This window comes from Silene latifolia, chromosome Y (genome assembly GCF_048544455.1).
Source record: "Silene latifolia isolate original U9 population chromosome Y, ASM4854445v1, whole genome shotgun sequence".
In the NCBI taxonomy this organism is placed as follows: Eukaryota; Viridiplantae; Streptophyta; class Magnoliopsida; order Caryophyllales; family Caryophyllaceae; genus Silene; species Silene latifolia.
The window spans coordinates 364,751,784-364,823,872 of record NC_133538.1 but is presented as its reverse complement, the minus strand read 5'-3'; positions in this window follow the sequence as shown (position 1 = coordinate 364,823,872).

Below are 72,089 nucleotides of genomic sequence, written 5' to 3'. Positions count from 1 at the left end.
TAGTTGTTTTTATTTTAGTCTTCTTCTTGGTTTAAGGAACATCTGTTCCTTAAACTGTTCTCATATTCTACTTGTAGTATCCTCTTATGCGCAGGTCACAGGGTGGTGAATTACTACCGTTAGATCCTGAGATCGAGAAGACTTTGCGTGAGTTGAGACGATCATCTAAAGTATTGCCGACAGAGGAAGACCTGAGTACTCTGTCCAGTTATTACGAGAACGAGTTATTTGAGGAGGATCCACCTTCATCTCCTATTTCTACTTCTTCAGCTGAGACCGTTACATCTCCAGATATGGCTGAAGAAGCAAGTATAGCCAGTCACTCTGAGCCAAAAGCTGAGAATCTCTATAAGGGATTTGCGTTGCCATCCGGGACGGATAGAAAATTCGAAGCGAAACCGTCCTACATTAACTTGGTTGAGAGAAACTAATTTGGGGGAGATGCGAATGAAGATACAGCTAAACATATGGAGATATTCATTGACTACTGTTGTTCCATACCCCCACCAGCAGGTGTGACCCAGGACCAGATAAAAAAGACGATGTTCATATTCTCGCTTCGTGATGCTGCTAGAGAGTGGTACCGAGACCTGGATCGAGTTGCTAATGGGATTACTGATTGGAATTCGCTGGCCCTAACATTTTATAAAAAAAACATTTCTCTGCATCGAAGACCAATGCGATTAGAGCTCAGATCCCAAGCTTTAGACAGGGTTCTGATGAGGATTTTCATGAGGCATGGGTCCGTTTCAAGAGACTGGTGCGATCTATTCCGCACCATGGGTTCGAGCAATGGTTCCTGTGTAATCAATTCTATAATGGGCTTTATGATGATCGAGAGGGCTATCTGGATCTTTGCTTTGCTAATGGCAGATTCCAGGAGAATAGTGGAGAGCCTAAGGGGTGGAAGATTATTGAAGATATGGCCACCTATAAAGCTGAGCATGGGAATTCTAGAGGGAATTAGAGAAGAGCAGCTGAATCTCCTACTACAGCTACAATAGCGGCCCTTACTGCGAGATCCGACAAGTTATATTTTGGGGGATCCCAAAAAGGTGGGATATATAAAGTTAATGCAGTTTCAGACGGTCCCTTTACATGTAAAATATGTGGAGGAGAGGGACATGTTTCGGAGTTCTGTACTAGTTCGAATGAAACATGTGCTGCCTTTCAACATTTTAGGCAGACTGGTGCTTATCCCGATCCCTCTAATGTCCACCCCAATTTGAGGTGGACTAACCAGAATGTTCTTAATTCAGGTCCACCACAGCAGCAACAGCAGCAAAACTATGTGCCCCCTCATAAGCAGCAACAACAGTATCAAAAGCCTCCCTATGTGCCTCAGCAGTAGCAATTTCAAAGTTATGATATTTTCGAATTAAAAAACATGGTTCAGAATTTGTCGGGTTTGTTGCAAAAGGAGTCTCTAGCTAGAGAGACTTCTACAAAAATGTTGGAGAGCCAAATTGCCCAATTGACAAGCAAAAGTGCAACTAGAGCTCCAGGGCAATTACCGTCGCAGCCGGACCAAAAATAGACTCTAAATGCGATGACTTTGAGGAGTAGGTCTACCCTTGATGGGCCCACTATGGTCGAAGATGTTACTGAAAAAGATGAGGTAGAACCGAGTAAGAAAAAGGCTGGAATGAACAGTAGCAAGAAAAAGACGATCAGCAGGTGCATCAGACGATCGACTGACACACCTGGTCGATCGACCGCATCTGGTGAACAGTGGCGAGTCTGTAATAAAACAGAAGCTTTGAGCAACAGTGCAGTTGGTCGATCGACTGACACACCTGGTCGATCGATTGAAGATACGTCTGATTGTGAACCTTTTCGTCCTCCAATGCCAGATAACTTGAGGGAATACTTATTTCGGGGTACGACGACTCCGAAATTATTAAGGCAAGATCCAAATGCTGATGGGTCAGTTCCGGTTCCAAAGTATGACCCTACAACGGTTAATGGTTCATTCCTGAGACGGTCTGAAGAAGGTTCGAGCTACAACAAGGACAATGTAGTGGATTTTCAGCCTAAGTCCACTGATGCCGGTATGAGAGACCTAGAGGAGAGGGCTAATTGCTTCTTACAGCCCCTTATCCACAGAGATTGGTGCCGACAAAGGAACAGGTATCGTTTAACAAGTTTGAAGATGTTATTCGTAGTTTAAATGTGCAAGTTTCTTTCCTAGAATTAGTTAATCAAGTGTCTGCCTATATGAAATTTATAAAGCAGCTGTTGTCTAAAAATAAGTCACTTGATACTGTGCATTCTATCGCACTAACTGAGGAGTCATCTTCCTATTTGACTCATACTGCACCTCATAAGCTAGAAGACCCAGGTAGTTTTTCGGTCCCATGTAATATTGGTACATTTTCTATTGAGAAGGCATTGTGTGACCTAGGGGCCAGTATTAGTGTTATTCCTTTGAGTCTTGCTAAGAAATTGAGATTGACTAGGTTTGCAATTATAAACATGACAGTGCAGATGGCTGATCGTTCTGCGGCCCGGCCTATAGGAGTCTTAGAGAACATACCTGTGCAAATAGGAAAGTTCTTTTTCCCAGTTGACTTTATTGTGCAAGATATACCCGAGGATGCTCACATTCTATAATTTTGGGTAGACCATTTCTGCACACCGCTGGTGCAGTTATAGGTGTTGGCTCAGGGACGTTGACCTTTAAGGTAGGAAAACAGTCAATTGTTTTTGCACAGACATATAAGAAGAAGGATGCTATGTACCCAGTAACTTGCAATGTAGTTAACTCTTATGTTGTGTTGTCTGATATGTCTGCCCCTATGCCTAATTCTGCTATAACACCTCCGCCCCAGATTGGGAGCAAATTGGAGGAAGATCCTTTACATTTTGATCATTGCGGGGAGTTGGGTTGGGGAATTTAGAGCCGTATGTTGCTCCAGTTGTGAGAGAGCCCATTGTGCAGATAGGCGGTCTAGGGTGTCTGAGCTATGCAACTGATGAGGAGCCTGATGAGGAGCCGGATGAGGAGCCAGTCAAAGTGACAGAGTCCGATTTGGATTTTGACGAGCCAGACGAGGTCAGTGATTGAGAAGATGTTAGAGATGTTGATCCATTGAGTTCTGTGGATATTGGAGTTGTTAGGAGTGCAGCCGAGAGGATGAGCACTGTAGAGTCTACTTCTTGTAGCCAGAAGCCGAGCAAGTGGGCCATTCTGTGGTCATTCTTGATCAACTATTAGTTGATCAAATCCTTTTAAAACAATTTATTTACTATTTTTTGTTAGACTATTTATTGTTTTGGTGTGCGCGAAACTTCACTTTATTTGGTTTGCATAGGATATAAAGACTATAGACTGTTATTTTTGGGGTTGCGCAATTTTGGAGCGCTTTATTATGTGCATGTTTGCAGGTATTTAGACCATATAAACTCAATTCATTGAGTTAATTCGAAGAAAAGAGGCAGAATCGTCAGGTATGCCAGTCGATCGACTGGACCCCCTGGTCGATCGACTGATGCGGAGGACTCCAGAGGCACTGTTCCCAGGTGCTCTGGTCGATCGACTGATACCTTTGGTCGATCGACCACCTACCGTGCTGATTCCCTTTTCTTCTATTCTTATTCTTTTGCACATATTTCTCGTTCCTTAGTTGTTTTCTCGGAATTATGCGCGGTACTTTTGTGTTTTCAGGTACCTTATGGTAGCACTGCTGGCTACTAAAACTTCCTAGCTCACGCTGGTTTGGAGAGGTTTCCTTTTGATGCGCTTAAAGTCTTGTGAGTTCCCTATGTCTCCTTCATGTCTTTTTAGTTAATATTATCGCAAATTACCATTTCCCTTGATTATTTTCTCATACGATTTCGCACAATGAGGGCATTGTGTGATTTTGTTTGGGGAAGGGTTTTGCGTTGCATTCATTCTGCTTTGCATTCACGTTTACATTTTTGTCTTGCATTGTTGTTTATTTTCCTCTTATATACAGAAAATCCAAAAAATTGAAAATTTTCAAAATTTCAAAAAAATTGCACGTTTATTTTAGCATGTAGGTCGAGTCGGAACGGTAGTAGTTCAATGATGACATTGCATTTTCATCTGTTTACGCCTAAGCCGTGCTCATTAACATGTTATTAGTAGAGTCTTATTGCATATCTACGAGTTTTCGTTAATTTATTCGCTGAATCTTGAGACTTGACTTAGATTTTGGGCAAACTACATTATATTCTGAGTTTTAGAGCCTTATAACTGGTGACATTCATGACCGGTTTATTTAGGAATGTGAGTAGTACTCCTTATGAGACATGTTATATCAATATGCATAAATATGAACTTAATCTGCTTAATACCTGTATGCATTCGGTTTGTGGTATGTTGACACATGTGGAAGAGGCCACCCCTTTATTCATTTTTCCCATAAGCCTCACACTGCCAGAAATAGCCTTTTTGTCCTATTAACTACATCCTATATTTAGCCTGCCCATGTCAAACTAGTAGTTTTAGTTTTTGGGATTGTTACTTGAGATGATATTGGAAAGATGAGAAAGGAGAAGTTGAAAGAAAGATGAGAAAAGAAAAAAAAAAAAAAGAGGAAGAGAAAAAAGAAAAAAGAAAAAATCACATGATTTAATCTTCATTAGTTGGTGATTTTATATTCCCATGTTGCGATTAATATCATTTGGGGAATTAAGTTTGTATGGAGAATGTGAGATTTGTTCTTACTATTAGCACCGCTTTATCGTTTAATCTTGAGCAAGAAGTTGGAATGATTTATTAATTTGGTTCCCTTAGTTACTAGCTTGGCTTATAACTCTGTTTTTAGCAAATTCGTCTTAGCCCCTTCTTACCCATAGCCTCACATATCCAAATTGTATCCTCGGCATGTGTCAATGGTCTTTAATGGTTGGAATGTATATGTACGGTTGTAGAGATTATTTTCATATTAGACTGCATGCATGTTTTTATAGGTCGTAGTTAGGTGAGAGTCTTTACAAAAATTACTTCTTTCTATCTTTACATATATTCACCTGTATTTATTGAGTGATTTGAGCGACCAGTGATAGTCCAATATGGTAAGTCTCTATAGTTTAAAGTTCAGCAATTTTTAACGACTACATAACTCGTTTGCATGATTCATATTACTAATTGATTGTTGATTTTTAGCATTAAACTGGTTTAGGCTTTGCAGTTTGCATTTAGCTCTGAGAATGAACGCGTTCCATTAGGTTTTAAGATCGAGTCTAGTTCTTGCTCGGGGACAAGCAAGGGTTTGGTTTGGGGAAGTTTGATGCGTGTCCTAAATATGATGTTTTACACCCTATTTTACACGCATTTCAGAGCTCAATTATGTAGTATATGCTACTATTTTCCCTATTTCCATCTACTTTCGTGTTTTTCGTGTAATATTGCAGAAATGGGAAGAATGCAGCGGAAAATGAGCTGAATCCGTCCCCGAGTACTAGGCATAGGATCTGACGTGAAGTAAAGACTCTGGAAGCGAACTTGGTGCGCGTATCGAGGCCTGAAAGACAAATTTACGAGGCTTTTGGAGCAAAGTACCTGTTAAAGCAGTCAATCGACTGATGCCCTTAGTCAATCGACCAGAGCACGATTCCTAAATCAAATCAGAAGCTACTGTACAGCGAAGCTTGGTCGATCGACTGGTCCTAGTTGTCGATCGACCATACAGCGACTCTGACCCAAATTAAAGACGAGAGTTAGAAGCCCAATTGTAATTAGGGTTTTAGGAATAAGAGTCACGCTATACTCATATATAACGTGAACCTATGTTTCAGATGGAGGATGGAATTTTTGGAGGATTCAATATCGAGTTTTTAGCATCAGATTTCATAGATTAGAATTTAGTTAATGAACATTCAATACAATTAGCTTTATTTTCGTCAATAAAGTTCGTGCTTTTGGATTCTTCTTCCTGCTTTTATTCGGTAATTCTGATTCCTTGATTTCAGTTTGCTTTTATTCATTCATAGATTAGGATTGCATAGAGTAGTTTCCCAAAGCCTTATTTCGTTTATGCATCTTATTTGCTTAGTTTATTTAATCATGCATCCAATTTCGTTAATTGTTAATTTCGTTGTTGTTATAAATTCTATCATGAGTAGCTAAACCCTTCGTGCTAAGATGTAGGGGACCTGTAATGTAGGCGGCGTAGATTTCGTAGACCAGATCCGGGTCTTGGTCGATCGACTGAGCCCGTTGGTCGATCGACCGCTTCACGTAAGATCAGCTCCGTTTTAATTGATTAATTTGTTTAATTCAATAAATCGAGTGCACGCGACTAGTTGAATACTTAGTAATTGACCGACCCATTATATCGAAAGATAGGGGAGGGAATTAGACTACCAATTGAAACAACTAAATTATACTGAGATCGAAAGATAGGTAAAATTTAGGATTTTAAGAATCACTTTTCAGGGCGAGAGTCAGTACTGGTGATACTTAGGGACCCATAGCTGGATCGAAAGATGCTACCTGTTAAGAATGGATTGAGAGGACTTCTTATTTTCCTGTTTTACGTGATTATTTCGGGCTTACCTAGGATACTGCCGTCGAAACTACAGTGAACCGACCATCTTAGCATCCTTTTAATATTTGATTTCATCTATTTTCTTTAACTGCTCATTTAATTGCTTTAGTTTTGTTTTGATTTTATTGCCTTTAGTTATAGAATCATTCAAATCAAACCCCCCCAAAACTGTTACTTTAGACTTAAATTAGACAGCTTTAAATTGCTTGCCTCCTTGTGGTTCGACCCTGACTGCCACCATCTATAGTAGTAGTTTGGATTATAAATTTTATTTTTGATACTAAACGACGGTATCATTTTTCATTTGTTTCATGACTATAACATGCTAAAACATGCATAACTTGGTCCAAACATGGGATAAATGAGCCAAAACCGGATTTTTGGTTGAGGCAGGGGCTGCTTATATAGCAACCAGGCTCGCGCTTAAAACCCCTCTCAGCCTAAATCCAAACGTGTTTGGTCTCTTCTTCCCCTTTCGTTTTCATTTCATATTTGTAATCGGTTTTTACCACTTCAAATATTTCAATCTCTTTTTTATAACAAACTTTTAACCATGAAACATTTTTCACCCTTGGTTCGTAATACCATGACGGTTTAATCCGTGTTTCGGTGATAATATTTGGTTAATTACATTTTAAAAGGTATTTTAAAGCCTTTTATTTCATTTCTTTACATTTTCAAAACAAATGTATTAGTCATAAATACAAAATCATCTTTGGTTCTACATACCATGTCGGATTTTAACCCGAGTACGATGTTAAATATTGACTAATTACAATCAAATGAACTTAAAACAATTAGTTCAGAATCATTTTCAAAACTATTTATGTTAAGCTTTCAAAACCGAACCCGACGTCGAATATTGTCAAAACAATGATGATTATTCAAATCTCGTTCTTCACATCAATACAAAAGCGGTCTAAAACGACCTTTCAAATCAAGATGGGTTCAAACACCCTCTTTTCAATACACTTTACGAACTTTTTCAATGGTTAGAAGACATCCTTCAATCGTCTATTGACCCGCGCCTAAACAGGCCATTCCTTTTTCCATTTTCAAACCAGGGCAGACCTGCTTGCATCGCCTGATGGCTCGCGCCTATATAGGCTGCCTGATGCAGGGTCTATTTCCTTCCAACATTTGTCTAGGGCGATCACGACTTCGGTTAACCCGAATACAGGACGGATCAGATGACAAATCTGTCCATTTCACACCATATTTGCAAAACGCGTTACTAAGACAAACAGATCACATTATGCAGCATAAACGTAACTCGGTAAATGGATGTTTAATTTCTATCTTGCATGCAAATCAACATTAAATCCAACCCGGCATCAAATACTTGATACTTGGATTAAACAACGACATAGAAAGCTCACATGTTAGGTTCAAACTCGTGGATGCGCATTCAGGTATTTACCCGTTTTATCAACTCTTGCATTTAACCAACCAAGATCGATCAGTGGAGGCCGCTACCGCGGGCGGGATTGGGTGTTTGATTAAAGGGCCTCGAAATACGTACCTTCACCTCTTACTGAGAAACTTTGGATAGTGGACGACCTTATCCAGGGCGTACGAGAGTCATTCTAGAGATATGATGCTAAGGAGGGACGATTCCTTATCTTTAGTACCTATGTCAAACACCGCTTTTTGCCTTGGTTGACCTAGGTATCAAGTGGATTCGAACGGGTTCCAAGCATCCCATAAATGCTTGGTGGCGACTCCGAACATTTCTTGCATCGTTTCGAGACCCTTGCCGAGACGAAACCGACCGATCTAAAATGATCCGGTCAAAAACATTTTTACGCCGCCGAGCGTGGCTTTCAAAAAGACTGCTGCCACCTCCCACAGATCGGCTGGGCGTCGCAGGTGGGCCATGTCCACGGATTGGCGACTCTGATGGGGAAAACTAGGACACTTGTGTCTTTGTGATCCGTAGGTGGTGAGACTCGAACGAGGTCTTGGTTGAAATGCATCAATTGATAAAACGGTCATAGTCGGGTTCCTTGTCCGGGCCCATAACCTAACCCTTTTTTACCAATTGGCTCGTCTCGTCGGCGTGAGTTTTCTTATCCCCGCATTTTGAATCCCGATTAAGTCAAGCATGCCATTGACATTACACTTTTCTGTTTCATCAAAGAGCTTTTATCACCTTCGAGCATGAGGCTAGGGCACCCTCCTTACACATTTTGTTTGGATTGGTATCCCTCTCGAAAATCGGGGTTTGATTGCTTGGTGTGTAACCCACGCTTTTAAGCCAAAACCCGTGTCAGCATTATGAATAATATAAGCCGACCGTTGCATTTCAAACCAACACGCCTTTCCAGGCCGTCGTACTGACGATTTTCAAACCCGGTTTTCTACAACCATTTCAAACAAGCCGTTCTAGGTCGTCGTAATGACGATTTTCAAACCCGGTTTTCTACAACCATTTCAAACACGCCTTTCTCGGCCGTCGTAATGATGATTTTCAAACCCGGTTTTCTACAACCGTTTCAAAGACGCCTTTCTAGGCCGTCGTAATGACGATTTTCAAACCCGGTTTTTTTTCAACCATTCAAAACACCTTTTTACGCCGTTATAATCGCCGCGTCAAGACACGGATTTTAACCCATCTCGCGCCGACAATGGCTCTTTCAAAACCCGAAAAAGGCACACACCCCTTTTATAAGACATTTTCAAATCCCGAGGACCATACACCGTCCCCGAGACCTTCTCAAACATTTCAAAACTCGATTTTCAAAACATACAATTTTGAATTTTAAAAACCGTCTTGGGAAACAGTACATTGTTTTCAAAGCCAACTCAAACTCAAACCGTCTTTTGAAAACAAACTTAACACAACTCTTCAACTGACCGACTTTTGGAGATCACTATTCTTCGGAAGCCGTCCATAAAGTGACAAACGAATCTTTTTAAAAATCTTTATTTTCGAAAATTTTCAGTGCACCATTCCAATTCCGCCTCGTATCTATCGTGTCAAAGAAAGCGTACTTATGGGTCTTTTCTTATGAGTTGTCTCACCACGAGACTCGTCAAACGGCGTCACGCCACTACGTTGGACGCGAGTCAAAGTTCGGTCAACACAGTCACATCATAAATCGAGTCAGCACCAAAGCACCACACACGGAATACCTCGTCTTGTTGCGTCTGATCTTTTGTTCCGTCCTTCGTGTTGTCTGCGTTTAGTCATTAAACCGTGTCGGATTGAGATGTAATGTGAGCCATTTTTCTGCCTTAGAGGCATGGCCTCGTCTTCAGCTTCGTCCAAGAACAACAATGACAATAGAGATATCACAACTGCTCAGCTAGCCAGCCTACTCACTGCTCTTATGGTCACCCTGGACCGTGTCTAGGCCCCTATCGACACCTTGGAAAACAAGGAAACCAGAGAACACAACACTCCACCTTTGACTAAAACTGAGAAAAGGCTCAAACTTTTGGAGGAACAACTCCTAGCCCGTGGTAACAACATCCACCTCGAAAACAATCGGAGATTCGAACCCGTTCGGGATCAACTACCCGACAACTTTACCTTGACTGATGTACCCAAATTCAAGGGAGTGGAGGACCCACTTAATCACATTCGGGCTTTCAAAGACTACATGGCCATAAAGGGGGTCAAACAAGAGCTCTTCACCCGAAACTTTCCATCATCCGTGGAACCGATCCCTCGCCAATGGTACTACTCCCTCGACCCGAAAAACCTTACTACTTGGGACGAAGTCGCTGTTGAATTTGCTAAACAGTATACCGACAATGTCGAAATCCGGGCTAACACCCGCACTCTTGAGGTCCTGACTCAGAATGATAAGGAAGGATTCACAGAATTCCTAACCCGTTGGAGGAAGGTAAGCACTCAATTGGTCAGTAAGCCGAATGAAGAAACTTTGGTAGAGAAATTTGTCAACAATCTCCGCCCGGTTTATGCCAACCTGCTGAGATACCAAAACATCAAAACATTCCAGGATCTACAAATCCTTGGGACCCGCATTGAAGACGACCTCCGCAAGAGTGTCCTAGCCAAAACCACCGGTAGAGGCTATTAGGGATCCACATCAACCGGATCTCGCCCCTATGGTTAACCAAACAAAATCGATGAGGTCAACCTCCTCGAACCAACCACGAAGAGAACCGAGCGCCCTCAAAGGGTATTCACAAACATGGGATCAACTTATGCAAGCGCCCTAAAAAGGCTTATGGACCAAGGGAAACTACAACCAATTGGACCCACTCCGGATTCATCTGAGACTAAGAAAACCCGTTTCTGGAATCCCAATTCCTATTTCCAATACCACTAAGGGAAAGGTCATAACACAGAAGCCTGCTTCAAGCTCAAACACATCATTCAAGACATGATCGAGAAAGGGGAATTACCGTTGCCTCCACCAAAAAAACCAAACAACAAGACAAACCCCTTGGGAATCCATGCTATCTCTGATAACGAGCCAACCTTGGATTGCTCGCACCTCATCTTCCCAATTGATGACGAGGTGAACGCCTTGGAGAAGGATGCCTCGAATGGGGTATCGTATTCAGCGCCGCAACCATGCTCGCCATGTTCCAACAAGTTGAGGAGGCTATAGCCAGTCTCTCAGAAAGGATTACTCGACTTGATGACGCTTACCACCGGTTTATTTTTAACCCACCAACAACAACACCGTGCCCGAGGGAGGGTCCTCCAAACACCCAAAAGTACCATCACCAGGAAGGATTGCTCCCGCGACCATTCTGGCATGCACCCCACCATAATCAACCCCATAAAAATTACCCTCACAAAAATTAACCCCCACAAAAACTTCCCTCACAATAACTACCCATCGAGGAATACCCCGCCAAGGCACCCTCGAGATCCCGAAATCAACGGTATCTGGAGATACGACGCGGAGGATGTCTATATGGTTCCGGGAAAGGGCAAACAACCAAAAGAGATCGGTCATCTTACACGGTCTGGGCGCCCCTACCTAAACCCGAGCAATTCAACAGTCATTCCAACAACCAATGACCAGGTTGTCCCAGATGTGGACACCCAACCCAAGGTTCCCGAAATCTCGATCCTCAAGAAACTGCAAAAAGCAAAGGCCTAGATTTGGATTTGGCAATTGATTACTACATCCTTTGAACATCGGCAAGATCTACTATAAGCCTTAGGAAAGTTGACAGGTCCCTCCACTTCCTCTCCTGAAAAGGTGGTGGCACACATGACAAGGGATGTCCCCGACCTGAACAACCCGGTCATCTTCTCTGATGAAGATATCCCTCCATTTGGAGCCAACCAAAGCATGGCCCTATACATCACCGTATAATGCCTCAAGAAGAATGTGCCTATGGTTCTAGTGGATGACGGATCCGCGGTTAATGTCAATCCCCTCAAGACGGCTCATAAACTGGGTATCAAAGAAACTGATTTGGTCCCAACTAACCAAGAAGTACGCGCCTATGACGACACTTGTCGTAAGGTTGCGGGGCTTATCACCTTGACCATTGCAACTGGACCCTTGGAAAGACAAACCAGTTTTCAGGTAGTCGACATTGACGCCTCCTTCAACATGCTCCTGGGACGCCCCTGGATTCACGCCATCAAGGCCGTTACCTCAACCCTTCACTAGAAGATCAGGATCCCTTTCAACGGGAAGACAATCACAATTCCCGCTTCCCCAATCAAGGCTATCATGAAAAAGGAAATAGCCTCCCAAGCCATTGAGGAGGACGACAGCGAAATGTGGGGTTTCCAAGCTGTGAACGCCCTAACCGATCAATCAGCACCTTTCGATTGTGACCCGTTCTCCAACTGCACAGTTAACCGCATTCTGATGCGCTACGGTTATTTTCTGAGTCTACCCTCAATCCGCTGAAGAGCACCTTACCTCCCTTAAAATAGGCTAAGGTCCCTAACATCCCCTTCGGGCTAGGCTATGATCCTACCAATGAAGACATCCAGGAGATGAACCTCCTAGTACGGAAGCGCAAGAAGCACGGAGTCACCCTCCGTCCCTATCATTTGAGTCTCAACGGATACTTCATCCTCGAGGGAGAATCTGAGCTCTACCACGGCTTTCCTGAGCCGATCTATGACTCCGTGGCCAATGTCAAGCACCCGGGGATAGAAGTCTTCCAAGAATGCTACTTCACTCTCGACAACACCAAAGATGTGTCGACCAAATCTGATTCGACCCCATGCCTTGAAGGACAAGCCGCCAGTCTCCTCTTCGGAGAGGATAACATCAAGCACCTAGGCTACGAGGACATCATCAACATTTCTCTAAAGAACAACCAGTTCAATCCCACCGCCTTAATCTCCGATACTGGCCCGGAGAGAGCTACACAAGACTGGAGGAAAACTGTCAAATGGACTGATCGCCAAGGCCGCATTCTCAAGATCAAAACTGGAGAAGGCCCTATGTTCAAAGAGGGAAGTGAATAAGAGTCTGAGTCAGAGTCAGAGTCTGTCTTAGCTCCTAGCACTCCTGATGTCCCAGTCGGAGTCCCCTTTCATTTGTTTTATCACAAACTTATAGCTACTTTAGAGGCTGAATCAACTAGGGTCATCCCCACTCCTGTGGAAGGTAGCAACCTAGAGCTTGTTTCAGGGGCCTCCTCCTCTGCTGTGTCACCTCTGACTGCCCATGAGATGTTAGTCCTGTCCGAGCTCTTCGCTCAAGTCGACTTAATGAATGCTAAGTTTGCTTATGACTCGTCTCAATTTAACTACAATGCGATTCGGAACGAATATAAGGAATTTGACTTGAGTAACTACCCACCTCACCCTACCAAAGAACTTGACAAACGAGAAACTAGGACCCCCATCATTTATGAAACCGAGCCTATTAATGTAGGAACCGACAATGAGGTCCTCATAGTCGAGGTGTTTGATGTTGTCCTCTTCAAAGAGAAGTCTCACGGCTTGCCCATCCAGACAAGGGGTTGATTTAGATTTGGTTGACGCAGCTTTGATGTTGTCGGGGATGAAGTAGCAGTCTTGAAAGACCTCTACGCCCGGGTGTTTGACCTTTTCTACGGGGTCGTAGATTGGCTCAAGAAATCCATTGTAAAGCTCGGACTCTCCCTCGGGGACGAAGTAGCCATTGAGAGTCAAGTGATAGGTGCGGAGTATGACCCCGTGCTTTTTGCGTTTCCTTACCAGGAGTCCTATTTCCTGGAGGTCTTCGTCGGTCGGCTCATAGCCTATCCCGAAGGGGATGCTGGGGACCTTGACCTATTTCATGGGAGGTAAGTTTCTCTTTAGCGGGTTGAGAGGCACGCCCGAGAAATAACCCTGGCGCATCAAGATGCGGTTGACTATGAGGTTCGAGAATGGGTCACAATGAAAGGGCATTGATTCATAGGTTAGGGCATTCACAGCTTGGAATTCCCACATTTAATTGTCGTCCTCCTCAATGACTTGAGAGGCTATTACCTTTTTCACGATAGCCTTGATCAGGGATGTAGGAATTGTGATTGTTTTTCCGTTGAAAGGGACCCTGATTTTCTGATGAAGGGTTAAAGTGACGGCCTTGGCCGCATGAATCAAGGGGCGTCCCAGAAGCATGTTGAAAGAGGCGTCGATATCGACCACCTGAAAACTGGCTTGTCTTTCTATGGGTCATGTTGCAACGGTCAAGGTGATGAGCCATGCGACCTTATGACGAGTGTCGTCATAGGCGCGTACTCCTTCGTTAGTTGGGACCAAGTCAGCTTCCTTGATACCCAGTTTGTGAGCCGTCTTGAGGGGAATGACGTTGACCACAGACCCGTCATCTACTAGGACCATAGGCACGTTCTTCTTCAGGCACTGCACAGTGATGTATAGGGTCAGGTTATGGTTGGCTCCGAACGGAGGGATATCTTCGTCGGAGAAGATGACCAAGTTCTTCAGGTCAGGGACATTCCTGTTCATGTGTGCTACCACTTCTCAGGAGAGGAGGTAGAGGGAACCGTCAGCTTTCCCAAGGCTTGCAGCAAAGCCTGCCAATGTTCGAAGGATGTGGCAATCAGTTGCCAAATGGAAATTTCGGCCTTGGCCTTTTGCAGTTGTTTAAGGATTGAGTTCTCGGAAACCCTGGGTTGAACGTCCACATTCGGGACAATTTAGTCATTTGTTGTTGGAATAGCTGTTGAATTGCTCAGATTCTAGTAGGGGCGTCCTGACCAGGTAAGGTGACCAATCACTTTTGCCCATTTGCCTTTTCCCGAAACAATGTAGACATCCTCTATGTCGTCTCTCCATATACCATTGTTTTCAGTATCGCGAGGGTACCTTGGAGGGGTATTCCTCGGCGGATAGTTTTTGTAGGGAAAGTTATTGTGGGGGTAGTTTTTGTGGGGTTGATTATTGTGGGGTGCATGCCAAAATGGTTGCGAGAGCAATCCTTTCTGGAACTGGGAGTTTTGGGCGTTTGTAGGACTCTCCCTTGGGCGTGGTGTTGGTGTTGGCGGGTTGAATACCGGCCGGTAGTAGGCATCCTCAAATCGGGCGATCCTTTCTAAGAGACTGGCTATGGCTTCTTCAACCTACTGGAACATGGTGAGCATGGTTGCGGCGCTGAATACGAACATCCCGTTCGGGATGTCCTTTTCCAAAGCGTTCACCTCATCCTCAATAGGCAGGATGAGGTGTGAACAATCTAGGGGGTTCTCGTCATCGGAGATGGCATGGATTCCCAAGGGGTTGTTTTGTTATTTTTTTTTTTTGCGGAGGTAAGGGTAATTCCCCTTTCTCAATCATATCTTGAATGGCGTGCTTCAGCTTGAAGCAAGCTTCCGTGTCATGACCTTTGTCATGGTGCTATTGGCAGTAGGCTGACAGGGCAGTCGTATACTTATCAAAAATAACTAACTAAACTAACTATATAGCTAGGGAAGTCGGGTCGATCTCCACAGGGAGGCAAGAAATCTGTAAAAGGTCCATCTATTCGGTCACAATATGGGGGCTTGCAAATTTGATTTTCTAAACTAAAAAGGCTTCAGGGAAAGAGAAATAAATAAGAGCAGTAAAAGGGCAGAAAGCAAGAATAAGAATATCAATAAAGAGAGAACATGTCGGGATTTCGGTTCACTACGGTAGCCTAATGACTCAACTGTAAATAGTCTAGATAACTCATTGTGAGATGGATGTTGAAAGGTCTTTCCGGTCCACTTTCTATCCTAGATTTCCACTAACTTAACTTCCGTCCTCGTCAGGGTAGTCTACTTTTCATAGCAGGTCTATTTAGTCCAATCTTCCGATCCGGGATTAAATTTAACCAGATTAAAAGGTAACTTAGAAGCGTGCACTCATCTAACCTATTCGCTACATCGTCACAATTCTGCCATAGATCCCCTAGTCCCACCATGAATTAAATTAGCTACTCATACTATCAATATTGTCCAGATTAATAATAATGAATAAACTAATAACAAACATATTGAAATTGTAATAAAATTACATAAAAGAGATTAGGGCAGAAATTAAGAGAATTTAGTAAGAGAATTAATGCAAACAAATGAAAGATTAAGATTAAGGGAGAGTAAGAGATTATAATAGAGAGAATTCCGGCGTAAAGAACATAAGATCCAAGCAAAATAACCCGAAAGTAAAAGTTACAGTGAAAAAGTTTAGGGAAAAGAGAAAGAAGCGTTTTAGAGTGTTAAGCAGTGAAAGATAGATAAGAATATCCAAATGACCTAATTAACTCACGCTTAAATAGAAAATAACTAATTCCATAAACTAAAATAAGTAACACGGACTAATTAAGGCCCGTGAAACCCTAATCCACTCGATCGAGGACTTCAGCCAACAACCCACTCGATCGAGCATAAATATCACTCGATCGAGTAACCTAGAATTCCAACATTTCGATCGAGCACAGTAGATTACTTGATCGACCTCCTTAGCTTGTGAAACCACTCGATCGACTAAGAAAAGTCTTCGATCGAGTGTTCTTCCTCTAAAACAGCTTCGAACTCGTTGCCGACTGCTTCGTAGACCATTCATTCACGCATCCCAATGCAGTATCTCGCTCTGAACATCCCGTCTCCTCAAAATGTATGCAAAACAGGACGAAAATGGTACGATTCTACTACTTTCACGTTCGTTCCTGCAAAATAGACAAGATGAACCAAAGTAGCCATTTCGGGGCATGATGCAATATAAACAGTACAAAAGTACATGGAAATACGTGCAAAAATAGGCTAAAAAGACTTATACAAAATGCACGTATCAAATCTCCCCAAACCGAACCTTTACTCGTCCTCGAGTAAACTAAATGCAAACTAATGGAACGGAAATGATAACTCAGAGCTAGCTATAACTTGTCTACTTAAACCAATTTAATGCAACAAAAACCAACGGTTACAGCTATAACAGTCAATACGCAAACGAGTTATGAGTTGTTCAGAAATAAAGCCGACCTATCGACCTTGCAAGACCAACTAAATCGGACTCTCAAGTGGTCACTCTTCTCTCATGAAGCAAAGGGTGAATTATATGTAAAATAGAGAAAGAGAAAAAGCCACTCACCTAAACTGTGACCTACATAGCATGCATGCAACAAAAATGAAAGACGATTCGAGCACTAATGCCCACATTCCAACCAACAATGTCCGTCACAGCTGAGGGCTTACAAATAGTATAGAAATAGTGAGGTTCAGGTGAGAAAAGGCAAAACAATTTATGGAAATGTGGAGGTAAAAAAGCCAACTAGTTCCTAAACAGGACCATATAAGACCGTCCGAATCTCAACTGACTAAGAAATAAACACAAGTTCCCTTCATTTGGCACGAAACTCACCATCCAAATACACTATCTTCTCAAAAATGTAAAATAAAACGGAGGAGTGAGACCGTCACAAGATAGAAATGACACATACGGTCTCAAAAATTTCAACCAGCTCCAGATTTTTCAAATTTGTCTCTCTGGTTTCTTCTTGTGAACGTGAACTTCATGTTTTTTCCATCATTTTTTTTCTTTTCGTTTTTTCTATTCACGTTTTTTCTTTTCAATTTCTCTTTTTTTTCAATTCCTTTTTTTTTTTTTTTTTTTTTAATCATACTCCTTTCCTTCATCCTCTACCAACTCCAATAATATACACACAGGCCAAACTTGCAGACGGAAAAACATACCACAAAAGACATACTAAACTAGCTTGACTAGGCAGGCTCAGTTTTGGACGTAGCTAATGGGTTAAAAAGGCTAAATTTGGCTTAAGTGGAGCTAAATGGGTGAAAAATATAAGAAAAGGGAAATTTACAAGCACCTCCCTGCATGTGACACCGACCACAAACCCGAATGCATGCATTTGACATGAAATCGAATGTCATAAAAGTGCAAAAATGATGAACATGCTATGTAAGGAGTACTACTCTCAATTCCTATATAAACCGGTCATGAATATCACCAGTTATAAGGCTCTAAAACTCAGAAATTGTAAAGTAGGTTGCCAATTTATCAGGTCAAGTCTAAACAGTCAGCTATATTTGAACAAAAAAGTCGTAGATTATGCGTAAGACTCAGCTAATAACCGTCAATGAAAGTGCAAGGCTCAAGTAAAATGACAAGTTAAAGTGCAATATCATCACGGAAATCAACCGTTCCGACTCAACCTATATGCAAAAATAAACGTGAATATTTAATTAATTTTTGAAATTTTCTAATTTTTTTGGATTTTATGATTTTATCAAACAAATGAAACAAATGCAAGCTGAAAAATTGAAACGTAAATGCAAAACAAATGCAAATGCAGACTCAAAGGATGCATTACCCTCCCCAAACCAAAACGGACAACGCCCTCGTTGTCCTCCAGCATACACCAGTAGATATATACAGGGGAACGGGAATATACAACCAATAAATGAATGAAAACAATAAAATGAAAAGGAGACAAAAGAGAATAAAAGAGCGAGAATATACATACAAAACTCGAACTTCCCCAAACCAGCCTGAAAACTGGGGAAGTGAGTAGACCAGTAGCTACTCGTCAGCCTCCTCTATCACGTCCTCCACCATCACAGTGTAGTCCGGGTCTGCCTTCTGCTCTCTCCTCCTCCTCTGCTCCTCCTAAACTCTCGCTGCGGCCGTCACTGGGTCCTCGTCCTCCTCACTAGCAGACTCCGGGTGCCCCTCAGCTGGGTACTAGTATAAGGAAGGGTGTGGGCAACCCTCCGGGATCGGACGGTGTCGCCTCATATGATACTCGTACAGAGGGAACAGAGTGAGAGCTATGTCCCTTTCCACACGAGCCTGTCTCTCTACCATCTCAAGCAATAAACTGTCACGGCGTCCTTGGTCCATGACCGCAGACGCCTCAAAGGGTGGAGGACAAACAAAATTAGCCGGAAGAACCGGCTGTGCCTGGTTGGGCGCAGGAGTAGGAGTATGAGTAGCGATCGGGGTAGGAGTGGTCGTGGAAGTCTGGCCACCCGTAGGAGGTGTGGATCACTCTCCGGTCTCAAGTCGACGCGGCTTCCTAGAAGCGGGCAAGGTAGTAGGTGGTCGGAGCTGTAGGTGGTACATGGGTAACAGTGGTGGTAAAATGCCTCGTGCGATATTCGGCAAGGGGACGAGATGAGGAAGGGTGGTGCAAGGAAGGTCGATGGACAAGGAACCACTAATCTTGCAAGTCCGGTAGTCAGAAGTCAGCCAAGTCATGGACAACATAGATGCCCAGTCCAGGAACCTATATACCGGTATGTACGGTAAGTCACAAGGTAAAGCAGGGAGGAGAGAACGAGCAAGGTAGGTGGCTCTGCCACCATAGACAATGGTGCCCGTGGTCTTCTCCCCCAGAGACTGGAAGTACTGGGCGGTTAAGTAAGCAATGTTGAGGGCAAAGGGGCCCTCACTGTCGATGTTCAGGTAACCGCCCAAAATGGAAAGCTCGGTGTTAGTGATGTTGTTTGACTCCTTTCGGCCAAAAATAGTACTTCCCATCAGTCGTAGGAAGAAACGGGCAGGGGGAAGGTGGACCTGAGCGAGACGTCGCTCCTCGTAGGTAGTCTGTGCCAAAGTCCACCAAAGCTGACGGAGGACCTTCCTAGGAGCGGCAGTGGCGCCCCTAAAGGACAGGCCAAGTCGAGTACCAAACTCCTCCAAAGTCATAGAAAAATTCCGGTTGTACAACCGGAAAGACACAGAAGCACAAGTGTGGGCAGCGTCGTGTGCCCCGAAGGAGAAGGTAAAGGAGCTGAAAAACTCAAGGGTCAGCTCCCTGAAAGTGTAGGCACTCATGGTCACAAGTCCAGCCATCCCCGTACCCCTCAGAATCTCACACACCGGCTCGTAGATACCAAGCCTCTCAAGTGACGAACGACACAAAAAGCAAGTCGAGAGAAAGTCACAGTCTACTAAAGCATAAAATCTAGTGCGATGAATACCGTTAACAAAAATTACCTGGGGGTAGTCGGGGTGCGAATCGAGGAAGTCGTCCCCTCGGATGGTAACACGGCCAGCGGCAGGTGTAGCTCGTGCACGACCCCGACCTCTAGAACCTGAAGTAGAAGCCCGTCCTCCGACGGGACTAGGAACTAGAGCCGCCCGGTAATCAGCTGTAACTGCGGGTGACCACGCAGCAGGGGTGGCCACCGTACCTGAAGTACTGGTTGTAGCTGCAACAGAAGAAGAAGCAAAGACCGCCACAGAGGAAGAAGAGCTAGCAGCAGTGCTAGCGGCAGTGGCTATGACGGAGGCAGAGGCTCAAACAGAGCTAGCAGTAGCAAAAACGGTACCGACAGCAGTAACAAGGAACACAAGAGCTGCGGTACTAACGGAAGTGGAGACGGTGGTGACAGCAGGGACCACCGTCTCAGACAAGGACGGACTAACAGACGAACTGGAAGAAGGCATCGAGCTACTGTCCATCCTAATCAAGCAAGATAGGGGAAACGATAATTAATTGACAAGTAAACAGCTATAAATTTCCCCAAACAGTCGAAATTGTCGACTGAACAAGCCCTAATTCCCAATTTTGACCTCAAATTTTCGAATTAAACAGATAATCAGTGACGGGGTAAAGGGTAATCCGACATCAAATGAAGCATTTACAGTAGAATAATACCAATTTCAGTCGAAAATATCGACTGTCAAGAACCCTATTCAGAAATTTTCTCAAAAAATTCGAGACAAACATGTGAACAGCAGTGAGGTAAGGGCAATAATCATCAAGTGTAACAATGTAGACAAGAAATCGCAAAAACAGTCGAAAATTTCGACCAAATTCGTCTACCCGAAACCATAATTCCGAAATTACATCATAAAAGGCAAAATTAATGTAATTAAAATACAATGAAGTAAAGGAATTACTTACTTGATGAAAGAGACCCACAAATTAGCAATTAATCGACAGAAAACAAAGCAAATTGGGCGATTTTCGAGCAAAAACCGCTAACCTTAATTCCTCCATTTGACCGCAAAAACGAACGAAAATCAAAGGGGAAATATGGGGGAAATGTCGGATTAAAAGCAAGGAACAATTTGTAGGCGTTGGATTTAGTAATGGGCAAAGGATTATGGAGGATTTGGGGATTTTTAATCGCAAATAAGGGTGAATGAAGAATAATAAATGAAATACTGAAAAAGAAGGGAGATTAAGGGACACTTCCTGCGTGTTATACACAGTTTCACTCGATCGAGTGATTTTAAATCACTCGATCAAGGACTTCCAGCTCCAATTCACTCGATTGAGTAGAAATCTACTCGATCGAGAACTCCCTTATTTTGCCAACTCAATCGAACAGCTGCAAAACCCTCGATCGAACTCTTTTTCTGCAATATCCTCTCGATCGAGTACAAAAAGTACTCGATCGAGTGCTTTTCCTCGCGTGTGTCTTCCAAATTGCATAAAATCTCCCCAAACATGCATAAAAACACTCGCAAAAATATCCCAATATACCAAATACAAAAAGTAACAATCTATAGTGTTTCTAACTACGCTAAAAATGTCTAAATTCTAATTGTCCTAATAAAGGCAATAAAACAAATTCAACAGAAATTAAAAATTAGTTTTTACAATTTGTTACACGGGGCATTCCCCGTTCACTTCTCAAAACAATTCAGTAGCCCTTCGGAGGGCTTCTGACTGGAGTACGTCACTTCAGCAACATTAACCGTCCTCTTCATTCTCCAGGAGCTTGTACTTGAATCAGTAGGAGGAGAATAGTTGACGTCCACATACGCACGAACTTTTCTCGTCCTTATTCCTTTCGCACCAGCTTTAACGTTATTACTCCCAACTTGATTGATCTCAATCGTACCATGACCTTTGACATCTCCTGCATTTTCATTTGTACCTGCAGCAAGGAAAACAGACGAATTCTCCTCCTTTTTGCTCTCAAGCTGAGGCGGAGGGGTCACGATAGCAGCACAAAATTCCAAATTTTCATCTGGAGTGTCAATAGGGTCAGTGGAGGAAAGGGCATTGCAAGGCTGAGCTTGCATGTGAGCCCTTTGGGACTTAGACTGATGGAAAATCAATTCCTCATCCCCAACCTGGAAAGTCAATGTCTTGCCCCCGACGTCAATCACTGCACGAGCAGTGAATAAAAATGGTCTCCCTAAAATAATAGGGGTGTGAGTATCCTCAGGGGTGTCAAGCATAACAAAATCAACGGGAATAAAGAACCTCCCGATCTTAACAGGTATGTCCTCAATGACACCTAATGCCCGTGATATACTACGGTCGGCCATCTGTACAGTCATGTTCGTGCAATTAAACTTAGTCAAACCAAGTCTCTTAGCAAGAGACAGCGGTAAGACACTCACGGTAGCGCCAATATCGCATAACGCGTTGTCAATCAAGTGGGTACATATATGACACGAATCGAGAAACTACCCGGGTCTGACTGTTTGGGACGTACCTTATTTTGAACTAGGGCAGTCCCTACCTCGGTCAAAGCTACCGTCTCATGATCATTAATATGCCTCTTACGTGATAAAATTTCTTTCATAAATTTAAGGTAAGAGGGTACCTGTATCAGCAATTCCTCGAATGGAACAGTGACTTGCAAGCTTTTCAGGAGCTCGGCATATTTACCGAACTGTTGATTTGCCTTCGTGTTCTGTAATCGCCCTGGGAAGGGCACTGTAATAGGTATCTCGAGCCCTTTGTTTCTTCCTTCCAACGTGTCGGCTGGATCAAGCTCTTTATCCTTCGATCGAGACTTCTTACCTCTCGATCGAGGACTTTCAGAAGAGATTTCACTCGATCGAGGACTTTTAGGAGAGATTTGCCTTCGTGTTCTGTAATCGCCCTGGGAAGGGCACTGTAATATGTGTAATGATATTTAATTGTTAAATATGCATTAATATTATTGACAATATTTTACATGTTACATGTTACACATTATATGACAAATGACAATTGACAAAAATAAAATGGATTCCATATTATCTATGTGGACCGGTTTTTAGAGGTAATTAGGGTGAAATGGTTAAATTATTTTTAGTTGTGGAAAGCACAATGATTACTATTATAGCCTATACTACATCCTAATACATATTGAGAAGAACAACTCTAAAAAGAAAAGAGGCATGCATTGGCTCCCTAGCCACTCCCCTTCCACCGGTTTTCCACCCCACTTAGATAATAAAAATTGTTCTTATTTTCTCAAAACAATTCATTCTTACATTCTTACATCATTCTCACTTCTCTCATCTTCTCTCTAAAGTAGGTTTTAGAATATATTGTTCAAAATCTAATTTATTTAAATTACTAAAAGTAGTAATAAGAAATATTATTAGATCATATTTTAAGGTCTCTAATAATATATCTAGTTAATATATTATTAGATTTAAGGGGTAGTCTTGGTGCCATCAAGAGGAGAATATATACTATTGGGATTTGGAGGATCATCCATTAACTTGTAGCTCAAGAACAAGTGTGGGAAGGAGTCCTCACTTGTGCCCTAAACCGATTCTACAATTATAAGGAACATAGTTCTTACTTTCTATTTTATATAATGTTATGCATGCACTAGATCAACATCTATTTTAATGAGTAATTTAGATTAATAATTTAAAGAGTTTAATTAGAGGTTTTTAGAATCCTTTCAAGTGGTATCATGAGCTTAGGTTGTTGCATGCATAATCGGTTTATAATTTTCCCGAGTTAAATTTAAAACACATAAAACTAGATTTTTGTGATTGATTTTTATATGTCACGAAAATTTATTCATGTGGTATATTCTGGTCCTAAAATGAATTTAGGTCATTTTGATGATTTATGGTAGTTTATTGCTCAATTTAATGATTTTTAGTGATTTTATTACATTTTATTGAATAAAATGGTATTTAAAATGCTAAAAATAGTTAGACTTAGTTTCTGACCTTGAAATTTTTATATGACCTCACATGCATATTTTACTTATTTTATGTAAAGTTTTATATAAATTTGATTTATTTTGCATGATTTATAATTTTTATGTGATAAAAATAGAATAAATGGAAGTGAAATGGTTAAAAATAGTTAAACTTCGAAACAGGATATGAACATTTAATTTGTTGTCGCATGCACATTTTACTCACTCTGTGTAAAATTTGAGATTAACTTGATTCATTTTGCATGATTTATGAATTTTTAGTGTAAAAATGACATAAATAGTGACTATTTTAGCAAAAATAGCTAAAACAAACTAAATGGCATGGGAAAATTATTTTAGGTTTCATTATTATTCACATATAAGATCTAAAGTTGGAACATTGATGAGATTAATCTTCATATGCTTTAGATGTTTTATTTGATAAAACCGATAAATCGCAACTATATTTTTCTCGAAATAAATTCGAAAATTTTAACCTTGATTTTTGACATTATGAGTGCCATGGAATTATTCCAGAATGTTCAAAATTTAAAATTAAAATTTTGAATTTATTGTAATTAAATTTGAATTTATTTCATAAAAGGTTATGATTTTAAGGTAAAAAATGAGCATAAATATTAAATCAAGTTGAATAATTGTCAAAAATTAAGTTATGAATAATTTTTCAGTCCTAAAAGGTTAGGATAATTAAATTGGACTAAAATTAGATTTTAGTATTATTTTGTGATTTTAATAAGTTAAAGATCGCGAATATCCATAAAACCGGATTATATTTACGATATGAGTTTAAATGGGTCGATTTGGCACATAACTTGGCATGTTAGATACATATTATAAGGCTGCATATTTCATTGATGAATGTCATATTTCTTTTATATAATTTTGAATTATGTAATTTTATCTTAGTATGGCCTTAGTTTTAATCGATATTACCCGTAATGTAAGAGAATATTGATTCGGTTGTAATTTATTGTGATCTCGTATCACTTTAATTTTATTTTATTAGATTTTATTTTAAAATGTATAAGGAAGTACATTGTATATTTTATTATTTAATTATTTGTAATTCCGGAGTTTCCTAAAGACGGTGCCATTCAGAAAGGAGTTCCGATCAAGACGGTGTCTATCCTTGGGAAGCGTGTCACGTGAAGATTCAAGGGACCAAAGGAGTTGGTTTCCGAATTTGTAATAGAATATAAGATTTTCTATTTTAGAAAAGGCCATACTAGGAAATTTACTTTTCTTTATTTGCTTGCTTTGCCAACTCGCCATAATTTCACATGCATATTTTATCGTCTTATCGACTATTGTCAATTATAATTATCGAGTATTCATTAACTTAGTTCACTTAAAGATGATAGATAATAAATCGACAAGACCTCACACATATTTAAAAATTGAGATTAGCCTTACCAAATAGTAGGACTCATAAATCCCTTTGAATTTGGGGTAGATTCGGTTTCCCGGGGTACTTTCATTTATCATTGGGTAAGTGAGGTAATAAAACGTTATTACACACGAAATTTGGTTGGACTCAACAGGATATAAAGACTAGTCTTATGTTCCGGGGCTAGAGATGGAATTTATGAAATACAGCGACTGAGAATTCTATAGTAGAATCAATTAAAGAGTTAATTCACCAAATATATGCAAGTATGGGATGTATCGGTTTCCCGTGCCCATGTTTGTATAAAGATGGATCTAGGAATCATTTATATAATTTAGGTGCGAGGTCATTATATAAAAGTATACTTTTAAACCTTGTTAAAATGTTTGCAAGTAAAACGATAAATGTTAATTATTTCCTTCATCTCCTTTTGTAGTTATTTATCGCAATGGATTCATCTAATTCTCCTTTACCTATTACCATTGATACTTGGCTTAAATCATTTGATGAAAAATGCTCCATCAACGATCACATTTCAACTAGAGAATTACGCTTTAGCATTGGTGAAGATGGGAATCTTTGCTATCTCACAACTTCAACTCCTCCCACTCCAATAATTTTGCATTCAAATAATGAATCTCATGAAGATGACATCATTACTTCTATGGCTTCCTTGTTTAATGAAAGAAAGGATAATGAAGAGTTGAGTGGGAGTTCAAGGAAGAGTATCCTTATAACTAAAAGGAGTAATGAGAAGTTTAAAAAGAAAGTAAGGAAGGGCAAAGAACCCAAGTTTATAATTGTAAAGGAAGTGGCTAATGGGACTACCACTACCAAGCCAAAGAAGGGTGCCCAACCATTCGAAATGTGTCATTATTGTCATGACCTAGGCCATTGGAAACGCAATTGCGCCAAGTATTTGGGAGATATTAAAACTGGACTCATCACTCCAGCAGGTAATATTTCTTCCGAAAACTTTATTATCGATATAAATCTTACTTCCACCTCAACATGGGTATTGGATACCGGATGTGGTTCTCACCTTTGTAATCATTTACAGGGGCTTAGAGACGTGGAAAAGCTAAACAAGGGTGATGTGGATCTCCGACTTAGAAATGGAGCTATGGTAGCCGCCACTTCAAGAGGGACTTATGTACTTGTTTTAGCTAATGGCTTTGAGTTGTACTTGCATAATAGTTATTTTTTACCTTCTTTATCTACGAACATCATTTCCGTTGCCATGTTTGACATGGAAGGTTTTTCGTTTGCTATTAAGAACAATTGTTGTGTAATTTCTAGAAATGACTTGGCCATAGGCCAAGGCACATCAAATAATGGCATTTATGTTCTTTAAACTTCTAGCTCAAGCAAAGATATCTATAACATGCAATAAAAAGACTCAAAACAAGTGATCCAAATGAATCATACATTTGGCATTGTCGATTAGGTCACATAAATGAAAAGCGCATTAAAAGACTAGTGTCGACTGGTGTAATTAAATCATTTGATTTTCAATCATTTGGTATATGCGAATCATGTCTTCTAGGGAAAATGACTCGTAATCTTTTTAGTATTAAAGGCACACGAGCAAGTGATTTATTGGGTCTAATAGATACCGATGTATGTGGACCAATGACTATCACCGCTAGAGGAAATTATTACTACTTCGTCACTTTTACCGATGACTTAAGTAGATATGGGTATGTCTACTTAATCAAGTATAAAAGTGAAGTTTTTGATAAATTCAAGGAATTTCAAAATGAAGTAGAGAACCAATTGAACAAAAGGATTAAAGCACTTCGATCAGATCGTGGTGGTGAATATCTTAGTAATGAATTTGATTCACACTTAAAGGGATGTGGCATTGTGTCACAACTCACTCCACCTGGTACGCCACAACTAAATGATGTTGCCGAAAAGAGAAATCGAACCTTACTTGATATGGTTCGATCTATGATGAGTCTATCTGATTTACCAGACTCTTTTTGGGGATTTGCTCTTCAATCGGCCGTTCACTCACTCAATCGTAGCCCAACTAAAGCAACGGAGAAGACTCCATATGAGATGTGGAAAGGGAAGGTCCCTAATTTGTCTTACCTTAAGATTTGGGGTTGTGATGCTCATGTCATGGTTAAGACTGACAATAAGCTAGCCCCAAGGTCTCAAAGGTGTACATTTGTAGGTTATCCAAAGGAAAAATATGGCTTTTACTTCTACATTCGTCACGAAAACAAAGTGTTTGTGGCTCACGAGGCTGTCTTCTTAGAAAAAGAGTTTATTTCTAGAAGACAGAGTGGGAGAAAGTTTGAATTAGATGAAGTTCAAGAGCCACAAACTGAAGAGAGGACGCAAGAAGATGTTCCTTCCTCGTCTAACACGAACGTTGTTCCTTCCGAACCTAGGAGGTCAGGGAGAGTCAGTCGCCAACCTGATAGATATATAGTTATTATCGAGGGAGATGGCAACTTAGACGTGTTACTTTTAGAAAGTGACGAACCTGCAACATACAAAGCCGCAATTTCTAGTCCAAATTCAACTTTATGGCAAGAAGCCATGCAATCCGAAATAAATTATATGCATGAAAGTCATGTTTGGGACTTGGTTGGTTTTCCTGAAGGTGTAAAACCTCTCCAATACAAATGGATATTTAAGGTAAAGAATGGCATAGAAGGACATGATGATGTCTACAAAGCAAGGTTAGTGGCAAAAGGTTTCACCCAAATTCATGGTTTACACTATAATGAAACTTTTGCCCCCGTGGCCATGCTTAGATCTATTCGGATTATGTTAGCGATTGCTGCATTTCATGATTATGAAATATGGCAAATAGATGTCAAAACCGCCTTCCTAAATTGGTATTTAGAGGAGGAAGTGTACATGACGCAACCAGAAGGTTTTATAAATCCGAAAAATTCTAACAAAGTATGCAAGCTTAAGCGATCCATCTATGATCTTAAGCAAGCATCAAGAAGTTGGAATCATCGTTTCAATCATGTGATAAAAGAGAATGGTTTCACTCGAAGTATCGAGGAACCGTGTTTATACATAAAATTCAATGGGAGCAATGTCGTCTTCCTTATCTTGTATGTGGATGACATACTACTCATTGGAAATGATTTACCTATGCTTACCTCTGTCAAGGGGTGGTTGGGAAATCATTTCCAAATGAAAGATTTAGGAGAAGCACAACGCATATTAGGTATCCGAATATATAGAGATAGATCTAAAAGGATATTGGCATTAAGTCAAGAATCTTATGTCGATAATATTCTTCGACGTTTCAACATAGAAAAATACAAAAGGGGTTTTATACCAATGGGCAGTGGAATTACCTTGAGCAAGTCTCAGTCACCCATTGAACCTGAAGATGTTGAACGCATGAAATTGATCCCTTATGCTTCCGCTGTTGGATCAATCATGCATGCCATGATATGCACTCGTCCCGATGTTTCACATGCTTTGATCATGACAAGTAGATATCAAGCCAATCTAGGTGAAAGTCACTGGTAGCCGTCAAGAATATCCTTAAGTACATGGGAAGGACTAAGGATTTATTCTTGGTGTTTGGAGGTGATACCGAGCTGAGTGTGAAGGGTTACACCGACTCGAGCTTCCAAACTGACAGGGATGACTTGAAGTCCCAGGCTGGCTTTGTTTTCATGATTAATGGTGGTGCCCTTAGCTGGAGAAGTTTCAAGTAACCAGTTGTTGCGGATTCTACAACGGAGGCTGAGCACATTGCAGCATCTGAAGCTGCCAAAGAAGTTGTATGGATAAGGCAATTCTTAGAAGGACTAAGGGTAGTCCCTTCCGCCAAAGATCCGATCACACTTTATTGCGATAATAGAGTGGCCATATTTCAAGCTAAAGAACCCAAGTCTAGCAACAATTCTAGACATGTACCCAGAAAAATTTCATATGATTAGGGATTACGTTGAAAGGAAGGAAAGAGAGTTTTGTAAGGTTGGGACAGATGATAATATTGATGATCCTCTAACCAAGACTCTACCACAGGCTACGAATGACCAACATGTAGTTTCCATGGGTCTTAAGCGTATGCCTAATTTGTATTTGATTTTGAGATATGAAGTAATAATATTGTATTGATTATTCATATATGATAATCGCATTTATCGTTTGATTTTTATTTTAAACTTTTTATTTTATTACTTTGTTTTATTCAAATAGGTTGTTGAGATAATATTGAACCCTATAAAAGTGAACCTGATTAACATAGTAATTGCCCCTAGTTACTTACATGAGGTGACATCTCTAAGTGATTAGAGTGTGAGTCGATTGATAGCAAGTTGAAGTGCTATAAGGTCATAAGAGATGACTAGTCGATCACATAGGCAGACTGTAAGAGACACTCTGTCGGGCAGTGACCGCTTATAGAGTTCTGGTAATTCATATAGCCTGGTCGTGGCGAGAGCTACTATTGTATTCTTTTGAGTCAATTCTTTGACTAGAGATTGTTAGCCCAAGTTGGCACAATTTCAGAGTGACTTTAAATTATGCTCTACGACTTTCGTAAATAAGGTCAAATGGGCATCTTTTGGGTCATGATGAGCTGTGGCTAGACAAAGGGAATAGTGCGATAGGAATTGTCCACCTCCTTGTCAGGGTTATTTAAAAATCTCAGGGCCACTCGAGGAGTAGTGAACTAAAAATGCGTGGCCATGCTCGGAAGGTATCTAAGATAGATAATTCCGGTTAGACAGTTACTCTCCAGATCGAGAAAACAACTCTTGATATGATCACTTGCAAGAACGACCTGCAAGACACCTTGCATTGAGTGGGAGATTGTAATAGGACAAGAGAATTGGTGACGCACACTTGTCTCAGACAAATGGGAGATTGTTGGAGTATATGTCCTCAACAATAGTGTGATCACATCATTAAAGCTCAGAATAAGAATACACAAAGGGATGATTCATTTTTATACGTCAACTAATCAACATTAATCGGTAATGATTGGCTGACTAGAGTTTGACATTACTGTCGTTTGACGGTGGTGATCAGTTGATCCCTTAAGGTCACACCTAAAGGACGATTCCCAATAGATAGATTAATTAATTGTATAATGATACAAATTAATTAATTCCTTAAAATTGAACAATTTATATTTTTGAGTAAGAATATGAATCTTATTATAATTCGATTAAATGAGATTCGTTTTAGTTATTAAAATGCTATATTACTAAAACTTTATTTGTGACACAATTAAATTAAGAATGATTGGTTAATAATAATTACAATGTGTTGTAAACTATATTAACATGACCCATTTTATATACTTGTGATTATGAATTACTAGTCAATTGTTATATATAATTGAATTAATATATGTAATGATATTTAATTGTTAAATATGAATTAATATTAGTGACAACATGTTACATGTTACACAATATATGACAAATGACAATTGATAAAAATAAAATGGATTCCAGATTATCTATGTGGACCGGGTTTAGAGGTAATTAGGGTGAAATGGTTAAATTGTTTTTAATTGTGGAAAACACAATGATTACTATTATAGCCTATACTGCACCCTAATACATATTGAGAAGAACAACTCTAAAAAGAAAAGAGGCATGCGTTGGCTCCCTACCACTCGCCTCCCACCAGTTTTCCACCCTACTTAGAGAATAAAAATGGTTCTTATTTTCTCAAAACAATTCATTCTTACATTCTTACATAATTCTCACTTGTCTCATCTTCTCTCTAAAATAAATTTTAGAATATATTGTTCAAAATCTAATTAATTTAGATTACTAAAAGTAGTAATAAGAAATATTATTAGATCATATTTTAAGGTCTCTAATATATCTTGTTAATATATTATTAGATTTAAAGGGTAGTCTTGGTGCCATCAAGAGGAGAATCTTTATTATTGGGATTTGGAGGATCATCCATTAACTTGTAGCTCAAGAACAAGTGTGGGAAGGAGTCCTCACTTATGCCCTAAACCAATTCTACAAATGTAAGGAACATAGTTCTTACTTTCTATTTTATATAATGTTATGCATGCACTAGATCAACATCTATTTTAATGAGAAATTTAGATTAATAATTAAAAGAGTTTAATTAAAGGGTTTTAGAATCCTTTCAAATACTTCATGGTATAAGGAACCAAGGGTGAATACATTTTATGGTTAAAAAAATGTTTATCATAAAAATGATTTGAAATGTTAAAAATCGATTGTAAAATGAAATAAAAATGGAAAGAATGGACTCAAGCACGTTTGAGTTCTGACCTGGACAACCCATTGAGGCGCGAGCTACCTAGTTGTGACTAGGAGCTTCTGTTTTAGGTTAAAACTCCATTATGGCACATTCGATCCGTATTTTGGACCATGTTATGCATGTTTTATCATGTTAAGGTAATAAAAGCAAATAAAAAGACATGAAATAAGAGGATAAATTACACCCTCATACTTACATGCTAGGTCAAAGGCCAGAAATCGACGGAAGTGTAAAAACTTGTTAGGTCGGAAAACTCGGTTGAAAACCGTTTTAACTTTTAGCAATTTAAAGAGTGTTTGTTTTGTTTAGTGATTGTGTAGTTGGTCGATATAGTCGGTCAAGTGATTTAATGCATGATGACAGTACCAAACAATGTGTATGACTTGTATTTTCGATCGGTAGGTCAAAAATACGTGTCGGTTTGTGACTTGAGAAGTCGAGTCTAGAATTTTAAGGGAGAAATGAGGGGGCGGACACTCGCGTGAAGATTATGGTGTGTGAAGGTGGGTATTTAAAGAGTATTGAGTGGTTGTGTGCGTTTTGAGCGACGTGGCCACATGGGCTACTCGAAGAGGCGCGAGCCATTTCGCGGGTCTTTGACCTGTCTTGTCACTATCACGCACTTGAAATCATGATTTGTTCTATCCTAGATTTTGGATGGCATGATTGTTATACTTGACCATTCAAGTATACTGGGTATACTTAACATGGAAGCTTTGTGATGTTTGTTTGTTGTTTTTGACTCATTGTTGGAGTCGGGATTTGAATTTTGAGTCGGTTTTTGGTCCGCTGTCGGTTTTGACTCTAGTTAGTGTCATTGCGACCCCGTCGTCGTGCGTAAAACACTCCAGGCACTTTTGAATAGTTTTGAAAATGTTTTGTTTTCGAAATCGTTTTGAGTTTTCCGACGTATACTTATACAAACTGTCGATTAAACGTAGCGATTCCTGAGAATGTTGCAGTCCGATAATCATCGGGTGTTTGTTAGGGATTCAACAGATACTGGGTATCTACAGAGCCCCAACTTTTACTAAGGCTTGGACAGGGCGAAAGTCAAAGTATAGCCCTCAGTTCAATCGAAGATTACAACCCGGAGATCGAAGCGACGTCGAGGCGGCTCGAAAGAAATCGAGCCAAGGACTTACCGTTGGAAAGAGCGACACCAAGGCGACTCGGGGATACGAGTCAATGACTTATCGTCGGGAACAGTTTAGAGTCTGTCGACTATCCGTGTGGGTCTTTTAAAGTCCGTTATAATACGTATAAGGGTCGTCAGCCATAAGAAGGAGTCATACCTGAGGCATCTTCGGGATATGTCCTTGAATTGTTCTTGTTTGTGCGCAAAGGCTCGCCATCCATGTTGAAGGTACATTTTGAGGCTCGCCAGCCATGTTGAAGGTGCGTTTTTAGGCTCACCAGCCATGTTGAAGGTACGTTTTGAGGCTCGCCAACCATGTTGAAGCTGCGTTTTGAGGCTCGCCAGCCACGTTGAAGATCGAATGATCGACTGTGGAAATAGCCGTGTTGGACGGGCTTATTTCGAGAGGTTGTTGAGTTAGGGGGCTCCGTGGGCAGATCTCCGGTATCCTGCTGGGATTTTTGGTGTTTATATTGGATGTTTGTGACGGCGAAAAGAGATAGGCTTTTGTAGTTTGAGTCTGGCTCTTGTGGACGGCGGCCTCTGTTATCGTCATTCGTGATTTCGAATTTCGAAGAGATGTAGCGATTTTTACTGCCGTTGTTCGGAGTTTGTAGGAATAGCGAATGTGAATTCCGCCATTTGCTGTTTGTTTGGGAGATAACGGTTTTTATTGCCGTCGTCTTGTGGTTTGAAATTTGTGAGAAATAGTGAATTTGAATTTCATTATTTTGTTTGAAAAGGTGACAACTTTTAATGTCGTCGTTTGAAATTTGTGAAAATAGCGGATTTGAATTTCGCTATTTTATTTCCTTGACAGGTGACAGTTTTTAATTCCGTCATTTGAAATTTTGTGAAAACAATGAATTTGAATTTCACTATTTCGTATTTGTTTGAAAAATGACGGTTTTTGATACTGTCGTTTTGTACCAAAAATAAAAACCTAAGTTACTACCAACAGAAGTCAGCGGTAAGTAGGGTCGATCTCCACAGGGAGGCTAAGTTGCTATCTATCTGTTTAATTTGGTCTGTCAGGGTGTCACAGAAATGGGGGTTTTGATTGAATTGGACTAACTGAACTACTGAGGCTAAAGGCAAGAGAAAAGGGATAAAAGAAATTAACAATAAGAGAAAGAAAATATGCTAGGAGTCGGTCCACCGTGGTAGCTATACTATCGGAAATACTAAGGCGATTAGACTATTGATAAGAAGAGCTATGGTCGTCACCTTTCGGTCCTTAAACCGCCCTAGAGCGTAAATAGCTTAACTTTCGTCCTCACTACAATACCCTATTGTAATTAAGCAAGCCTTCCCTTCCAATCTTTCGATCCAAGTCGGGGTTAACTAAATTTATTGGTCTCCTGCATGCATTCATTCAACCGGATAACAATTAAATTGCCTAATACAATTCTTATCGCAAGGCTAATCTACTCAAGTCAATTAAAACATGCTACCACGGCTTCCCTAATCCTAACATACTACGGGATTAGCTAGACATAAATAAGGGGGAAACGAGAAATAAAGGAAGAATAATAAACATAAATAATAATTAAAGAGGAAAAGAAAGAGAAAGAATTAATACTGAATTATTGATCCGGAAATTAAGAACAAAGTAACAGTAGCAGTATATTCGAACCAGAGAGAAAGGGAACGAAGTAAAAGTGTGTGAGAGAGTTTATAATGACATACTGACTTCCTATTTATAAGAAAATAGGATTAGCTAAACCTAATGACGGAATTAAACCTAAAAAGCCCAGCCCGTAGCAAAATCCACTCGATCGAGTGGAATAAAACCACACGATCGAGCAAACCCAGCCAGAAACCGCTCGATCGACCAACTAATTCACTCGATCGAGTAAAGGCATATAAGGAACTGGTCGATCGAATGAATAAACTACTCGATCGACTGATTATTGAATCCTAAACCACTCGATCGACTAGTTAAGCACTCGATCGAGTGGATCTTGACTTGACTCATAATTCTCGTTAGTTTGACTTTGACTTGTCCTTTTAGCTCCCGAAACACCTTCACGCATCCCAAGACAGCTATAATTCCCGCTCCAAATCCACTCTTCCTCCAAATGCATGCAAAACAGACGGTAAATGGCTTGATTTAACTACTTTATGGTCCATTCCTGTAATTAAGACAAAATACACCAAAGTAGCATATTCGGGCATTTCGTAGCAATAGACTACGATAAAAGCATAGAAATACGTGCATAAAATAGGCATAAAAGACTATATAAAATGCACGTATCAAATCTCCCCAAACCAAACCTTTACTCGTCCCCGAGTAAACTAAAATGCAACTAATGGAACGGAAAAATATAACTCAAAGCTAGCTACGAATGCCCACTTAAGCCAATTTAATGCAAGCGAACTAACACTTATAGCAAGACAGTCAAATGCAAACGAGTTATAGGATGTTTATAATAAAGCTGAACCGTCGACCTTGCAAGACCTTTAACAATGGACTCTCACGGGTCACTCTTCCCTCATGAAGCAAAGGGTAAGCATATGGATGTAAGAGAGTGAGAAAAATAGTCGCTCACCTAGACTACGACCCACATAAACATGCATGCAACTAATATGATAGACAATTCTTGTTACCGTACACACATTCCAACCAAACAAGGTCCTGTCACAGCCGAGGGCTTACAAAAATATGGTAAAGTGAGGCAATGGGTAAGAAAACGCAAAACATTTATGGGAATGTGGAGGTATAGGTGATCAAGCTAGTACCTAAACAAAACCATATAACAACATCCATTTCCAACTCAATTATGAATTAAGCACATGCCCTTCATTTGGCATGAAATCTCACCAAACCAAACTGAAAACACTCTTCAAATGATATAGATAAAGCATAGGAGTGAAACCGACAACAATACAAACTCTTCTTTTTTTTTCGAACTTTCTTTTCTTTTTCTATTTTCCTTCGGTTTCTTTCTTTTTTTTTTCGAATTTTTTTTTCTCTTTTTTTTTTCTTTCTTTTTCATGTTTTTTTTTTCAACTCTTTTTTTTTTCTATTTTCCTCCTTTTCTTCATAAATACCAACTCCAAAACAATAGATATAAGCCAAACTTGATACAATAGACAATATACCGCAGAACAACCTAAACTAGCTTGACAAGGCAGGCAAAATTTGGAATGTAGCTAAGGGTCAACAGGCAAATTTGGCTAATGTGGAGTTAAATGGGTAAAAATGAAAGAAAGGGAAATTGTAAGCACCTCCCTGCATGTGACACCAACCACTAACCCGAATGTATGACGGCACAAAGCAATTGAATTTCATATACGTGCAAATTAATGAACATGCTATGCAAGGAGTATACTACTCACAATCCTACATGAAACTGGTCATAAATGACACCAGTTATAAGGCTCTAAATCTTAGAAATTATAAGTAGGTTGCCAAAATTTCAGGTCAAGTCTATTCGTTCAGCTAAATTAAACATTAACTCGTAGATTATGCAATAAGACAAAGCTAAAAGAATAATAGTATAATGCAAGGCTTAAGCAAAAAGACAATTGCAGTGCAATTTCATCATTGAAATCTACCGTTCCGACTCAACCTATATGCTAAAATAAACGTGAAATTTTTGAGTTTTAACAATTTTTTTTAATTTTTATGGAAATTTTGAATTTTTAACAAAAATAAACAACAATGCAAACATAAATTAAACGTGATAACTGAAATGCAATGAAAACAAAATGCAGACACAGATATGGATGTATAACCTCCCTAAACCAAACCGTACAATGCCCCCATTGTACGAAAACATGGGAAGGAAATGTAAACTAAAGGAGGAAAGGAGTAAATACGGAAAAACTCACAAAATGCGCGAATAAGGGGACCTCCCCAAACCGACCATGAACATGGGAGGTTGCTAAAGGCCCGGAAAACCGTTTCAGGAAGCTAATCCAAGTCAACAATACTCGGTCAAGAGGAATAGTGTCTGATCGAGTAGAATGGGCGCTCAAAACTGCTTGATCGAATGGAATTTAGGTCGATCGAGTGGTTTCTCAACCTACAGGTGGTCGATCGAGTAGATTAATCACTCGATCGAGTGAATTCATCAGCAAAAGTGCTCGATCGAGTAGAATGACTACTCGATCGAGTGATCCTCGGTGTAATTCCTGCAAAACGCAATAAAAATAGCCCGCAACTAACAAAAACAAGCTTAACTGAGACCGTCTATGGTGTAAAAACCATTTATTACAACTTAAATGAAATAAAATGCAGAATAAAATTGCCGGGTTGCCTCCCGAGTAGCGCTAGCTTCAGTCAGTCCCTCTCGACCTTCTTTTCTTCGAGCCTCTCTAATAGTCGAGAATCAAAAAAGCTCAAAGCGCGCGACATTAAATCATACATCCGCGCATGTGCTACAAAAAAGCATAAGTAGCACCAAAGTGGAATAGCAAAATAGGAAATAAAAATGTTTAACTTTTTAAGTCGTACAAATTTCCTATGAGCGCTCCTAAATTTATCCACAAAATATAGGAGCGCGGGAGCAATTAACGATAATCTAGGGCTCCATCTCAGATTAACAGTTTGGAAATGATGAGAACGGTGAAAAATCGTTATTTTACGCGTCCACATGTGAGAGGGTATAACATTAAAAGAGATAGCACGTGTCAAACGAGGCAATATACTATTAAAACAAACAATAATTAAATTATCGTTTACTACCTCAGGTTGGTCGCTCTCAATGACGGAATCGTAGATAAAAGAGTTTATTACCTCTTCCGTGCTAGGAGCAATTACCGGCTCAGCTGTCCTTTCGTCGCCCTCGGTGGAATTCAGCCCATAAATCTCAGCTTCAAGTGTATCCGACTCAGCCTTGGATAAGGGAGATTCACCGTAATCGTCATGATCATCAAAATCGTCATTCAAAGTGAACCCAAGTGACGAATCAAAGCTCCCCATGGCCAATTCAGTCGATCAAGCAAAATACTCACTCGATCGACCAACTTCCTCCTGAATTCCACTCGATCGAGTGGAAATATCACTCGATCGAGCACTTTCTCCTGGAAAATCACTCGATCGACTAATATCAGTCACTCGATCGAGTGATTCCTCTGTCTGGCTGAAATCTTCGCGTAAGCTAGTGAAATATGATAGAAACTCGTCGTCGGAGTCATAGAGGTCATCTTGACATTGGGCAACACGGTTTCCTCGGAGGAAAAACCGCTCTCAAAGAAAGTATACCTCTTCTTCTTGCATCTCAGCTGCTAACTGAGCAATGTCAGTTTCGAGCTTAAGGAATCGAGCGTCCATATTTTTATTGCTCTCTTGCATTTGTGATACAAGCGTCACCATTGAATATGTCAGCTCCGCGATCTCTTCTATCTCCATCTCAGCTGCTAACTGAGCAACTACAGACCCGAGCTTATCAACTCGCGAGAAGTGTTGTCTATCATAATCTTGCTGAGCTTGCATTTGAGATGCAATTGTCTCCATTAAAGATTTCAGCTCCGCGAATTCTTCTTCTTGCATATCGGGAGGATCTCGTTGCGGTGGCCATTGATAGGGTGGATGTGGCGGCACAACTACAGCTGCATTGTGCTCAGCAGTATCACATCCCCAAGATTTCTTCCTTTCCCAACTAGCAGGTCTTTCAGCTTGGGCTTCAAACTGAGCAATTAGTCGGGAGACAGATGTCATCTTGGCAAGAGAGATCGGAGGTACTCAAGCCTTCCCTTCGATAATCTCCCTCGCAGCTTTGTTTAATAAACCTGTAGGCCTATCAAAACAGCACTAAAGAAAAAGATAAGAACGGCCTCAAGGTACTTAGTCTTCCCTTGAGGCGGAAAGACAAACAAAATAAAACAGATAAAAAGCGTCGCCTCCCCGGCAACGGCGCCAAAATTTGATACTGTCGTTTTGTACCAAAAATAAAAACCTAAGTTACTACTAACAGAAGTCAACGGTAAGTAGGGTCGATCTCCATAAGAGAAAGAAAATATGCTAGGAGTCGGTCCACCGTGGTAGCTATACTATCGGAAATACTAAGGCGATTAGACTATTGATAAGAAGAGCTATGGTCGTCACCTTTCGGTCCTTAAACCGCCCTAGAGCGTAAATAGCTTAACTTTCGTCCTCACTACAATACCCTATTGTAATTAAGCAAGCCTTCCCTTCCAATCTTTCGATCCAGGTCGGGGTTAACTAAATTTATTGGTCTTCTGCATGCATTCATTCGACCGGATAACAATTAAATTGCCTAATACAATTCTTATCGCAAGGGTAATCTACTCAAGTCAATTAAAACATGCTACCACGGCTTCCCTAATCCTAACATACTACGGGATTAGCTAGACATAAATAAGGGGGAAACGAGAAATAAAGGAAGAACAATAAACATAAATAATAATTAAAGAGGAAAAGAAAGAGAAAGAATTAATACTGAATTATTGATCCGGAAATTAAGAACAAAGTATGTGAGAGCAAGTATATTCGAACCGAGAGAGAAAGGGAACGAAGTAAAAGTGTGTGAGAGAGTTTATAATGACATACTGACTTCCTATTTTTAAGAAAATAGGATTAGCTAAACCTAATGACGGAATTAAACCTAAAAAGCCCAGCCCGTAGCAAAATCCACTCGATCGAGTGGAATAAAACCACTCGATCGAGCAAACCCAATGTAAACCGCTCGATCGACCAACTAATTCACTCGATCGAGTAAAGGCATATAAGGAACTGGTCGATCGAATGAATAAACTACTCGATCGACTGATTATTGAATCCTAAACCACTCGATCGACTAGTTAAGCACTCGATAGAGTGGATCTTGACTTCAGCAGCTCATAATTCTCGTTAGTTTGACTTTGACTTGTCCTTTTAGCTCCCGAAACACCTTCACGCATCCCAAGACAGCTATAATTCCCGCTCCAAATCCACTCTTCCTCCAAATGCATGCAAAACAGACGGTAAATGGCTTGATTTGACTACTTTATGGTCCATTCCTGTAATTAAGACAAAATACACCAAAGTAGCATATTCGGGCATTTCGTAGCAATAGACTACGATAAAAGCATAGAAATACGTGCATAAAATAGGCTAAAAAGACTATATAAAATGCACGTATCAGTTTTTAATTCTGTCGTTTGAAATTTTTGAAAGTAACGAATTTGAATTTCGCTATTTTGTGTTTGTTTGAAAAATGACGGTTTTTAATTCCGCCATTGAGAAAAATAGCGGGTGTTTGTGGAAATTGGGCCAAAGCCCAAAATTTTGCTGAAAAAGCAGGGAACACTTTAAAGAGGCGCGAGCCGTTTTGTGATTTAAGGGGCTTCCCCTATTTTCTGTAAAAAGACACGAGAGCAGGTTGCTCTTATTTCACTTCGTCTTTCTCCTTAAAACACGCAAAGACCCAACAAAATTTGTTTGCTTGTTTTCGACCTCGTTCTTTGCTTGTTTTCATGTTACAAACATCATGTCTTCTCAAGGTATGTAAATCCTTTTGAATCCATTTGAATTTGTTTGTCTTTTTGTTGACTGAATTAGGGCGAAACCCTAACCCCATTGAAATCGATTTGGGCGTTTCTTCTTGTCCTATTTTCGAGTGAAATTGATGATTACATTAGGTTAGAAACCCGTTTACGAGTATAGGGGTGCTTTTAGTTTGCATTTTGGTCCCCATTCCCGCTCCCTAGGAGCAAAAAACGTCAATGAGACGAAAGATCGTCGTATTTTATAATGTGTGTTTGTTTGCTTGAGTTGTGTGCCCCACTAGGTTGTATTGTAGTCGGGGAAGACCGTCTTTGCCATGTTGGACCTTCGTTGGGCATTTAGGGACAAAATTTTGAATTTTGCCTTTATCAGATGGTCTTATGCTGACGAAATAAGCGTCTGTTTGGGCTCAAACTGAGCTGTTTTGCTTTGAAATAGGCCTTAACGGTAGTTTAGGTCACTTTGAGACGTGATCAAATAACGTTGTTTTGTTGTGGTCGTAATTTGAATTTTTGACCTGTTTGTGCTCAAATTGGCGTAAAATTGCCTTTTTCGAGCTGTGAAAAATGCCCTGTTGTGTCGATAATTTCTGTTGTTTATTTTGATGGGCCTTGTGTGGGTTCGAGGTGTTGGGTGGTTTTTATAATTTGTCGTTGTTTTGACTCGTTTTTGTTTGAAAAGAAGGGCGAGTCGTTTTTTTTGTGTCATTTGTTTTTGAAATGTTTTGCTGGATGGGTTTGGGCGGGTTTGCCCTTGTTTTTGTTTTGTATTTGTAGGTGTGTTTTGTTTTGGATTTTGTCCATTTTGTGCCGTCGTAATGCCGAAATTTCGGCTGACGTTGTTTTGTGTTGCCTTGATTTCAGGTGAGTGTTCCCGGGCTTCTGGGCCCACTGGGTCCGTGGCCGAGGCCTTGGAGCTTTTGTTCGGGATTGGACCGGTTAGTACTCCGGGAAGTGCGCCCGAGGTAGTTGTGGAGGACGCTTCTGAGGAGGAGCCCACTGCGGAGGCTGTAGGAGCGGAGGGAGCAGTAGGGGCTCGGGAGGAGCCCGTCACTGGGGCAGTTGGTATTGAGAGAGCCGCGGGGTTCAAGAGGAGCATGTTGTTAGGGCTGTTGGTGTTGGGAGGACTCGGATGGGGTCCGAGGCTGGCACCTATGGGAAGAGGGTTACCACCAGGAAGGGTCCTCGGGTTCTAAGACAGAGGCTCGAGAAGGTTGTGCGAGTTGTCGAGAGGGGTCCTCGTTGTACCGTGCAGGCTCGCGGTGCGAAGAGGAGGAGACTAGAGGCTAGGCGGGTTCAGGCTCCTCGGGGGCTGAACTTGAAGGCGACGCCTGCTTGGGCTAAGGGTTTTGACGGTAGTTAGCTGCTGTTGCGTCTTGACACTCACATTTTCTACCGTGCACACAAGGGTCTGGTGAGTTTGCTGCTTTGTTAAACTTTTGTTGTTTTTGTTATTTCAAACCTGAATAGGCGTTCTGACTTTGTTTGATTCCCAATTTCAGGAGATTGCTACCATGAGGACTTTCTCAGGCTTCTCGACTTGTATTGGTCTTTACGACGTTCTCCAGGCCGGTTTGAGGGCGTTGATAGAGAGGTCGGCTATGGGGCCGCTAGTTGCTGTCTGGCATGATATTCACGGGGCTTCTATTAGATTGAACTTGTGTTTGATTCGTGCCATGTTGAACCGCTACTAGGACACAACATCGTTGTTTCACATGGAGTTTGGGGAGGTCGGTATCACTTTGGAGGACTTTGCCAAGATATCGGGCCATCCTTGCGGCGAGACGCCGGTCCAGTTCCCGGAGACGCCCGAGAGAGTGTCTTCTGCCGTGATCATGGGCTTGATCGGCGTTGTTCTGCCTGCGCTGACCGACATTGCCTCTTTCCTGATAGCGAACTCCTATATGAGGGACCACTTTAATAAGAGGGTGACTGGCTTTGTTTCGGAGCCGCTGGCGAGTCCGGAGGCTGAGGATAGGGCTGACGCGCAGGAGGCGCGGTTGTGGTTGTGGTATTTTTTGGGTACCATGTACTTTGGCGACAAGGGTGAGCGCTTGTCGACCTAGGTACTTGATGTGAACATTATTTGCGCACATTTAGTCCCCTAATTGAGCCTATTTTGCATACTATTATAACATTCTATGGCCATTTTATCCGTCAAAACCTTCCTATTTGCTTTTCTAGCGCATTTCATATGTTTTGTAGAAAAGGAGATAATAAGGCGGAAATTCCCGCCTTTCGTGCATATTTGGAAGCTTATTGATGATATTATATGGACTAGTATGAAGAGGAGGCAATAATGATGACCAAAGATGTAGGAATAAAGTGTATATAGAAGGATCAAAGGGTTAAAAGTAAGAATGACGAGAGGGAAGGCATTACAAGAAGAAATTGCTCGGAACCCAAACCAAGAGTTGCTCCTTTGGCTCTAAACGTATGCTAGATGGAACGGCATTGGAAAAACAAGTGATCTAGGCTTTTGAATCACTCCAATAGGAGTCCGGATGAGAAAATGACGTCCGTTTTATAATCCGAGCTCAAACAAAGAAGCTGTTCGCCAATCCGCGCGTCCCGAGACTGAAGACGCTCGTCTTCCCCTGAAGACGCCCGTCTTCCCCACAAGATGTCCTGGCAGAGACCACCGAATCCACCCGTCCCGTGCTAAAGACGCCCGGATTTCAAGGCAGACCAATTTCGTTTCTTCAAGCTTCAAGAAAGATGCCCATCCTTCCAAAAAGACCGGCGTTTACTTAAGTAGGGACTTAATCGTCATTTAAGCCCTTAGTTAACCCTAGTTCCTACACCTAATCCCCACTATATATACCCCATTTGTAATAATCAAACCATCAAGTTTTATTAGACTATAATAAAGTTTCCTTAGATTAAATCCTTCCCTAGATTAGATTAGGAGTAGATTAGAATAGATTACTCTTTAATCTTTCCACAAATTACACATTAATCTTTCCTTAATTATTGTTCAAGTTTATTATTGGGTAATTGAACATTATTGGGTTATTATTGGAGAATTGACAACTCTTCATCAATCAATCAAGTTTTCTTCTTTTATTGTTTGCTTTATATTTGGATCCTTCCTAAGTTGGTATAATTCCTTTACTCTTTACTCTTTAGTGTTCATTTCTTCATTCTATTATCATGTTTATACTTGTTGTGATGATTGACACCATTAATGACATGTTTCCCATGATAATGAGTGAGTAGTTCTTTAGCTACGATTATTGGGTAATTAGGGGAAACCCACATGGGGAATGATTCATGCTTAATCTAATATGTTCACATGATTAAATTGCTTGCTTGTTGTGATTTCAACTTATGCACATGTTATGTTTGATGAAATGCTAAGCCTATGAATCCTTGCATTTACAACCATCTCTTATCTACTCAACTTGACTTGTAAGATATAAACCAACTCGAGTCTTGTTAGACCATGCATAGAAGTTGAATAGGAGGAAAGTAAGTCGACTTGTAGGTGTTGTACAATCTAATCGATTCGGCTCCGGGACCCAACTCTTCCTATGAACCGTAAGACATAAACCAACTTGGTTCCTTCACAACATTAATTGCTTGCAACTTTGTAAACATGTTTGTATGATCAACACCATGAATCCTCTATGACCCCATGATATCCTAGCACTTTTAATCATTTGTTTACATCTTTCCTTTTATTGTTTGTTTTACTTTATTGCTTGTATTAGCCTAGGACACAACTACAAACCCAAACAAATTGTGACACTAGCATAAATTGAGATAGATAGACTTAGAACCCAAAGCACACCGTCCCATGGATCGACCTCGACTTACCGCTAACTAGTTGTTTGTTGAGTATTATAAATGTGTTTGATTGGGAGACCCGACGACATCACCCACACCAGTACTTCCTTTGCTTGCCGACCTAGGCGCTCTGGGTCAGTATGACTGGGTGATGCCGGCTCTGGCCTGTTTTACCCGTTACTTGCACGCCGCGGTTCGTCTGGAGATGATGGACGATTGGAGTTCTCCCGCTTTGGCTGGTTTCGGCCTCATCCTGGAGGTACGAGAGTTTTTGTGGTTTTTGATTTTGATTTTTGTTTTTTTTTTTAGTTTTGTCAATTTTGAAAATTGGCTGATTTGTGGTTGTTGTGTTTTCTGTTACAGGCTTGGTTGTTCGCTTATTTTCTTCCTTTGCGCCCGAAGACGGCGGATGACGTGCCTTTGGTTTACCCGACTATGAAGGGTTGGACGGTGGCTCGGAAGAAGTCTATCAAGTCGACTTACGAGGACTGCAGGCGTCGGGTGAACGCCCTTCGGGTTGGTGACGTAAGTCCTTGTTTCTTATCTCTTTTGTTGTAAAAAAGGTAGAGATAGGATGACTAGGTAGCTTAGAAAGCCCCCAGTTGGTTAATTAGTTTTGCCATGAGTGCAGTTTGTTGGGTTGCCTTGGAAGCACTACATGGGCATGCCGGCTTTTGTTAGGGAGCGCCTTCGACCTCGCAGTTGCTAGCGTTTGTACATTGAGAAGGCGATCAAGCCCGTTTGGTATCTTGGCGAGCGTTTAGCTCGTCAGTGTTTCAGTGAGACCTTTGTGGTGCCGGTCGATCCGCCTAGGGTGTTGTTCCAGGAGTCGACACCTGGCGAGGTTGAGAAGCACCTTCACGGTCGTGGAGATGAGGAGTTGTTGTTGCGGGAGGTCGACTACGATACCTTCAATTTGTCGCGGCTTGCTTGGTACCCGATTGAAGTATGTTTTCCTCCGTTCTTGCTTATTGCCATTTTTGCTTTTGGGTGGAAGGGTTTGTTACCTTTGACACGGTTTCCTGTTGTAGGGTGTTGACGACCTCATGAGGACCCAGCCCCCAACCCCCAGCTATCACGGCATAAACCACTTTCCAAGGGCCGAGTGGTGAGGAGCTGCAGTTGCGCCCGCCAGAGCCTGCGGTTCCTGAGGTGACCGATGTAGGCATGGAGTGGAGGCTGACAGTTTTGAGGGTGAGCTTCTAGTTTGAGCTCTGCTTTTCTTGTTTGTATTTTGCCTTGTATCTTGTTTTGTTGAAAGGTTTTTGTTGTAGGTGTCGACCGTTAGTCATGAAGCTCTGTGGCAGATGGCTAACCGGTGGAGAGCACTTGTTGGTGAACTGGCTCTAAGGGAGTATCGGCTTGTGCAAGTGCCTTTTGTTGGTTGTTTTGTGTGTTTTTGTGTTGCATTTCACGTTTAGATCTTAACGACCTATATTGTTTTTTGCAGTGTACTACGGATCTGACGGAGCTTGTTCGGGTCGGTGCCGAGTTGGACACGGCGAGGTCGACGATCCAGGCATAGGAGCTGGGACTCAGCACTCGGGACAGGAGTTGAGGCGTCGTGAGGACGGGTTGTGGAGCCAGGACGCGGAGATTGTTTCTCACGAGGCTCGGTTGGCCGAGGCAAAGGAGCTTCATGTCACGATAGAGCAGGAGATGTTAGAGAGTTCTCCTGAGAGGGAGCCAGAGCAGAAGGTGGTGTCTGGTTTGCCCGCCACTCCTCATGAGACCGAGGCTGGCCGCCAATTGGAGACGTTGAGTAGTTGTAGTTGTTCGTCCGTGTTTTGGACCTTGACCTGTATATATGTATATTTCGCTTGAGGCGGTTTTTATACATGTGTTTTTGGTTTGTAGTTTGTTTTTGTTTGGCTTTTTTGTGTTGTGTTACGGAGAAGCACAGTCATCGGTTGATTCCCCATTTGCTTCGGCATTTGTTCCTGCATCGTTAGTGTAGAAAACAGACAACAGGTAGCACATATGCATACACGTGAACACGCAAAAGCAATTGATGAAAACAAAAAATAACCACGATGACTCGAAGTTAAAATTGGAAACAAAAAGAAATTTTGAAAATTCCGCGACAGATCGTCACGTTTGGATTTTTCAAATAAAATTGTTTTGAAATTTCGAGTAATTAATTTGTGTTTGAATTAAATTGCACCGAATTTTGCCAAAGTTGATTTGCAACTCGAAAAAGAAAACTCAAACCGCCATGGACGAATCTCAAAAGAGATTTTGCGAGTGTGTTAAATTTGATTTTTCTTACAAGATCAAAAACTTGGATTTGCAAGAGTTTGAATTTCGAGAAAAATTGACGTTGTGTTATCAATTTTGATTTTTGTAGAAAATGCGAAAGAATTTCGGAATTTTAGACTGACTTGGAAACGATCTATCGCGGATCGGGGCGACTAGCCCTTCCCCCTTAAAAAAAGAGAAAAAACCTATATGTTTAAAGCTGCGTCATGGAAACCATGTCGGATTTCGTAAAACGCGAATCCAAGGAAATGTGAGTGTGAGAAAACACAAAACTTTCCGGATAGGCCTGAAGAGGCGTGAGCCTTAAGGCGAGAAAAACAATGTGTCGGAATGAAACACAACTTGACAGGGACAAGTAAAGGTGCCGATTCTTAGAATCAGCCCAAAGAGGCGCGAGCCCCTGGGCGATGCAAGGGAGCGTCCCCTTTTTCCGGAAAAAAGGCGCTGATTTTTTTGTATAAATAGGGGCATTTGTGTTTCATTGTTTCATCATCCTAAACACGAAAAACATCTCTACGAAAACCTTCTCTTCTACTTCCACAAAAAAATCATGGATGCTTTCGAAAATAGGCTGCAACATTGGTGTCGGGATTTATTGTTGGAGCTTGTGTCCTCCACAATTAGTGAGATAACATTTATAAATCTCTTAAAGGTTCACAAGGGTATACTTCGTATTTTATCAGTTGATTAACGATTACTTAATAACGGTTGGCTTGCTAGAAAGTTTGACGTTATTATCATACTGATGGCGGTAATCAACTCGTCCCTAAATGTCACACCTAAAGGATGTGTTTGAGAGATGTGATTATGGAAATGTAATCACATTGATGCCTTATATGACTAAAAGGTTAGCCCATGTATTTGACTAAACAGTTAGTCAATGTGTTGATGAGACGATTATTTAATACAATTAAATAATATTAGCTGAGACGAATTAACTGTCAATTCGTAAATTGAATATAATATGTTATATTTAATTAATGTATATAATGTTAGCTTGAACGAATTAAGATGTTAATTCAAAGTTAAATGTAATCGGTTATATTTAATTAGCTAATTATAAATATGCGATATTTATAGTTAAAGTATATATTATACGAGATTGTCATAATAAATTATTACAGACCGGTATTAATAAATCGATTGCAAGCTGTTGTGTGTAGACTTATTAATACGGAACAACATTAATGACAATTGATAAATAATACACTTTATATACATTTTGTATACTACCAAAATAAGAAGATTTAATCTCCTTATTTTTGGTAGGTGGGAAAACCGAATAAGAGGAAAAAGAGGAAGAAAATATCTTCCTCTAATTCACTCCCATTCCCACGGTTACAAGAGGCCAAAGGGAGATCATTTCTCCTTATTCCAATTTGACCTAATTCTCTCATCAAGAACACAAAAACCCTAAAAATTAATTAGTGAATTTGGGGATCTATTCTAGCAAGAACAAAAGGCATTTCTTATAACATCTTGGGTGCAACAATTAGGCGAATATAAATTCGATATTGTTCTTAGGCCATATTTGCTAGGACCGAAGGTTGCTTCTTAATCTCTCTATTTTGTTTATGCTATTTCATTTATGACTCGTATTCATAATCATAATTTCGTTATAATCCTAATAATCTTAAAGGAAGTATACCGATATTTCCTACATTTATCACCTCCCGAGAAGTATCAACTCGTTATAATTGGAGTTGGTCAATTATTAGTGCTTCATCAAGTTAAGGTGCAATCCTCGTTCCTTGAAACATGCTCTCGGTTTTAGGATTCGAAACATCATGTTTTCGTTTTCCCGAAAGGTGAAATTTTCCCTCTTGCAGAAGAAGTGGGTGACATTGGAGGGTGGCTGGGTTGTACTCTGGTGCTTCCTCTGACTCGGTTGTGTTATAAGGAGAAGTTTCATTCGATGTTGGGCTTGTCGACGAGCCAAGTGAACTTTCTCCTTGCTCCCCATGGTGTGGATATATTGGCTCTTATCAATATCTTCTCAAACAGGTTGGATGTTAATGTCTCGGAGGTAGCTAGGAGAAGGGCTCTTGCCTTTTGCCTAGTGCATGCGTACCTCCTTGTTGATTTCTTGAAGAAAGAGGGGTCAAGATGGTATGGTAGCATGACCCTTGTGCATGTGGTTGAGCAAATGGAGAACGAGTGAGATCCATCGTGGTTGGTGCTTAGCGAGATCATCCAAACTTTGGATAAGAAGGGCTTTGGTGGAGAAGCTCCTTCGTTTGGATCTCCAAGGATCCTCCAAGTATGGCTCATGGAGAGGGTAACGTATGTTGAGCCTCCGGTTGATATTTCTTCTTACTCCTTCCGTCGCCTTACTATGAGGAAGAAGTTGTACTTGGATAGTTTTGCATCAACCGAGGCCTATTGGACCTCGAGATTGGTGGAAGAGGGTGGTCCTCATATCCGTTGGGTGGTGCCGTTGTGGCACTTGATGTCTTCACGGGATTTTTCGCTCCGGCCGCTTGTTCTTGTTCCTTGATGGTGGTGGGTTTGAAGGTTTCTTCCTTCATTTATCTCGAAAGGCTTATGAGGCAAATGGTCCGCCAACAAAAGGTTCCCGCTCAAGATACTCTCGTCGAATAGAGTGTTTTCCGGAACTCCGAGCTTGTGGAGATCTTTGAGAGGTGGTGGGCCACTCGGCCGATATGGGAGGTACCAAAGCCCGCTTCAACAACATAGGTGACTCCCGCTTATGTCAAGTGGTCGAGAGCTCAAACATTGGAATAAAGGTCAAAGTTCCGCAAATACGAAGTCGTTGACTTGAAGTATAGGGAGGTCGGCAAGGCCAACCGTGCCTTCTTTGACGACTTTGCCGATGACGTTAGCCCGGATGTGGTGAGGCCACCGAAGAGGAGGAGCTTGGGTCCCAAAGAGATGGTGGGTCGTGTTTGGGCTCGGCTTGGACCGAGTATGGGGTCATGTAGGAGACCGGATGTCGTTGCCATTGTAGATCTGTTGAGGATCCATTTCGAAGAGGAAGCCCATTCTAGGCGGGCTAGCAAAAAGAACAAGGGGAAGATACACCCCGAGGGAAAAGGCAAGGGTAGAATGGAAGAGTGAAGACCTCCATTACCCGTTTTACTATTATGTCGTAATAGTGTTTGTATGTTTTTTTATTATGTTGTACTAGGTATGTATGGTGTGTTTTTTTGCTAGTTTTACTATGTGAGATGTCTTAGTCGACACTCTAGCTTGGAAAGTTGTGGACTTTCTTAGCTTTATTTGTTGTCAGTTTTGTAATCCTTCTCATTATTAATTAAATAAGAGGATTGCTTGTGTTAAAAAGTTGTGAACACTTATTGTTTCTTCCATCCATATTGTAAAGGCAATTCGTTTTGAATTATCCTAAACATTGCACCTGTGAGAAGGGGATTTTTGTGGGAAGGGAGAAAGGCTTCTTTTTTTGTTTGAGAAAAGGGAATGCTTTCCTTTTCTTTTGAAGTTGGTATGGGTGATTGTTTTTTTGTGTGTGTGTGTGGGGATGGTTGTATCCTTCTTGTAAGAAAGGACTGCCTACGTATCCACTTGAAGAGGTGAAATCAAACCATGCTTGTAGTTCGAATGTTTTGTTAATTTTGTTTGGGTGTTGTGGTTTTATCCTTCTTTTGTAAGAAAAAACCTGCCTACGTATCCACCCGAAGAGGTGAAATCAAACCATGCTCGTAGTTCAGATGTTTTTTTGCTTTGAGTGCAAATGGATGTTGCCTTTGACAGATCAGAGGCTGCTTGAAACATGGCAAGGTGCCGTAACTTAGACTCGATAAAACATGCAATTTCAAATCAGAACGCTTTGAAGAATTGACTTGAAAGGGGGATTGTGGTCACTAGTTTTGAAACTAGGGTAAGGTTTGTGGTTACTAGGGTTCAAGGGTAGTATTTCTTGAGTTGGTCTAGGTTGGTCGGGTTTGTGAATTCCTTCCCGTGTAGGTCACTCAATCTCACTGCGCCCTCCAAAAGTATTTTCTTAACTAGGTATGGCCCGGCCCAATTGGGTTTGGATTTTCCCCTCGGATCGACGGTTAATGGTGTCGAGCCGATTTGACGACCAATTCACCTTCTTCGATTTTTCTGGATTTGACTTTTTTGTTGAATGCCTCTTGTATACGTCGTTGGTATAGCTGGACATTGTGTAAGGCGTTGAGTCGCCGTTCGTCTAACAGTGTGAGTTGCTTGAACCTTCGACGGGTCCACTCCGCCTCAGGAACTTGGCTTTCCAGTAGGATGCGTAGAGATGGGACCTCTTAATCTACTGGTTGTGCTTCCTCCATACACTATGCTAGGTAGAAGGGTGTTGCTCCTGTTAGAGTTCGAATGGAGGTTCGGTATCCCCAGAGTGCGAATGGGAGTTTGCTCGGCCAATCGCGATAATTGTCTTACATCTTTTTGACGATGGTGACGAGTGTTTTGTTTGCTGCCTCTACGGCTCCGTTATTTTGGGGACGATAGGGGGATGATCGATGCCGTTTAATTTTGTATTTATCTATCAATGCTTGTGCCTCCGCCCGGAAGTGGGAGACATGGTCCCTGATGATTTCATGGGGTACCCTATATCTGCAGATGATGTTGTCCTGGATGAACTTGGCTACTTGTTTAGCGGTCAAGACTGCATAATATTGTGCTTCCACCCATTTGGTGAAGTAGTCGATTGTGACGAGGACGGAGCAATGCCCTTTGGTGCCTATCAGCTTAACTTTTCCGATGATGTCGATGCCTCAGGTTGAGAATGGCCAGGGTGATGTCATGGTGTATAAAAGGGATGGTGGTATGTGTTGTATGTTGGCGAATATTTGGCAATTGTGGCAATGTTTGACGTAGCTTATGCAATCGGCTTCTATCGTGGTCCAATAGTAGCCTAACCGCATGATTTTTTGGGCTAGCATCATTGCGCTCATGTGAGGGCCGCATTCTCCGTCGTGGACCACTCCCATAACTTTTTTAGCTTTGTGGTGATTAATGCAAAGGAGAAGGATCCCTTGGGGTTTTCTTTTGTATAACTGTTCTTGGTTTATCACGAATTCTGATGCAAGTAAACGGATGGCTGTTTGTCCTCTTGTATCAGAGTTGGGAGGGAATTCGTTTTTGGTTTTGTAGTTGAGGATGGCTTGGTACCAAGGTTCGACATGGTTTTCCTCGTCATTTTTAATGGCGTAGATGTGAGCTAGCTCGCTCATTCTCTCGACACATAGGGGCACCGATATCATGTCGTCGGGTAGGTTGACGAGCGCGACAAGTTTTGCTAGGGTATCAGCAAATTGATTTTCCTTTCGTGGCAAGTGGAAGTAGTCGACTTGGTGGAAGAATTCGGCCTCCTAACTGATTTGTGCTTGGTAGGGTGCTAAGCTGTCGCTTCAAATTTTCCATGATCCGGACACCTTATTGATGATGAGTGAGGAATCGTCGTAGACCTTCAACCATTTGATGTCAAGTCTTATGGCTAGTTTTAGGCCGGTGAGGCATGCTTCATATTCGGCGGCCTTGTTGGTGACAACGAAGTCTAGCTTAACTGAGATCAGAACATGTTCCCCTTCTGGTGATATTAGAAGGATCCCTGCCCCGAAGCCTCTTAGGTGTCGGAACAAAGGATGTATTCATCAGGAAGTGACTATGTGTCGGTCATTAGATCCTCGTTGACGGGATTTTCTACTAGGAAATCGGTGACTGGCCTTCCCTTAATACCCTTGAGGGGTACGAATTTGAGGTCAAATTCGGATAGCATAAGTGTCCACCTAGACAGCCTTCCGTTTAGTACAGGCTTTTCGAATATGTATTTGACCAGGTCCATCTTGGAGTAGATGTGAACCTTGTAGCTGAGCATATAATGCCGCAGCTTCTTTGTCGACCAAACCAGGGCAAGGCATGTCTTTTCAAGTTGGGTGTATCTTATTTCGTATTTGATTAACTTTTTGCTGATGTAGTAGATGGCACGTTCTTCACCGTCAACTGTTTGCGCTAGCATTACTCCCATGGCTGTGTCGGTGACAGTCATGTATAGGGATAAGGGAATTCCCTGCTGAGGTGGCATGAGGACATGAGGTTTGGATAGGATTTCCTTTATCATGTCGAAGGCGCGGAGCTTCTTGAAGATTGGTTCACAAATCATAGTGAGCTTGGCTATAAAGCGGCTGATGTGTTGGACTTCACCGAGAAATCCCCGAATCTCCTTCTCGTTCTTAGGCCGAGGCATTTGTTGGAGAGCCTTGATTTTGGTAGGATCAATTTCGATGCCCCTTTTGTTGACGACGTGTCCCAAGAATTTTCCGGAGGTGACCCCGAATGCACACTTCTAAGGATTTAGCGTCATATTATATTATCGAAGGCGAGCGAAGAATTTACGAAGGGTGCTGATGTGGCCGTCTCGCTCTTTTGATTTGACGATCATATCATCGATATATACCTCCACCTCCTTGTGCATCATGTCGTGTAGGACAGTGGTGGCGGTTCTTTGGTAGGTTGCTCCGCCGTGGATTAGACCACAGGGCAAGACAGTGTAGCAATATATACCCCACTGTGTAGTGAATGCAGTCTTGTGCATGTCTTCCTCAGCCACCTTGATTTGGTTGTACCCAGCATAACCGTCCATGAATGATAAAAGGGCGTGCATGGCGGTGTTATCCACCAAGATGTCAACATGTGGCAGAGGTAAGTCGTCTTTTGGACTTGCTTTGTTCAGGTCTCTAAAGTCGACGCAAACCCGAATTCTTCCGTCTTTCTTGGGTACGGGGATTATGTTGGCTACTATAGATACCTAGTATCTGTCGAGTCTCTAACAAACACCCGATGATTATCGGACAACAACATGCTTAGGAATCGCAGCGTTTGATCGACAGTTTTGTACAACTATACGTCGTAAAACTTAGAAAACGATTTCGAAAATAAAACTTTTCAAAAGTACCTGGAGTGTTTAATGCATGACGATGGGGTCACAGTGACACTAATTAGAGTCAAAACCGACACCGGACCAAAAACCGACTCGAAAATTCAAATCCCGACTCCACCAACGAGTCAAACACACAAAACAAACTTTTCAAAGACTTCCATGTTAAGGTTTCCTGGAATCCTTAATGGTCAAGTACAAATCAAGTTCATCCAAAACATAGGATAGAACAAATCATGATTGCACTTGCGTGATAGTGACAAGAAACCTTGAAGACCCGCAAAATGGATCGCGCCTCTTCGAGCAGCCCATGCGGCCACGTCGCTCAAAACGCACACAACCGCCCATTTTCCTATAAATACCCCTCAAATGCCACCATTTGAGAGTGACGCGAGTGTCCGCCCCCTCATCTCTCCCTTAAAATTCTAGACTCGACTTCTCAAGTCACAAACCGACACGTGTTTCCGACCTACCGATCGAAAACACAAGCCTTACACATTGTTTGGTACCGTCATCGTGCATTAAATCACTTGACCGACCATCTCGACCAACTACACCATCACTAAACTTAAAACACTCTTTTACATTGGTAAACCGGTTTTCCAACCGAGTTTTCCGACCAAACAAGTTGATACACTTTCGTCGATTTCTCGTCTCAAGCCTAGCATGTAAGTATGAGGGTATAAAAATCCTCTTCTATCATGTTTTTCATTTGTTTCATGACTATAACATGCTAAAACATGCATAACATGGTCCAAACATTGGATAAATGAGCCAAAACCAGATTTTTGGTTGAGGCAGGGGCTGCTTATATACCAACCAGGCACGCGCCTAAAACCCCTCTCAGCCTAAATCCAAACGTGTTTGGTCTCTTTTTCCCCTTTCGTTTTCATTTCATATTTGTAATCGGTTTTTACCACTTCAAATATCTCAATCTCTTTTTTATAACAAACTTTTAACCATGAAACATTTTTCACCCTTGGTTCCTAATACCATGACGGTTTAATCCGTGTTTCGGTGATAATATTTGGTTAATTACATTTTAAAACGTATTTTAAAGCCTTTTATTTCATTTCTTTACATTTTCAAAACAAATGTATTAGTCATAAATACAAAATCATCCTTGGTTCTACAGACCATGTCGGATTTTAACTCAAGTACGATGATAAATATTGACTAATTACAATCAAATGAACTTTAAACAGTTAGTTCAGAATCATTTTCAAAACTATTTATGTTAAGCTTGCAAAACCGAACCCGACGTCGAATATTGTCAAAACAATGATGATTATTCAAGTCTCGTTCTTCACATCAATACAAAAGCGGTCTAAAACGACCTTTCAAATCAAGATGGGTTCAAACACCCTCTTTTAAATATAATTTACGAACTTTTTCAATGGTTAGAAGACGTCCTTCAATCGTCTGTTGACCCGCGCCTAAACAGGCCACTCCTTTTTCCATTTTCAAACCAGGGCAGACCTGCTTGGATCGCCTGATGGCTCGCGCCTATATAGGCTGCCTGATGCAGGGTCTGTTTCATTCCAGCATTTGTTTAAGATGATCCCCAGTTCGGTTAACCCGAATAGAGGACGGATCAGATGACAAATCTGTCGATTTCACATCATATTTGCAAAATGCCTTACTAAGACAAATGGATCACGTTATGCAACATAAACCTAACTCGATAAATGGATGTTTTATTTCCGTCTTGCATGCAAATCAACATTAAATCCAACCCGACATCAAATACTTGATACTTGGATTAAACAACCGACATAGAAAGCTCACATGTTAGGTTCAAACTCGTGGATGTGCATTCAGGCATTTACCCGTTTTATCAACTTTTGCATTTAACCAACCAAGATCGATCAGTAGAGGCCGCTACCGCGGGCGGGATTGGGTGTCCGATTAAAGGGCTTCCCAATACATACCTTCACCTCTTACTGAGAAACTTTGGATAGTGGACGACCTTATCCAGGGCGTACGAGAGTCATTCTAGAGATAGGATACTAAAGAGGGACGATTCCTTATCTTTAGTACCTATGTCAAACACCGCTTTTTGCCGAGGTTGACCTAGGTATAAAGTGGATTCGAACGGGTTAAAAGTATCCCATAAATGCTTGGTGGCGACTCCAACCATCTCTTACATCGTTTCGAGACCCTTGTCGAGACGAAACCGACCGATCTAAAACGATCCAGTCGAAAGCATTTTTACGCCGCCGAGCGTGACTTTCAAAAAGACCGTTGCCACATCCCACAGATCAGTTAGGCATCGCAGGTGGGCCATGTCCACGGATTGGCGACTCTGATGGGGAAAACTAGGACACCTGTGTCTTTGTGATCCCTAGATGGTGAGACTCGAACGAGGTCTTGGTTGAAATGCATCAATTGATAAAACGGTCATAGTCGGGTTCCTTGTCCGGGCCCACAACCTAACCCTTTTAGACCAATTGGCCCGTCTCGTCGGCGTGAGTTTTCTAATCCCCGCATTTCGAATCCCGATTGAGTCAAGCATGCCATTGACGTTACACATTTCTGTTTCGTCAAAGAGCTTTGATCACCTTCGAGCATGAGGCTAGGGCACCCTCCTTACACATTTTGTTTGGATTGGTATCCCTATCGAAAATAGGTGTTTGATTGCTTGGTGTGTAACCCACCCTTTTAAGCTAAAACCCGTGTCAGCATTATGCATAATATAATGAAACTGCGAGTGCTTATGTTTTATGTGATCATAAGTCCTTCCATGTCATTTCAAAAACACCCTTTTGTGCCCATTATAATGGCCATTTCAAACCTTGGTCTTCCGCCAACCATTGCATTTCAAACCAACACGCCTTTCTAGGCCGTCGTAATGACGATTTTCAAACCCGGTTTTCTACAACCATTTCAAACATGCCTTTCTAGGCCGTCGTAATGACGATTTTCAAACCCGGTTTTCTACAACCATTTCAAACACGCCTTTCTAGGCCGTCGTAATAACGATTTTCAAAACCGGTTTTCTACAACCGTTTCAAACACGCCTTTCTAGGCCGTCGTAATGGCGATTTTTAAACTCGGTTTTTTTTTTGCAACCATTCAAAACCCCTTTTTATGCCGTTATAATCGCCGCGTCAAGACACATATTTTAACCCGTCTCGCGCCGACAATAGCTCTTTCAAAACCCGAGAAAGGCACACACCCCTTTTTAAGACATTTTCAAATCTCGAGGACCATACACCGTCCCCGAGACCTTCTCAAACATTTCAAAACCCGATTTTCAAAACATACAATTTTGATTTTTAAAAACCGTCTTGGGAAATAGTACATTGTTTTCAGAGCCAACTCAAACTCAAACCGTCTTTTGAAAACAAACTTAAGATAAGTCTTCAACTGACCGACTTTCGGAGATCCCAGTTCTTCAGAAGCCGTCCATAAAGTGACAAACGAATCTTTTTGAAAATCTCTATTTTCGAAAACTTCAGTCCACTATTCCAATTCCGCCTCGTGTCTATCGGGTCGAAGCAAGCGTACTTATGGGTCTTGATTTATGAGTCGTCTCACCACGAGACTCGTCCAACGCCGTTATGCTACTACGTTGGACGTGAGTCAAAGTTCGGTCAACACCGTCACATCATAAATCGAGTCAGCACGGAGGCACCACACACGGAATACCTCGTCTTGTTGAGTCTGATCTTTTGTTCCGTCCTTCGTGTTGTCTGCGCTTAGTCATTATACCGTGTAGGATTGAGATGTAATGTGAGCCATTTTTCTGCCTCAGAGCCATGGCCTCGTCTTCAGCTTCGTCCAACAACAACAATGACAACAGAGATATCACAACTGCTCAGCTAGCCAACCTACTCACTGCTCTTATGGTCACCATGGACAGTGTCGAGACCCGTATCGACACCCTGGAAAACAAGGAAACCAGAGAACACAACACTTCAGCTTTGACTGAAACTGAGAAAAGGCTCAAACTTTTGGAGGAACAACTCCTAGCACGTGGTAACAACATCCACCCCGAAAACAATCCGAGATTCGAACCCGTTGGGGATCAACTACCCGACAACTTTACCTTGACTGATATACCCAAATTCAAGGGAGTGGAGGACCCACTCAATCACATTCGGGCCTTCAAAGACTACATGGGCATAAAGGGGGTCAAACAAGAGCTCTTCACCCGGATCTTTCCATCATCCCTGGAACCGATCCCTCGCCAGTGGTACTTTCCTCTCGACCCGAAGAACCTTACTACCTGGGATAAAGTCGTTGTTGAATTTGCTAAGCAGTATGCCGACAATGTCGAAATCCAGGCTAACACTCGCACTCTTGAGGTCCTGACTCAGATTGATAAGGAAGGATTCACAGAATTCCTAATCCGTTGGAGCAGGGTAAGCACTCAATTGGTCAATAAGCCGAATGAAGCAACTTTGGTTGAGAAATTTGTCAACAATCTCCGCCCAGTTTATGCCAACCTGCTGAGATACCAAAACATCAAAACATTCCAGAATCTACAAATCCTTGGGACCTGCATTGAAGACGACCTCCGCAAGGGTGTCCTAGCCAAAACCACCGGTAGAGGCTTTCAGGGATCCACAGCAACCGGATCTCGCCCCTATGGTCAAACAAACAAAATCGATGAGGTCAACCTCATCGAACCAACCACGAAGAGAACCGAGCGTCCTCAAAGGGTATTCATAAACATGGGATCAACTTATGCAAGCACCCTAAAAAGGCTTATGGACCAAGGGAAACTACAACCAATTGGACCCACTCCGGATCCATATAAGGCTAAGAAAACCCGTTTCTGGAATCCCAATGCCTATTGCCAATATAACCAACGGAAAGGTCATGACACGGAAGCTTGCTTCAAGATCAAACACATCATTCAAGACATGATCGAGAAAGGGGAATTACCGTTGCCTCGACCAACCAAACCAAACAACAAGACAAACCCCTTGGGAATCCATGCTATCTCTGATAACGATCCAACCTTGGATTGCTCGCACCTCATCTTCCCGATTGATAACGAGGTGAACGCCTTAGAGAAGGATGCCTCGAACGGGGTATTCGTATTCAGCGCCCTAACCATACACGCCATGTTCCAACAAGTTGAGGAGGCTATAGCCAGTCTCTCAGAGAGGATTACTCGACTTGACGATGCTTACCACCGGTTGATTTTCAACCCACCAAGAACAACACCGCACCCGAGGGAGGGTCCTCCAAACACCCAAAACTACCATCACCAGGAAGGATTGCTCCCGCGACCATTCTGGCATGCACCCCAACATTATCAACCTCACAAAAATTATCCCCCATAAAAACTTCCCTCACAATAACTACCCATCGAGGAATACCCCGCCAAGGCACCCTCGAGATCCCGAAATCAACGGTATCTGGAGAGACGTCGCGGAGGATGTCTACATGGTTCCGGGAAAGGGCAAACAAACAAAAGAGATCGATCATCTTACACGGTCTGGGCGCCCCTACCTAAACCCGAGCAATTCAACAGTCATTCCAACAACCAATGACCAGGTTGTCCCGGATGTGGACACCCAACCCAAGGTTCCCGAAAACTCGATCCTCAAACAACTGCAAAAAGCGAAGGCCGATATTTCAATTTGGCAACTGATTGCTACATCCTTCGAACATCGGCAAGCTCTACTATAAGCCTTGGGAAAGTTGACAGTTCCCTCCACCTCCTCTCCTGAAGAGGTGGTGGCACACATGACAAGGGATGTCCCCGACCTGAACAACCCGGTCATCTTCTCTGATGAAGATATCCCTCCATTTGGAGCCAACCATAACATGGCCTTATACATCACCGTATAATACCTCAAGAAGAATTTGCCTATGGTTCTAGTGGATGCCGGATCCGCGGTTAATGTCATTCCCCTCAAGACGGCTCATAAACTGGGTATCAAAGAAACTAATTTGGTCCCAACTAACCAAGGAGTAAGCGCCTATGACGGCACTCGTCGTAAGGTTGCGGGGCTTATCACCTTGACCATTGCAACTGGACCCTTGGAAAGACGAACCAGTTTTCAGGTAGTCGACATTGACGCCTCCTTTAACAAGCTCCTGGGACGCCCCTGGATTCACGCCGTTAAGGCCGTTACATCAACCCTTCACCAGAAGATCAGGGTCCCTTTCAACGGGAAGACAATCACAATTCCCGCTTCCCCAATCAAGGCTATCATGAAAAAGGAAATAGCTTCCCAAGCCATTGAGGAGGACGACAGCGAAATGTTAGGTTTCCAAGTTGTGAACGCCCTAACCGATGAATCAACACCTTTCGATTGCGACCCGTTCTCCAACCGCACAGTTAACCGCATTCTGATGCGCCAGGGTTATTTATCGAGTCTACCCCTCAATCCGCTGAAGAGCACCTTCCCTCCCTTAAAACAGGCTAAGGTCCCTAACATCCCCTTAGGGCTAGGCTATGATCCTACCAATGAAGACATCCAGGAGATGAACCTCCTAGTACGGAAGCGCAAGAAGCACGGAGTCACCCTCCGTCCCTATCATTTGACTCTCAACGGATACTTCGTCCCCGAGGGAGAATCCGAGCTCTACCACGGCTTTCCTGAGCCGATCTATGACTCTGTGGCTAATGTCAAGCACCCGAGAATATAAGTCTTCTAAGAATGCTACTTCACCCCCGACAACACCAAAGCTGTGTCGACCAAATCTGAGTCGACCCCATGCCTCGAAGCACAAGCGGTCAGTCTCCTCTTCGGAGAGGATAACATCAAGCACCTCGGCTACGAGGACATCATCAACATTTCTCTAATGGACAACCAGTTCATTCCCACCGCCTTAATCTCCGATACTAACCCGGAGAGAGCTACACAAGACTGGAAGAAAACTGTCAAATGGACTGATCGCCAAGGCCGCATTCTCAAGATCAAAACTAGAGAAGGCCCTATGTTCAAAGAGGGAAGTGAGTCTGAGTCTGAGTCTGAGTCTGAGTCTGTCTTAGCTCCTAGCACTCCTGATGTCCCAGTCAGAGTCCCCATTCCTTTGTTTTATCATAAACTTGTATCTGCTTCAGAGGCTGAATCAACTAGGGTCATCCCAACTCCCGTGGAAGGTAGCAACATGGAGCTTGTTTCAGGGGCCACATGCTCTGTTGTGTCACCTCTGAATACCCATGAGATGTTTGTCCTGTCCGAGCTCTTCGCTCAAGTCGACTTAATGAATGCTAAGTTTGCTTATGACTCGTCTCAATTTAACTACAATGCGATTCTGAACGAATATGAGGAATTTGACTTGAGTAACTACCCACCTCACCTTACCAAAGAACTTGACAAACGAGAAACTAGGACCCCCATCATTTAGGAGACCGAGCCTATTAACGTAGGAACCGGGACAACACACCTGAAGAACTTAGGATAAGGACAACCCTTGACCCCTCGGAAAGACAACAGTTCATTGACCTCCTACACAAATACAAGGACGTATTCACCTGGTCCTACAAAGACATGCCTGGGATTGACAGGGAAATTGCAAAGCACAGGATACCCATTAAACCCGGAGCTAAACCCGTAAAGCAAAAATTGGGCCGAATGGGCCCTGAAAAGCAAAGAAGAGGTGGATAAACAGTTCAAAGCCGGGTTCATCAAAGTGTCTGAATACTCTGACTGGGTGGCCAATATTGTTCCTATACCGAAGAAAGACGGGAGAATTCGGGTTTGCGTCGACTTCAGGGATCTGAACAAAGCATGTCCAAAGGACGACTTCCCTCTGCCACATGTTGACATCCTGGTGGACAATACCGCCGAGCACGCCCTACTATCATTCATAGATGGGTATGCTGGGTACAACCAGATCAAAATGGCTGAGGAAGACATGCACAAAACTACATTCACTACACAATGGGGTATATACTGCTACACGGTCATGCCCTTCGGTCTAATCAACGCCAGAGCAACTTATCAAAGAACTCGCTACCACTCTCCTACATGATATGATGCACAAGGAGGTGGAGGTATATGTCGATGACATGATTGTCAAGTCAAAAGAACAAGATGGCCACATCCGCGCCCTCCGGAAATTCTTCGCTCGTCTGCGAAAATAAAACATGAGATTGAATCCTCAGAAGTGTGCATTCGGGGTCACCTCCGAAAAACTCCTGGGACACGTCGTCAGCAAAAGAGGCATTGAGATTGATCCAACCAAAATCAAAGACCTTCACCAAATGCCTCGGCCTAAGAACGAGAAGGAGATTCGTGGATTTCTCGGTCAAGTCCAATACATCAGCCGCTTCATAGCCAAGCTCACCATGATTTGTGAACCAATCTTCAGGAATCTTCGTGCCTCCGATCACACCGATTGGGACGACGACTGTCAAAAGGCCTTGACAGGATAAAGGAAATCCTATCCAAACCTCCTGTCCTCATGCCACCTCAACAAAAAAACCCCTTATACCTATACCTGACTGTCACCAACACAACCATGGGAGTAATGCTAGCACAAACAGTCGACGGCGAAGAACGAGGCATCTACTACATCATCAAAAAGTTCATCAAGTATGAGACAAGGTACACCCAACTGGAAAAGACATGCCTTGCCCTAGTATGGTCAACAAAGAAGCTGCGGCACTACATGCTCAGCTACACGGTTCACATCTACTCCAAGATGGACCCGGTCAAATACATCTTCGAAAAACCCGTACTTAATGGAAGGCTGTCTAGAGGAACGCTCATGTTATCTGAATTTGATCTCAAGTTCGTACCCCTCAAGGTTATCAAGGGAAGGGCAGTTGCCGATTTCCTAGCAGAAAATCTCATCAACGAGGATCCAACGACCGACACCTGGTCACTTCTTGACGAAGACATCCTCTGTGCTGACTCCAACACATGGGACGTATATTTCGAGGGTGCATCAAATCCGAGAGGCTTCAGGGTAGGAATCTTCCTAATATCACCAGAGGGAGAACATGTTCTGATCTCAGTCAAACTGGATTTCGTCGTCACCAACAAGGCCGCTGAATATGAAGCATGCCTCATCGGCCTACAAGCAGCCATAGCGCTTGGCATCAAGAGACTGAGAGTCCACGGTGATTCCTCACTCATCATCAATCAGGTGTCCGGATCATGGAAAATCCGAAGCGACAGCTTAGCACCCTACCAAGCAAAAATCAATTAGGAGGCCAAATTCTTCGACCAAGTCGATTACTTCCACTTGCCACGAGAGGAAAATCAATTTGCGGATGCCCTAGCAAAACTTGCCGCGCTTGTCAACATACCTGACGACATGACATCGATGCCCCTATGTGCCAAGAGAAGGAGCGAGTCAGCTCAAATTTGCGCCATGAACTAGGCGAGGAATACCATGTCGAGCCTTGGTACCAAGCCATCCTTAACTAGAAAACCAAAAAGGAATTACCTCCCAACTGTGATACAAGAGGACAAAGAGCTATCCGTTTACTTGCATCACAGTTCGTGATAAGCCAAGAACAACTATACAAAAGAACATCCCAAGGGATTCTTCTCCTTTGCATTGACCATCACAAAGTCAAAAAACTCATGGGAGAGGTCCATGATGGAGAATGCGGCCCTCACATGAGCGCAATGACGCTGACCTAAAAAATCATGCGGTTAGGCTACTACTGGACCACCATGGAAGCCGATTTGAGAGACTACGTCAAACATTGCCACAACTGCCAAATCTTCGCCAACATACAACACATACGACCTTCCTTTTTATACACCATGACATCACCCTGGACTTTCTCGACCTGGAACATCGACATCATCGAAAAAGTCAACCCGATAGGCACCAAAGGGCATTGCTTTGTCCTCGTCGCCATCGACTTCTTCATGAAATGGGTGGAAGCATAGTCCTATGCAGTCTTGACCGCCAAACAAGTGGCCAAGTTCATCCAGGACAACATCATATGCAGATATGGGGTACCCCATGAAATCATCAGCGACCAAGGCTTTCACTTCCGGGTGGAAACACAGGCCTTGCTAGACAAATACACGATCAAGCGGAATCGATCATCCCCCTATCGTCCCTAAACCAACGGAGCGGTAGAGGCAACAAACAAAACTCTTGTCACCATTATCAATTAGATGCAAGATAATTATCGGGATTGGCCGAGCAAACTCCCATTCGCACTCTGGGGATATCGAACCTCCATTCGAACACCAACAGGAGCCACACCCTTCTACCTAGCATATGGTATGAAGGCGGTTCAACCAGTAGAGCTGGAAGTCCCATGTCTACGCATTCTACTGGAGAGTCAAGTTCCTGAGGCGGAATGGACTCGTCGAAGGTTCGAACAGCTCACGCTTCTGGACGAACGGCTACTCAACGCCTTGCACAACGTCCAGCTATGCCAACGACGTATATAACGGGCTTTCAACAAAAAGGTCAAACCCAGGAGCATCATAAAAGGCGACTTGGTCCTCAAGTCGGTTCGAGCACCACTACCCGTTGATCAGAGGGGGAAATTCAAACCCAATTGGGCTGGGCTATACCTGGTCAAGAAAATACTTTCGGGGGCGCAGTGAGGCTGAGTGACCTAGACGGGGAGGATTTCACAAACACGACCAACCTAGACCAACTCAATAAATACTACCGTTGAACCCTAGCGACAAGCAAACCTCACCCTAGTTTCACAAACTAGCGACCACCATAACCCTTTCAAATCAAGTTCCTCAACGCGTTCTGATTTGAAATTGCATGTTTTATCGAGTCTAAGTTGCGGCACTTTGCCACGTTTCAAACATCCTTTGATCTGTCAAAGGCAACATCCATTTGCACTCAAACCAAAACTTTTTCGAACTACGAGCATGGTTTGATTTCACCTTTTCAGGTGGATAAGTAGGCTGTCCTTTCTTACACAAGAAGGATACAACCATCCCAAAAAAAACCCATATCAACTTAAAAAAAAAAACAAAGGAAAAGGAAAAGACATTCCTTTTTCCACATAAATACAAAAAGAGAAGCCTTTCTCCCTTCCCACAAAAATCCCAATTCCCAAGTGCAATGTTTAGGATAATTTAAACCGAATTGCCTTTACAAAATGGATGGACGAAACAAGCGTTCACAATTTCTTTTAACACAAGCAATCCCCTTATTTAATTAATAATGAGAAGGATTACAAATTTGACAACAAATAGTGCTAAGCAAGTCTACGACTTGTCAAAGCTAGAATGTCGACTAAGACATCTCACCTAATAACACACAATACATAGATAGTACAACATAATAAAAACTCACCACACTAATACAACATAATAATAAAATGGGTAAGGAGGTCTTCATTCTTCCATTCTACCCTTGCCTTTTCCCTCGGGGTACATCTTCCCCTTGTTCTTCTTGTTGGCTCGCCTAGCATGAACTTCCTCTTCCGAACGGATCCTCAACGGATCTACAATGGCGACGGCCTCCGGTCTCTTGCATGACCCCACACTCGGTCCAAAAAGAGCCCATGCACGGCCCACTACCTCTTTGGGACCCGAGCTTCTCCTCTTTGGTGGCCTCATCACATCTGGGCTAGCTCCATCAACAAAGTCGTCAAAGAAGGCACGGTTGGCCTTGCCAACCTCTCTATACTTCAAGTCGACAACCTCGTCCTTACGAGATGTGGACTTTTCCTCCAAGGTTTGAGCTCTTGACCACTTAACATAAGCGGGAGTCACCCATGTCGTGGCAACGGAGTTTGGAACCTCCTAAATCGGCCGAGTGGCCCACCACCTTTCGAAGACCTCCACAAGCTCGGAGTTCCGAAAAACACTCTCTTGGAGGAGATTATCTTGAGCGGGCACCTTTTGTTGACGCCCCATTTGCCTCATAAGCCTTTTGGGATAGAAGAAGGAAGCAACCTTCAAACCCACCACCATCAAAGAACAAGAACTAGCAACCGAAGCGGGCAACCCCGTGAAGGACCTCAAGTGCCACCATGGCACCACCGAACGGATTAGAGAACCACCCTCCTCCACCAACCTCGAGGTCCAATAGGCCTCGGTGGACACTAAACTATCCGAGTACAATTTCTTCTTCATAGTAAGGTGACGGAAGGAATAAGATGAAGAATTGGCCGGAGGCTCTACGTACCTTAGCCTCTCCAATAGCCACACTTGGAGGATCCTTGGAGATCCGAACGAAGGAGCTTCTCCACTAAAGCCTTTCTTGTCCAAAGCTTTGATGATCTCGCCAAGCACCAACCATGATGGATCCCTACCAAGCTCCATTTGTTCAACCACATGCACGAGGGTCATACTACCATAACATTTGGACCCCTCCTTCTTCAAGCCATCAACAAAGAGGTATACGTGCACTAGGCAAAAGGCAAGAGCCCTTCTCCTAGCCACCTCCGAGACATTGACATCCAACCGGTTTGAGAAAATGTTGATAAGAGCCAACATATCCACACCATTGGGAGCAAGGAGAAAGTTGACTTGCCTTGTTGATAAGTCCAACATTGAAAGAAACTTTTCTTTGTAACACAATCGAGTCGGAGGAAGCACCAGAGTACAACCCGGCCTTCCACCAATGGCACCTACTTCTTCGGCAAGAGGACAAATTTCACCTTTCGGGAAAACAAAAACATGATGTTTCGAGTCCCAAAACCGAGAGCATGCTTCAAGAAACGAGGATTGCACCTTGACTTGACGGAGCACCAACAATTGACCAACTCCCATTACAACAAGTTGATACTTTTCGGGAGTTGACAAATCCCGACACCAATGTCGCAACCTATTTTCGAAAGCATCCATGAATAATTTTGTGAAAGAAGAAGAAAGGTTTTGTGGAGATGTTTTTCGTGTTTCGGATGACGAAACAATGAAGAACATGCGTCCGTATTTATACAAAACAATCAGCGCTTTTTTCCCAAAAAAGGGGAAGCTGACTTCCATCACCCATGGCCTCGCGCCTCTTTGGGCTGGTCCTCACAATCCGCACCTTGATTTGTCCCTTTCAAGTTGTGTTTCTTCCTGACACCTTAAACCTCCCGCCACAGGACTCACGCCTCTTCGGTCATGTCCAAGAATTGTTGTGTTTTCTTACACTCACATTTCCTTATTTTCGCGTTTCACGAAATCCGACGGTTTCCATGACGCAGCTTTAAACATACGGATTCCTTTTTTTTTTCTTTTTTAAGAGGGAAGGGCTAGTCACCCCGATCCGCGACGGATCCTTTCCATGTCAGTCAAAACGGATCGTTTCCATGTCAGTCGAAAATTCCGAAATTTTTTCGCTTTTTCACATTTTCCACAAATTCGAGAATTGATAACACGACGTCAATTTTCTAAAAAAATTCGAGCTCTTAAAAATCCAAGTCTCAAGCTCAAAAAAATCAAATCAAATACACTCGCAAAAATCTATTTTAAAATTCATCCTTGAGGGTTTGAGTTTTAATTTTTCGAGTCACAAATCAATTTCAGCAAAATTTGATGCAATTTAATTCAGACACGAGTGAATTGCTCAAATTTCAAATCAATTCCTTTTGAAGAAATCCAAACATGACGACCTATCACGGAATTTTTCAAAATGTCAATTTCGATTTTATCTTGGAGTCATCGCAATTATTTTGAATTTTTTTATCAAATGCTTTCGTGTATTTACGTTTGTCCATACGTGCTACCTGTTGTCTGTTTTCTACACTAACAATGCAGGAACAGATGTGAAGCAAAAGGGGAACTGACAGCCGATAGTGCTTCTCCGAAACACAAAAAAAAAAGCCAAAGGCACAAATGAGCCACATCCAAAAACACATATATACAAACCGCCTCACGCAAAACACATCGACACACATTGGATACAAACGACTGACCTTATAAACAGGATCCGGTACAAGCATTTATCATACAGACACTGGCCTAAAAACAACGAATTGGGGGCTATCCGCCACCTACCGAACTAAGCACTCTCTACCCTTCCGACCGGAAAAGAAAAGGAGCAACATGGAAAACAAATGAGTAACAGCGGAAGCAGAGGTGGTTACCATGATGGTAATACCTCGTTCCTACTCCACGACAAAAAGAAAAATAATGCCTGGAAGATTTCGGACGACGTGACAATCAGGAATTGTGACTCAGTGCATCGCCCCGACGTTAATCCCCAATCGTCAGAATTCGGCGATGAAAAGGAGCCATGGCATAAGGCGCTACCCCGATGTTGAACCCCAATCATCAGAGTTCAATGACGATCGAAGACGGTAACGTAGAACAATGCACCCATCTTAACCCCCAATCATCAGACGCCCGAACCTCTGCAGACAACAGCCAATGATCGATACTCGATCAAAAGCTGGACAAAGGCCACCAGGAAGAAACACAACCAAGCCTGTAACAATAAACAGTCATCTCTCCTCCAGGGTCATCCTCGTCCTCTAAGGTCTCAGCAACGGACCCAGTGGGCCCAGAACACTCCTCTACAATCGGGACAAAAAAAAAATGTCAGCCGAAATTTCGGCATTACGACGGCACAAAATGGACAAATCCAAAAAAACTGCAAAACCTGTAAAACAGAACAAGGGCAAACCCGCCCAAACCCAACCAACGGAAACAAAAAAAAACAAACAAAATAATTCACAAAAACGCACAAGAACGACTTGTCCTTCTTTTCAAGCAAAAGACGAGTCAAAACAACAACGAAATTTTCAAAAAATCACCCAACATCTCAAGGTCCACACAAGGCCCGCAAAACAAACAACAAAAATTCCTGACGCAATTGGGTATTTCTTTTAGCTCAAAAAGGCAATTTCGCGCCAATTCGGGCACAAACAGGTCAAAAATTTCAAAATACGACCACCACAAAACGACGTAATTTAACTATGTCCCGAAATGACCTAAACTACCGTTAAGGTCCATTTCAAAACAAACTGACTCAATTTGAGCTCAAACAGACGCTTATCGCATCAGACATAAGACCGTCGCAAAACGCAAAAATTCCAATATTGCCCACAACGCCCAACAAAGGTTCAATATGGAAAACACGGTCTTCCATGACTACAATGCAACATAGTGGGGCACACATCTAAGCAAACGTTCTTCCATTGTGAAATAAGAAGGTTTTACTATCTCATTCACGTTTTTCCAGCATAGGGAGCGGGAACGGGGACCAAAATGCAAACTAAAAGCACCCCCATACTCCTAAACAGGTTTCTAACCTATTGCATCATCAATTTCACTCGAAAATGGGCTAATCACAAACGCCTTCAATTTTCAAAAATCTAGGTTTCGCTCTAATTCAATCAACAAAAAGACAAACAAATTCAAATGGATTCAAGACGAATTGCATACCTTGAGATGACATGATGATAAGGGCACGAAAACAAGCAAGAAGCGTATCGAAAATGGCACATTTTCTCGGGTTTTTGTGTTTATAACGAAGAAGATGATGAGAATGGGGAGCTTCCTATTCTCGCGTCTTTTTACAGGAAAAAGAGAAGCTCCCTTCCTTCGCAGCTATGCTCGCGCCTCAATGAGGCGCTCCCTGACTCATTCAGCGAAGTTTTGGGCTTTGGCCCAATTTCTCACACAAATTTCAAATTTTCAACGACAGCAATAAAAACCGTCATTTTACAAAAAATAGTGAAATTTAAATTCGCTATTTTCTCAAATTTTCAACGACGGCAATAAAAACCCTCATTTAAAAAAATATAGTGAAATTCAAATTCGCTATTTTCTCAAATTTTCAATGACGGCAATAAAAAACGTCATTTCTAAAAATATGATGATATTCAAATTCGCTATCTTCTCAAATTTTCAACGACGGCAATAAAAACCGTCATTTTCAAAAATAATAGCGAAATTCAAAGTCCGCTATTTTCAAAAACTTTCAATGACGGCATTAAAAACCGTCGTTCCTCAAATATAAAAGCAAAATAGCGAACTTCAAATTCGCTATTTTCACAAAATTTCAACGACGGCAATAAAAACCGTCATTTTCAAAAATAATGGCGAAATTCAAAATTCGTTATTTTCAAAAAAATTTAACGACGGCATTAAAAACCGTCAAGCCTTCAAAAAGAGTGATGAAATTCGCTACCCTTCATGAATCTCGAATCATGGGAAGGTGAAATTAAAATCGTCCTCCCCAAGCACCGACCAGATGACAGAGTACACATCAATCCTTTTCCTACAAAAAAACAGCAATAAAAACCGCTATCTCTCTTAGAGACTCAAAATCACCACCGACCACGGTGGCCAGGCTCACAAACATATCCCTTTCTGGCACCACAAACATTCAACATAAATGCCTAGATTCCCCAACAGGATATCAGAGGCTTCCTCACGGAGCCCGATAATTCAGATAACTTCTCGAAATAGACCCATCCGATGCGGCTATTTCCCACAGTCTATTAATCGACATACGACACGGCTGGTGAGACTCAAAACGCGTCATATTCAGCGCGGCAGGCAAGCCCCTTTCATATACGCACCGCGGCTGGCGAGCCACATCCGTATACGCACCATGGCTGGCGAGCCCCTTTCATCAACGCACTGCGGCTCGCGAGCCCCTTTCATATACGCATCGCAGCTGGTGAGCCCCTTTCATATACGCACCCCGGCTCGCGAGCCCCTTTCATATACGCACCGTGGCTGGCGAGCCCCATTCATATACGTATCGTGGCTGGCGAGCCCCTTCATATACGCACCGCGGCTATCGAGCCCCTTTATATACACACGGCGGCTGGCGAGCCCCTTCATATCCGCAACCCGGCTGGCGAGCCTTTGCCCGCAAACAAGAAATGACCCAAGGATATATCCCGAAGATGCCTCAGGTATGACTCCTTCTTATGGCTGGCGAGCCTTTTTACATAGTCTAACGGACTTTAAACGACCCACACGGACAATCGACAGACTCTAAAATGTTCCCGACGACAGGTCCTTGCCTCGTACCCTCGAGTTGCCTTGGCCTTGCCCTTCCCGACGGCAGGTCCTTGGCCCGAATCCTTTCGAGCCGCCTTGACGTTGCTTAGGTCTCCAGGTTGTAATCTTCGATTTACGTGGGGGCTATACTTTGACTTTCAACCTGTCCAAGCCTCAGTCAAAGTGGGGGCTCTGTAGATACCCAATATCTGTCGAGTCTGCAACAAATACCCGATGATTATCGGACTACAACATGCTTAGGAATCGCAGCGTTTGATCGACAGTTTTGTACAACTATACATCGAAAAACTTAAAACGATTTCGAAAATAAAACTTTTCAAAACTTTTCAAAAGTACCTGGAGTGTTTAATGCATGAGGATGGGGTCACAGTGACACTAATTAGAGTCAAAACCGACACCGGACCAAAAACCGACTCAAAAATTCATATCCCGACTCCAACAACGAGTCAAACTGAGTCAAACACAAAAAACAAACTTTTCAAAGACTTCCATGTTAAGGTTTACCGGAATCCTTAATGGACAAGTGCAAATCAAGTTCATCGAAAACATAGGATAGAACAAATCATGATTGCACTTGCGTGATAGTGACAAGACACCTCGAAGACCCGCAAAATGGCTCGCGCCTCTTCGAGCAGCCCATGCGGCCATGTCGATCAAAACGCACACAACCACCCATTTTCCTATAAATACCCCTCAAATGCCACCATTTAAGAGTGACGCGAGTGTCCGCCCCCTCATCTCTCCCTTAAAATTCTAGATTCGACTTCTCAAGTCACAAACCGACACGTATTTCCGACCTACCGATCGAAAACACAAGCCTTACACATTGTTTGGTACCATCATCGTGCATTAAATCACTTGACCGACCATCTCGACCAACTTCACCATCACTAAACTTAAAACACTCTTTTATATTGCTAAAACGGTTTTCAAACGAGTTTTCCGACTAAACAAGTTGATACACTTTCATCGATTTCTCGTCTCAAGCCTAGCATGTAAGTATGAGGGTGTAAACATCCTCTTCTATCATGTTTTTCATTTGTTTCATGACTATAACATGCTAAAACATGCATAACATGGTCCAAACATGGGATAAATGAGCCAAAACCGGATTTTTTGTTGAGGCATGGGCAGCTTATATAGCAACCAGGCTCGCGCTTAAAGCCCCTCTCAGCCTAAATCCAAACGTGTTTGGTCTCTTCTCCCCCTTTCGTTTTCATTTCATATTTGTAATTGGTTTTTACCACTTCAAATATTTCAAATCTCTTTTTTATCACAAACTTTTAACCATAAAACATTTATCACCCTTGGTTCCTAATACCATGACGGTTTAATTCGTGTTTCGGTGATAATATTTGGTTAATTACATTTTAAAAGGTATTTTAAAGCCTTTTATTTCATTTCTTTACATTTTCAAAACAAATGTATTAGTCAAAAATACAAAATCATCCTTGGTTCTACATACCATGTCGGATTTTAACCCGAGTACGATGATAAATATTGACTAATCACAATCAAATGAACTTAAAACAATTAGTTCATAATCATTCGTAACTATTCATGTCAAGCTTGCAAAACCAAACCTGACGTCGAATATTGTCAAAACAATGATGATTATTCAAGTCTCGTTCTTCACATCAATACAAAACGGGTCTAAAACGACCTTTTCAAATCAAGATGGGTTCAAACACCCTATTTTCAATACGCTTTAGGAACTTTTTCAATGGTCAGAAGACGTCCTTCAATTGTCTGTTGACCCGCGCCTAAACAGGCCACTCCTTTTTCCATTTTCAAACCAGGGCAGACCTGCTTGCATCGTCTGATGGCTCGCGCCTATATAGGCTGCCTGATGTAGGGTCTGTTTCCTTCCAGCATTTGTCTAGGACGATCTCGACTTCGGTTAACCTGAATACAGGACGGATCAGATGACAAATCTGCCCATTTCACATCATATTTGCAAAACGCCTTACTAAGACAAATGGATCAGGTTATGCACCATAAACCTAACTCGGTAAATGGATGTTTAATTTCCGTCTTGCATACAAATCAACATTAAATCCAACCCGACATCAAATACCTGATACTTGGATTAAACAACCGACATAGAAAGCTCACATGTTAGGTTCAAACTCGTGGATGCGCATTCATGTATTTACCCGTTTTATCAACTTTTTCTTTTAACCAACCAAGATCGATCAGTAGAGGCCGCTACCGCGGGCGGGATTGGGTGTCCGATTAAAGGGATTCCCAATACGTACGAGAGTCATTCCAGAGATAGGATGCT